At 39.8% G+C, this 72,089-nt stretch overlaps 1 protein-coding gene across 1 annotated transcript; it reads left to right on the top strand.

Moving 5' to 3' along the window:
* The first annotated feature begins 15,306 nt into the window (after window positions 1-15,306).
* LOC136885278 (pseudouridine-5'-phosphatase) lies at window positions 15,307-49,399 on the top strand. The gene is made up of 4 exons (XM_067157780.2): window positions 15,307-15,364; window positions 15,472-15,690; window positions 36,786-37,015; window positions 48,030-49,399. Exons 1-4 carry the CDS (start codon window positions 15,307-15,309, stop codon window positions 48,201-48,203), a joined length of 681 nt encoding a protein of 226 aa, XP_067013881.1. The 3' UTR covers window positions 48,204-49,399.
* Window positions 49,400-72,089: the final 22,690 nt, after the last annotated feature.

The raw sequence follows: 72,089 nt of genomic DNA, 5'->3' as shown, positions 1-72,089 counted from the left end.
TGAGGCGGAGGAACCATCAATCGCACCGGGAGTAGAAGATGTTCAGGAAGGGCTGCAGGGATCTGTTGATGCTCTGGACAGACGGGAGCTGAGCTAGGATGGCGGTGTCATCGGCAAATTAGAGGATTTGGATGGGCGGTGGTGGTTGAGGGATGTCACCGATGAAAAGGATACGGTAAATAGCAGTGGGGATAGGGCCAAGCCTTGAGGTACTCCTACTGTCATGGGGAAGGGCGGGCGAGCGGTGAGACATTTGGTGAGTTAGGCGGCGAAGAACCGGATATAGGAGACAGGGGACGTGAAGAAGTGGAGCTTGAAAATTAGAGCGGGATGCCATACAGAATCTAAATCCAGGTTACAATCGAAGGTAATCAGAAGGGACGGATGGGCTAGGTTGAAGTTATTGGCTATTGTTTGGATTAGGCGGGGAAGTTAGTTTGAAGTGGAGAGGCCGGGACGGAAACCACTTTGGGATGAGGGTAGAAGGTGGAGTGATTGCAAGTAGGGGTGTATTCGACGGATGAGGATTTTGTTCAGGATTTTGGCCAAGATTGTGATGAGGCAGATGGGGCGATATGAATCTAGATCGGAGAGGTCTTTTCATGGTTTGGGGAACAGGAGCATTTTGGATCTTATCCAGGATGAGGGATAAAAGCCTGAGGTTAAGATGAAGGCATACAAGGATGCTAGGAGCATAAGGAGTTCAATTGGTGCTTGACGGATATAGCGGTAACGGATTTGGTCAGGACCTGGGGCGGTGTCACGTGTGCGGGTCAAGGCATTGGTTATGTTGGCGGCGGTTATGGGGGTGTTTAACTAGTGGGGCTGAGTGTGTGTGTAGGAGAAGGTTGGAGTCAGGGGGAAGAGAGGATGTTCCGGTAGAGGGTGGTATCTGACGGTGGTGATTAGTGGTAGGGAGAAAGGCTGAAGCGTATGCGAAAATGAGAAGAGAATATCTCCAACTTTTCCTGGTTGTTGGTTGTGGATGATGGGGTAGGAAGGTTTGCTGTGTTGTCCGACTAGGGAAGATAGTTGGCGCCAAAATTGAGAGGGTGTGGCATGCAGGGGCGAATGCTGGTCATGAAAGTCAGGCTTGCTCTTCCATTCGTGAAAGTTGGTGGGGTGGGACATGCATAGTTCTGAATAAATAAAATTTTTAAACCCAATAATCGCTAAATCACATGAACATTTTAATCATCGGTTACAAGAACATGCATTCAAACTGGTTACGTCACACCTTCAAGAATGGCCAAAAGAATAACAATCAGACATATTTTATAATTATTAACAAATCATGACAAGCCAGTGATTATATAATTTAAACAAGTAAACGTCAAACTATGTACACAGAAAAATTGCAACTGTTTAATAGATCTTCCTACTTGAAAACAAACTCTACTCTGCGGCTTCTCTTTACAAAACAATCAATACATTCATCACAGAAAGAGGAGTGTAATCTAATTTTTGAAAGCAATCCTTTTTCAATCGACAACATAGCTAATGATGATAGCCTCTCCTGACCTTGAGTCGATCTGCATTAGTTATTAATGCGCCTTAGTGTTGAAAAAGGACGTTCTGCAGAGGATGTAGTAGCAGGAATTGTTGCTACAAGTTTGATGAGCTTGAAAATTTCTGGCATACCCATGTACAATTTCTTAGTATGCATAAACTGCATTAAGTCTGAAACACTTTTCTCTTTAAAATCAGAAGATGAATACATCACACTTAATTCGGTCTTTAAGCGAACAATGTCGAAAAATGACCCATAGGTCTTTTCTAGGGCAGTAACATCAATGTCTGGAAACCTATTTCTGTGCTTCTCAAATCACAATCTAACAGCGAGAAGAACACAAATGTCTTTATGCATTTAAAACTCTCTCCTATTTGAATAAGTATCGGAGAATGAAAAAATCTTGAAGAACACTGCCAGCAGAAATCTAGTGTTGAACTTAAGTAAGAAGAACAAAAACCCTTGTGCTTTCAATGTAGTGGCTTCATCCCAGTCCTCTGAAGTATCCTGTACATGTTGAAAGAATTTCACCAGCGTATCATAATATTCCTTCACAGTATTAATAAGATGTGAAGCAAAATTCCATCTAGTTGGTGCTACTGTTGGCAACTTATTCTGAACAAAATCTCGAAGAGCAGTTGTTCTCTTTGTAGACTTTGAAAAAAAAAAGCAGCAAGTCCTGACATTGTTTGGAAGAAAATTGTACATTCTTTGATTTTTGAAGCAGACTGCTGTAGTGTTAAATTCAGTAGGTGGCTATAGCAATGCACAAATGTCGCATATGGATACTGGTCTTGAAGTAGTTTATTAAGCCCATTCACATGACCGGCTAAGGCAGCAGCACCGTCATATGTTTGAGCCAGGATCTTTTTCTCACAACTGAACTCTTTTAAAATAGCACGAACATGATTTAAGAGCGCTCCAGCAGTGCGATCTTTACTAACGTCAGCAAAACCAAGAAACCTGTCTTGAATTTCGCCACTTTCATCTACAAAACGGAGTAAAGTAGAGAGTTGTGACTTATTAATAATATCGGACGTTTCGTCCAACATTATTGCCACAAACGTTGCTTGTTTAAGCTCCTCCTTTATTCTTCTCACAAACACTGAACTCATTTCTGCTATTAAATCATTTTGGATTGCAGACGACGTCCCTCTAAAAATGGTGGAGTCTTTCAGATGAGGTGCCAGAAGAGGATCATATTCACTTATAATTTGTAGAAGTTCGATGTAATACCCTCTGTTTACGGAAGTTGCAGACTCGTCATGTCCGCGAAATGGTTGTTCCTGTTTTGCTAAAAAACGCACTGAACCGATCAGTCGTTTAAGTATGTTACGATTTTTCTTTACCTTTTCATTATGAAGTTGGTCACTGATGCGTTTCTGTTCATCCAGCTGGTGGTCGATCGTTGTACGCCCAAAGCTATTTAACTACAAGAAACACTTCATATGGTTTGCGGATTTCTCATGTCTTGTAATGGACAGTGTCAAGGTGTTGAAATTGTCAAAGCCACTTTTACACCATACACCGTTATCAGCAGAAAATAGTAAACACGGCCAGCAAAACAGTCTATTCAGTTTCTTGGACCCTGTCAACCAGTGCGTAGTTTTATATTGAGATATAGAGAACGAACATATTCTCCATTTTTCTCCCTGTGCTGTGTCTTTAAATCTGGCCGCGCCGGACAGGGCCTGCCATTCTCAATGTCTGTTTTCTCTTGGACATTCCTCCGAGAAAATGGATTTGATAACAAGCTGTCAATAATGCACGGTTTGGAACCCATTGCAGCACGTCAAATAATTCAGAATAGATGATCAGGAACTTACAGTACACTACTCACTGACAAAACACACTAGATCTGTAGCTCTCAGACCAGAGCTTCCAACTACACATTACCAACGTGACAGCTTTCAACCGGGCTTGGAGAGAAGAAGCCTGCGCGCGCATACATTTCTCGCTGTGTCGACAGCTCCGCTGAAGCTCCTAAGACACGAGCAAGCCTCGCTAGACTCTCCAAGATATATGCAACATGCGATTTGTATAATGCAGATCTATTACAGATACGGTACATATTGTAATTTTTTTTAACTCGCCTGCTTTAGAAAAACATTGCGCTTGCGCAGCAAGCGTAGCATGCTCGGAGAAATCGCCCCTGGTGGCATGTAGGAAGTTGAGGGTCGTGCAGGTCTGGGACCAAGTTTTGCGACGGTGAGCTTTTGGGTAATGGGAAACGGTTTGCAGAGTCTGACGGTGGAGGCGAAGGAAATAGGAGTCACGTGTGCGGGAGTATTCAGAGAGGAAAGACTGGGAGAGTTTCTGGAGATGGAGGAATCTGGGAGGGAGGCGGGTTTTGGATGGCGTGTGAAGTGCGGTGGGGTTGTGTGTTTCTGAGGCATGGGTTATGGTGGTTTGGATGAAGTCGGCTAGGATGTCTACGGATTTGGCATCAGTGGAAATGCGGTGTGATTATGAGAGGGACTTGGCGATGTGTTCACGATAACCGGACCAATTGGCTTTTGCAAAGTTTGGTATTAGGCGAGGGGTAGGTGGATTTGATCTGGAGGGGTGTGAGAGTATTTGGAGTAGGATAGGGAGATGGGGTTTATCCGATTTGGGGAACAGGAGTGTTGTGGTATGTTTTCGGAGCCGCATCAGCTTGCGGTGTAGGTGCCCTCGTTCGACTTAGAGAGATATCAAAACATCACTCACCAAGATCTTACCAATTGTACCACTGTGCTTCACCGAAGGCAGCCGTGTGTGACGTCCGACGTCGTCTTCAACCTTCGAGATGTGTCTTGAAGATACTCGTATAATAGATTCTTTTTCTTCCTTTTCTTTTTCAAATGCCTTCATTCCCCACCTGGAAGGGATGGGCCGAGCCACCTAGAGGGTAACGCCCTCTCTCTGGCCAGGATAGATGACGGGTTGGGGAAGAAGTGAGGGAAAAAGGAGATAGTTAAAGGGAGATATAGATAAGGGAGATACGAAGAATTGGCCTCGTGGCTAAGGGTTGTAGGTTAATAAGTGCTTTATTTATGAGGGGTAATACAAATACATGATACAAATACAGTTTAGGAGAGAGTTCCTGGATGGAGATGCAAGGTGAGGAGATGGAGAGTGGCTGTGAAGTTATACAGAGAGGTGATAAGAAGGCGAAGGAGCTCGAAAGTAGGCCGGAACTTCGAGTTGGCTGTGTCCCAACCCCACCCAGGCTCCCGGCCAGAGGGAGGGCGTAACCCTTCAGGTGGCCCGCCCCACCCCTGGGGGGCGGGGAAATGAAACCAGTTTGGGGAGGGGAAGGACGAACTTGTGGATATGGGGAAACAGGAGGAGGGGCTGGCCGGGGGCGACGCTGTGTGTTATCTGGAGGATGGTGAACAAGTGGGAGTGGGGAATGAGAGGGCTCCAATCGGTAATGATGGCCGTAGACTCGGGCCCCGGAGCTGATGGACCTCATCGGCAGTAGGCAGCTGGAGTCGCACCATGAATGTAGGACCGTGGGCGTTGCGTATACGGATAGCACGTCGGACGGGAACCACAGCTGCTCGTAGTTCCTGTAGAACGTCCCTTTCTGAGATGTCAGGTGCTATTCCGCGCAGAACACAGCTAAACATGGCATGTAGTGACGACGATGGCTTCTGGTTCAATGATGGGGGGACGGCGGCGTTGTCTGGCGGAGATGGCGATGGCGGAGCGGCAACGGTCGATCCCAGTGGTGTGGCAGGGAACTGCTGGAGTGGGAGGGGCGAGGAAGTCGAGAGCGATGATGACATGACAGGCGGGGGTGACAGATTGTGACAGAAGTGACTGAAATTGGCGAAGGGGTACATGCGGTCGTCGCGATGGTCGTAATGGTAGTAGTTGTGGGGAAGGAAGGGGATGATGGCAGAGACGATGTCCGGGGCTGAGACTCGTGGAGGACGGGAACATGTAGTGGATCTGCAGAAAGCTGGTCGAGGACGGATGACGGAGCACCATTGCGTAGGTCTTGTTGTGAATAGTCGCACATGAGGCGTAGAAGTGGCGTTGGGTGTGCTCTCCTGGAAGATGTACCAGAACTGGCGGTGATAGTGTAGAAGTGCGGCCATCCAGCAGTCGGTAGACATTAACAACCGGGACGTCAGCTGCGAGAAGATCGTGAAAAATGTCCTCTTCTGGGATGGCGGGATCCACTCCGGGAGTGAGACAAAAACCATAGTTAATGGGAAGGCCGACTGTCCACTAGGCGTCAGCCTGTATGTTTTATTGAGGTCGGCGAGGTAGCGAGTAAAGATGAGGGCCACCCTGCCGAGCAAAAGATTTGGAGTTGCTGCTACGGAGATTATGTGTCCGCTTTAGTGAAGTGAGGGAATACCTCCATATAATAGCTGTTGGTTGTTGTTGGAAAAACTTTTCATTCCCCCAGGGGTGGGGTGGGCCACCTAAAGGGTTACGCCCTCCCTCTGGCCGGGAGCCCGGGTGGAGTTGGGACACGGCCAACTCGAAGTTCCGGCCTGCTACACATGACAGTTCCATAGTGATGACGTCAGCCGTTTAGTGCATTGGTATGGAGATACGAGTCTTGTTTTCGTGTGGTTTTATGGCAAGTTCTTGTTATTTCAACGTTATTAGAAGTGTTCGTTCGTGTTTCCAAGTGATAACTGTATGAAAACGCATCGGTAACATATGTATTTTCATCAATACTACGTGTTAAATACTATAGCATTTTAATTACAGCAGTCTGGTGTTAGGAACTATTGCTAGGTCATGTGATAGGTTAGATGAACTCACTGAGCCATTATGAATTGTCTAAAGTACTCTAAAGTTTATTATTTAATTATGATTACTATTATAATGTGTTAGTATATGCCCTTTTTTGCAAAATGGGACGAACGTGTAGTGTGCTTGGATGTACATCCAATTACCGTTCAATGAGGGGGTGGCTATCTCAACATTTGTGTTTCCTAGCGATAAGGAGAAGAGAGCTAACTAGATTCATGCTATACACTGAGCTAATTTTGATCCCAGTAAATATGCCTGTGCCTGTATTAAACATTTTTCCGAAAATGACATAATTCGAGTTGACACTGCAAAAAGACCATACGGCTCAGTTTTTACTGTGCCTAGGGTACAGCCAAAATTAACTGACGATGCTATGACAACTATATTTCCTGGGCAGCCGTCATATACAGTATGTCTCAATCAACACCTGCCAAACGAAAATCGCCAGAAGAGAGGAGAGGGGATATTTTGCAAAATTACGAACTAACCTTCAAGGCTATGTGCTCAAATAAGCGTAATATAATGGCATTTTAGAGACAGCAACTGTTTGCCTAGTGAACATTATACTATTTTTCAAATTGTTGTGGAGATGTACACGTTAACTGAGACTTCTGTTTCAAAGATGCGTTTTTAAACATTAGAAATCGTAGGGATGTTTCTTTCAATGTTTTCTTAATGAAAGTTGAAGAACTTGGTAATTTCTGTAACAAGTGTGGGTGTGTGCAGTAGAGTTAATGAGTGTTGTGGCCAATATATATCACATCATTGCAAATAGTTTTTCTAGCGGTTTGTCATAAATAATTAATACCACTATGTGCTCAAATAAGTGTAATTACATTTTAAAGACAGCAACAGTTTGCCTAGCGACCGTCATACTACTACATCAGCGTACAGTCCAGGCGAGTACCCTTCAGTCGAACATTGTATCGAGTTCATATATTTGTGTATTCCTATGTATTCCTTTGATAGTGTTTCTTCGATGTTATGTGTTTATAAGCTTATTATTGCATTTCTTTTGTCACATTGTGAGAAAAAGTATCGTATCAGCAATATAGGAATCACATGCGACAACGGAGACGGAGCACTATATGCGTGACGTCACAACTATTGGTAGCAGGCCTCTATATATCAAGATGTCAGTGGTTGGGAAGATTTGTGGAAAGTAGGAGGTGGGAAAAGGCGATGTGAAGAAGAGGAGATGGAAAAGGAAAGGCCTCTTGGCTAAGGGAGGTTTAGTGTTATGGAGATTTTCTTTGCGAATGACATGGTGCTTTATTGAGAGTGATTATACATGAGTACATAGAACTGTGATGGCACATAGGTGTAACGAATAAGGGTAATACAAAAGGGCGAAGTAGGAGTTGGAGGGCGAGGATGTGGTAAAAGGAAGATAAATTAACTAGGGAATTGAGGAGAAGACTGAGGAGGTCAGGCGTAAAGGAGTGTGAGGTAAGGCAAGGAGGCTGGGGTGGGATTGGAGGAGAGCATAGACGTGGGCGAGGTGATTGAGGAGAAGGGTCCGGCCGATGGCGACTGCGGTGTGTGGGAGGACGGGGCAGAGTGACTGGGGTGACGTTCAAAGAGGCGTAGTCCACTGACGAGAAGGCGCTGGATGTCGTCTGGAGTCTGGAGTTGCAGGCGCACGAGGAAGGTCGCACCACCAGCATTATAAATACGTGATGCGCGGCGTACTGGTAGGCCTGCCTGACGTAGTGGGCAATAGCTGCAGGCGCGAGGCGAGGATCCCCACCGCAAATTACACAACTGAAGGTGGAAGGGCTGTCTGATGACGGTGGTGGCAAGGACGTCGAAGAAGAACATACCACGTGCGCAGGCGAATCAGAAGAATGTCCTCGGCGATTTGCTGAAGGGATGTACGCTGGGGGGTCAGGGGTGGGAGCAATGGGGAGAGATGATGTCAAGAGGGGTGAGGAATGAGATGTAGTCGTGCTAGTGATAGGAAGGAGGGAAGAGGCGTGAGCGGAAGTAGTGATGGTGGTGGTAGGCAGGGTAGTAGAGACAGACAAGATAGTGGAGATGGGAGAAGAGTCTGGGCAGGTATACAAAGGCGGTGGAGGTGAGCGATACGGAGGAGGCGTGCGGACAGCAGCCTGCACAGGGTCTTCATCATCCAGGAGCTGAGCGCTGATGTATGAGGGGGCAGATGTTGCTCGATGATGGCGGCGAGAAATAAACACTCCATTCTTTAGGACAGAGGTGCAGGCACGTGCAGAGTTGAATTTCAGTACTAGGTCTGGGGCCGGATCAGTACCGGAGTCAACGAGCTAGAATAACATAGAGAGGCGGAAGCGCTGCCTGGGTGAAGCTAATAGAACGAACGTCCGCCATGTTTCATGTGGTCAAACAAGCAAGGGGGCATGGCCTTTAAATGACGAAAAGTGTCGAAAATACGCATTTCAGAATCACTGGGGGAGAATTAAGACCGTTGCCGAAAGCTCAAAGCATTAAAAATCAGACTGCGAATACCGCCACTTCATCATATTGCAGAATGAGGCCAACATCACGATCAGTTCATTGTAGGGTAGTTCGAAATCATCACACAGTGACATACGAATAGGCCTCGAAATCGGAACAAGAGCGTTCCCCTGCTTGGCTGTTGTGGTTAAGCGTAAATTACAATAAAAACGGTGCACATAAATATTTATGACAGAAAGCCTTAAAATTAAAGGGAACCATAATAGGTTACAACCTCATTCCGTTCATATTTTTAAAATTATTGCATCCTTATGAATACTGTCTTTCTTTCTTAATCTGTTTACCCTCCAGGGTTGTTTTTTCCCACGGACTCAGCGAGGGATCCCACCTCTACCACCTCAAGTGCAGTGTTCTGGAGCGAGGGACTTTGGGTCGGGGAATACGACTGGGAAGGAGGGTCAGTACTCTCGGCCGTTATTCTTGGCTTTCGAGACCGGGGCTTCTATCTCACCGTCAGATAGCTCCTCAATTCTAATCACGTAGGCTGAGTGGACCTCGAAACCAGCCCTCAGGTCCAGGTAAAAATACCTGACCTCGTCGGGAATCGAACCCGGGGCCTATGGGTAAGAGGCAGGCACGCTACCCCTACACCACGGGACCGGCCATCTACAAAAAGGCTGCATAAATTTCACAAATAGCATTAAAATATTGTATTTACCATGCTTGGTGTACGTTTGACCGAAATAGGTGACTTTTCGTGGTTACGTTTCCTTGGTTGTTCCCCCTGTGGGTGGGGGTGGTAGAATAACACCCACGGTATCCCCTGCCTGTCGTAAGAGGCGACTAAAAGGGGCCCCAGGGGTTCTGAACTTTGGAGCGTGGGTTGGCGACTACGGGGCCCTTAGCTGAGCCCTGGCATTGCTTCCACTTACTTGTGCTAGGCTCCTCACTTTCATCTATCCTATCCGACCTCTCTTGGTCAACTCTTGTTCTTTTCTGACCCCGACGCTATTAGGTTTGCGAGGGCTACGGAGTCTTTCATTTTCACGCCCTTCGTGGCCCTTGTCTTTCTTTGACCGATATCTTCATTTTTCGAAGTGTCGGATCCCTTCCATTTTTCCCACTGATTAGTGTTATATAGAGGATGGTTGCCTAGTTGTACTTCCTCTTAAAACAATAATCACCACCACCACCACCACCACCATCCTTGGTGGTGGGCGCTCTATTTTCTTTGTTTGTAAATGTGAATGAAAATTAAATAGGGTTGGGTCGGCATTTGCCAGTAATCACCGTTGGTAATTTTTTTCGAAATGTAAAGAGCATAAGCGACTGAATTGAGTGGGATACGGTACCATGTATCTCTTTTCGTCCTCACATCGCATTGTTCCGTTATTTCCTTGTTCTTTAAAGAAAACCTGAAACATAATCCGACAAATAATTACTATGGCTATCCGTACTTTCGCTGTGTAAACAATAAAATGGATTTAATTACAAACAGAAATTACAAAATGGAATCTCGGCTATAATTCAGCAATACTTAAAATACGATATATTCTTGGTTTAATTACTGCGATTAATACAACCATACGCTAAGCTTACGGTTGGCATTCTTGAAAGCGAGGATTTATCTTTTCACTTCTTAAAACCTAGGAAATTAAATTGGCATGCACGATCTCCCTGTCACCTCAACAAACGCTCTCACGCCAATTCGCTTTGTTTTGACAACCGTTAACATGGCTGCCCCTTATCAACTTGCTTCAGCAGGGAGCGCTGATGTCAGGCATACAGCCCCTCCATGTTATTCTAGCTCGTTGACCGGAGTAAAGGCGATGTACGGTACACGAGAGACCCCTATCAATCAATCAATCAATCAATCAATCAATCAATCAATCAATCAATCAATCAATCAATCAATCAATCAATCAATCAATCAATCAATCAATCAATCAATCAATCAATCAATCAATCAATCAATCAATCAATCAATCAATCAATCAATCAATCAATCAATCAATCAATCAATCAATCAATCAATCAATCAATCAATCAATCAATCAATCAATCAATCAATCAATCAATCAATCAATCAATCAATCAATCAATCAATCAATCAATCAATCAATCAATCAATCAATCAATCAATCAATCAATCAATCAATCAATCAATCAATCAATACTGATCTGCATTTAGGGCAGTCGCCCAGGTGGCAGATTCCCGTTATTCTTGGCTTTCGAGACCGGGGCCTCTATCTCACCGTCAGATAGCTCCTCAATTCTAATCACGTAGGCTGAGTGGACCTCGAAACCAGCCCTCAGGTTTCAGATTCCAGATTCCAGCGGGCGAAGTTCATAGTAAATGTCCTCGACCGAAAGGGCTGGGTCAACATTAGTGACGTGACATGAGAACATGGCTGCGGAAGGTCGTCCACCAATTTGGGGCCAGTCGATATGCTGTTTGAACTCGGCGAGGTGCTGAATAGGGATGTGTCGTCACACCGGCCGATCAAAAATGTGGGAATAGGAGAGCCAAATGTTTGTCCTCGGGGACAGAGATGGCGAAAAAAGCCTATAATAGCGTGACGGTATAATATTTAAACCTATGTATCTAGCACATTTATACGAATAGGCCTAGCTCATTTTGTAGTCACAAATATAAGATACCTATATTGGTTCAGTCTAACCGACAATTTTTAACTGAAGAACAAGGACAGTTTTTCTCGCCATTAATTACGTTCACGGTACTCGATTAGTACCATAATGTACGGTGACATTTCATAATTCTGACACCGTCCTTTTTATGACTCACTTTCTTCCTTCCTTTTCAGGAAGTACTGATACACTACCGGCAGATGCCTCGGTCGTCCTGATAGCCGACCAAGGTCTGTCTAGGGAGGTCTGGTCACGCTACCACAATCCTTTGCGGTGGCGGCCATATAGGGTCTCAAATATCGTTGTTACGTGGGCGTGCCCGATGTAATGATGTGAGTTATTACTTGTATTTTGAAGGAAAACGGGATACTGCGCCGCACCAAATTGTCAAAGTAAAATAACTGACGGAATTAGAGTGTTTCGCTTCCTGAGAGATAAACAAAGGAGAGCTCAGTGGGTACAAAACTGTAGGCGTGACAAATGGCAGCCTACAGATAATTACTTCTTGTGCGAGGTTAGTGAAGTTATACATTCGTATTATTCCTGAATAACAGTATGTTTACATGAACGATGCTTTATATTTATAGGTCTTATTATATATATATATTTTTTTGCGAGTGGCTTTAAGTCGCACCGACACAGATAGGTCTTATGGCGACGATGGGAGAGGAAAGGCCTAGGAGTTGGAAGAAAGCGGCCGTGGCCTTAATTAAAGTACAGCCCCAGCATTTGCCTGGTGTGAAAATGGGAAACCACGGAAAACCATCTTCAGGGCTGCCGACAGTGGGGTTCGAACCCACTATCTCCCGGATGCAAGCTCACAGCCGCGCGCCTCTAACCGCACGGCCAACTCGTTCGGTGTATTTTCTTCTAGCATCATTTTGAATAATCACAATTTGAACTAAAGAGGGGAGATGGACGGAAACTACTCAAGTGGAATTCCATCCCAACAATTTTCAAAGTCCCTAATCCACCTAAGTCTTTGATATATAATAGGAAACCTCCCAAAGAAAGGGAATTGTCTTTCAAAACAAATAAGACAAGTAACAGGAAATGTGTAATACTAGTATTGATGTTTATGAAAATTTCCTTTTCATGTTTCCGGTTTCATGGCTAAATGGTTAGTGTGCTGGCCTTTGGTCACAGGGGTCCCAGGTTCGATTCTCTAGAGGTTCAGGAATTTTAACCATAATTGGTCAATTTCGCTGGCACGGGAGCTGGGTGTATTTGTCGTCTTTATCCTCATCACGACGCGCAGGTCGCCTACGGGAGTCAGATCAAAAGACCTGCACCTGGCGAGCCGAACTTGTCCTCAGACGGTCCTGGCACTAAAACCCAAACGCCATTTTAATCCATTCCTTTTCATGTAAACTACAGACAGTATCATTCTAACCCTACATGCAGCGTAGAAATGTTTCACAGATATTTGAAATGCTTGTTCCTGTTCAGTTACCAATTATAATCACAACAAACAATAGGCCTATCACTTCAAACCAACAATTTATGTCCAGCTGGCGATCATTACAACAATTGTATTGATAATAGCAGTCTTATACTGTAGTGTAGTTATTATTTACAGCTAAATTTCATTCATCTTAAATGCTCTATAGAGTACATTATATGGCTCGACAAATACTTAAAGATCACAACACTCGCTTCACTCGCACTAACCAACTTCTGTAATTTAATGTACCGTAGCCTAACATAATATCCTAATGTAATCCCTAAAATAGTCTAACCTAGGTTAACTCAACTTAATAGTGACTGAATTTCTATTTCTTATGAAATTGTGTCTACCAATGGCTTTAATTTTCTTAACCTTTATTATTATTATTATTATTATTATTATTATTATTATTATTATTATTATTATTATTATTATTATTATTATTATTATTATTATTATTATTATTATTATTATTATTATTATATGCATGAATATTAGGACTCAGCTAAGAGCCCCATGGTCGCCAACTCACGCTCACTGGTTAGGAGAGCCTGACGCCCCTTTCAGTCGTCTCTTATGACAGGCAGGGGATACCGTGGTTGTTGTTCTATTGCCCCCCACCCACGGGGGGAAATCTATTTTGGGTTGTGACTACGAGGCCCTTAGCTGAGTCTTTACATTGCTTTCACTATTCTAGCTCATCCGACCTCCCCTGGTCAACAGTTGTTCTTTTCCGACCTCGACGGCATTAGCGCATTTGAGGCCTAGGAAGTTTTTCATTTCCACGCACTTTGTGACCTTCATCTTTCTTTTGCCGATACCTTCATTTTTCGAAGTTTTGGTCCCCTTCCATTTGTTTTCTTCTGATTAGTTTTTATAGAGGTTGGTTGTCCAGTTGTACTTCCTCTTAAAACAATAATCACCACCACCACCACTTTGTACTATATAGATGCATGGGTTATCAATAAACTAGTTAAGAGTAGCTAAGAACACCATTCTTGCTGTTTACGTGCAGAATATTTTTGCCTTAGAACCGACAGAAATACCACACGGATGGATAACAACAGTTACCATACATAATTTAATGCACTCAACTCAAGAGGCATTCATACAGTAGCGTAGCCAGGATCGGCCAATGGGGGAAGGGGGGGTTACAGTTACAAAATTAAGATATAACATAATGAAAGTGCTTGTGCTTGTGCGTGTCTGGTACGCGCATGCATGACTGTCATAAGGATAATGATACAAGAGTGAATTACTGTATGTGATATTCAGATTGCAATACACTACAAAATTCTTACTTTAAAATACAGAACAAGAACAATATGATCGAGGTCAGCAGTTTTATCTCAAACGGTATGTTCAGTTTACAATCTAAAATCTAATTTTCGAGGCTTCCTAGAAAATAAATTTAACACATCTGTTGGTTTTACAACTATGTCTCTGTGAATGTTCAAGGGAGCCAACCCGTTGAGTCGACTTTCACTTGTGGTATTTCTGAGGTAGGTTTTAAGGCGTCTTAATGTTGAAAATGATCTCTCACTGGCTGCAGTGGTGACAGGTAGGGTGGCAAACACTCTCAACAAGCAGTAGATTGCAGGGAGTTTATCTTGATCACATAAAAGAAGTTTATTGTTTACTGTCAGTTTCTATTTATTTTCTTTTTGTGAAAGTTCAATGGGGGGGGGGTCTAACCCCCCAGTAACCCCCCCTGGCTACGCCCCTGCATTCATAGTTTGCCAACATACTGGGGTAACCTTTTAGAAACGTAGTATCGGAAATTACTCTCTTAATAAAGAAAACGCTGAAGGTAATGTATTACAACCGTCGTTTAGTACTTTAAATACTGTACTTCAAGTTCAGTATTTCATGTACCGGTAATCATAATATAATGTCTATGTTTCTGTCAATAAGATTACGTATTTGACAGATGATATTAATAAGAAACACAGTAAGACCAAGTTGTAAGGAAGTAAAAGAGAAGAACATGAGCTTTTCTGTTGATTCTTGTTTCTCAAAAAAGAAAAAAAAAAATAGAATTTCAGGCTCTGTTAATTATCTTCCTATTCAAGTAGCTGTGAATGTATTCATATCATTTAAGTGTTATACAGTTATATGTACATGGCCAGGAGATGCCCAATTATATTCTTTATCAAAATTGGTTGGTATTTTGTTTTTATTTCAATGTACAGTACCGAAATCCCTAAATTCGAATACACTTGCCTTTGGTTACGCTCGCTTAAAGACCCAATATGGCGGCTCTATAAGTAGCATTCGTGACTTGACCTCCCTAGACAGAACTTGTAGCCGACTGACTGTTCTCGAATAATGTCTCTTTGAATTCTATTACATACTCTTTGCTTGAATTCAAAACTTATCTTTTCCTTGCTCACAACATAACCTCTTTGAACCACGTGGTGGACGTGGTGACGTGATATGTGATCATGATATGACACCTTCAAATTTTATTAGTTGTTTAGTCGGGTTATGTACTTTTAAAAACATGGCAGTTTATAAGCCTGTTTCACACGTTGTATTTGATATGGATGGCCTTTTGATTGGTGAATTATATGATGTGATTAATAATAGAATTCTCGCTTGTTACAATAATTGCTCTTTTAATCAAACAGCCTTCAATTACACAAATGAACCCCTAGTATATTTTCAGACTCCGAGCAACTGTATTACAAAGCAACAAAGGAAGTATGTGGCTTGTTTAATAAAGAATATACCTGGGACATGAAAGTTCATACTATGGGATGGCTGGGAGATGCTGCATCTCAGTACATTGTCGAGACTCTGGAATTACCAATAACTCCTGAGAAATTTTACAAAGAATTGAAAAAGAGATATGCTACACTTTTCCCAAGTGTTCAGTTAATGCCAGGTAGGCATATTTATTTCTGTTTAATCATTATGTAAAAAGAAACTTACGTTCTCCTAACACTAGGTGTTAACCAGAGCAGAAACTTGGCTCGTAGTTTTTATTCATGTCATGTATTCCATTGTAAATACCTTCTTTGGTCTTTTATGTTGATTATCATAAAGCAATAACAAATCATCATTATTGGGATCTTTCACCTCATTCTTTCTCACTGTATAGTAATGGATTGGATTGCTATGAATACAAAACAGTTAGCACTTTTCTTTGATTCAGCTTTTGCTGGTGCTTTTGGTAAGCTCATTTCAAGTCGACATGTGTTCATGTATTGAAGAGCACATTTCCCCCCCCCCCCCCCGAAGGGTTCTACAATCATGGCTGCATTGGAATTGAATTCTGAAAGCTGAATTTAGTGTAGCCTAACCTGCTGTAAGAGTTAGCTGCTGATGTCTGTGTATGGTGTGTGTGGAACTGAATCTTATGTTTTGTCTATTAATTGCTCTCCTTGATAAAAGTTAGAAATTATTTGGACACCAGCTTAAAGAGTAGGTCTATGTAGCATACAGGCTGCTCGCAGTAACACAAGTCCGGCGCACACTTCTTAAACATTCCTCCTACTCCAAGCTGTAGAATCAAATCAGCCCACTGGTCAAGGAACTTGAACTCCTCTCTGAAAGTCTAATCACTCAAGTTTTTAACTATACCTCATTTTAGCAATTCTACAAACAAACCTTACCAGATTACTTGTAGGCCAGAATTTTTCCAAACAAATTTTATAAAGGACTTCTGCATCTGGTTAGGCTATACATATGGTACTCTTAACACTAATTGCATTCAAGTTGACAACAGTTATATTTTTAATGGACAATGGACAGAGTACATCAAGAACTACACAGTGCTTTTTAATGTGTGAATTTTAATGTATCCTTGTTTTGTATTGTCCTACTGTTATGGTTGAAGATGTCCTAATGGGATGAAACATTCCATTTTACTAAAATAATGTTATTTTGAAAAGAATAAAAACAAAGTGTATTGTAAACATGGAATTTTACCTGAAGATACCATAACGCTGTTAAGGTGACAATACAGACTTATTGATGGTTATGAATTTCATGTTTTTGGTCCGTATTGAACTGAGAATAATATATAAGTAATAATAATAACAACGTAAACGTTTCCACCTTTTCAATACTACAATATATTAACAAAATTACAAATTACACGGTACTAGTTTCAACCCATCTAGGGGTCATCATCAGCCGTATTGGAGCAAAGATCATTTGTGGCGAAATCCTAAGAAAATGTTATTTTAAAGAATAACAAGTGAAATGAGATGTTATGGTAATAGTTAATAATACAAGGAATATACATACTAAGAGGTTTTTAACAAAGAATAAAGTATAAATGGGGTGTTGTAAAAATTATAATCATGGAAATCAGTAAGTTCTTGTATTGAAATGAAATATGGCTTAGGAAGAGGGCTTAAGGTGGGGCTGAAGGGTGCGGGAGAAAGTGTAACTGTCTTGGAAAAGTACCTTTGATTAAATTTAGGATTGAGTTTAGGTTGGCTGCATTATTGTTTCTGAGGAAAGTGATAAATAGATCGAAGAGTATGTTGGGTTTCTCTGAGATTTCATTGAGATTGTGACTGGAAAATTACTACATACACCTAGACCAATACTTTAATGCCACGGGCATTAAAGTATTGGTGAATGCCACGGGCATTAAAGTATTGGTCTAGGTGTATGTAGTAATTTTCCAGTCACAATCTCAATGAAATCTCAGAGAAACCCAACATACTCTTCGATCTATTTATCACTTTCCTCAGAAACAATAATGCAGCCAACCTAAACTCAATCCTAAATTTAATCAAAGGTACTTTTCCAAGACAGTTACACTTTCTCCCGCACCCTTCAGCCCCACCTTAAGCCCTCTTCCTAAGCCATATTTCATTTCAATACAAGAACTTACTGATTTCCATGATTATAATTTTTACAACACCCCATTTATACTTTATTCTTTGTTAAAAACCTCTTAGTATGTATATTCCTTGTATTATTAACTATTACCATAACATCTCATTTCACTTGTTATTCTTTAAAATAACATTTTCTTAGGATTTCGCCACAAATGATCTTTGCTCCAATACGGCTGATGATGACCCCTAGATGGGTTGAAACTAGTACCGTGTAATTTGTAATTTTGTTAATATATTGTAGTATTGAAAAGGTGGAAACGTTTACGTTGTTATTATTATTACTTATATAATACAGACTTAGGTATGACATTTATGTCTTGTAGTAAGAGGGCAGTTAATTACTAACTCTCCTCTCAACCACCATAGCACAGCGCGACAATATCCGAGTCCAGTTAGTGGGGGAGGAGTGGATAGTATGGTCGTGAATTCCACGTTTGTGGTGTTCATATGGACTGAAGGCATATGATGATGATGATGATGATGATGATGGTGGTGGTGATTTTTCCATCGGATGGGGGCGTATAGCTTTGAGCAAACCCCTTGGTGTTATATGACAGGAGTTGGCTACATGCTAACACCGTAGATTCACCTTCTCACCAGCTCATCATCATCATCATCATCATCATCATCATCATCGCACATTCAGACATGCAGATTGCCCATGGGCGTCAAATAGAAAGCCTTGTAGCAGGCGAGCTGAACATGTCCTCAGACACTCTCGACACTAAAAGCCACTTTATAAATTGTACAGATTATGTTGATTATCCTCCTTGTCATTACTACAATATTTACATCCAATTAAGATGAAACTTTACATAGACATGTTTCGACCCAGCATAGGGTCATCCTCAGTAAGACATACAGTATGTAGGCCTATTAAATAAAAAACATAAGACACACAATGTGAAGTACTTGTTAAAATCTTTTTAGTTAAAAAACATGATGGCAGTTGAAAATGGTGGTGATCGTTAAAACAGTTTTGAGCTGGAGGCCTTTTTGTTTCAATATTTTTATTGTCCCCTGATGTAGTTCAGCTGATATCTGTACACTGTTGGCTTAATTATAATGTTCAGTCATAGGCTGATGTACATAATTTGTTATTTATAGTCTGTAACTAAAAGCCATGCAATAAATAATAGTGAATTAATGACATCTAAAGTTTAAAAGGGGTGTGTGAATTTGTGCTTTGTCGGTATGTTGACTTAACACTCCGGTGGTCCAATAACGGACCATTTATATTGGTATTATAAATTTACTCATTTGGAACAAATATTTCAGATTCCCTATGGGAATCAACATCTAGGCTATATCATCTGATGGCCAAGCAGGCATCAATTTTTGATAATGAGACAAAGTCTCTCGTAGTGCATTGGCACTGCTGGTGGCTACAATTAGCCTACACATTGGCCTCCATGGTATGCACTAGCCAGCGTCTTGGTAGGTGTGCTAGGTACCAACTGATGAGCCCAGCCTAGCACACGGGGGCGAAACGCTGGCAACCAGGAATGAATTAGCTGGAAAATTTATAATGTCCAATAACGGACCATTTATATTGGTATCACAATTGTGATCCATACTTTCTTTGCGATATAAGGCTATTCTTTGCTATTTATTCAACTAATATGATTATGCATTGTGAAAAGAACTTTATTTTCTGTACAGTATAGTATAATTATTCATGCATTTATAAGAAATACGTGAAAGATTACCAGACATTGTAATTTGTCTCAATTACTCCCTCCATAATGTTTTTGAGGTACCTCAGTGTCTGGTTCATTCAGCCATCGATTTATATTCTCATAATAATGAATATAAACTCATAAAATGGAGTAGATATATGCACATGAACTGAGATTAAACATTGTAATAAGAAAACAAACAAAGTCAAAAGAAGTCACACTAGTGGTCGCATGGATCACAGTCATGATTCACGAGAATAAATTGCTTTATAACGCAACAACCATCAGTCAAGGTTAGAAGACTACTGCATTATCAGAGAGGGGATGGGGCGCGAGGAAGGTACACAGATGCTCAAGGTCAACAGTCATACCAAAAAACAGGAGCGAAAAAAACTAAACGGCTGGATCATGTTGTGATCCACGCGACCACTGGAGTGTTAAATTAGTACAGTGAATAGCAGGGTCCTGCTCCATGGCTAAATGGTTAGCGTGCTGGCCTTTGGTCACAGGGGAATTTTAACCATCATTGGTTAATTTCGCTGGCACGGGGGCTGGGTGTGTGTGTTGTTTTCATCATCATTTCATCCTCATCACGACGCGCAGGTCACGTACGGGCTCAAATCAAAAGACCTGCACCTGTCCTCGGACACTCCCGGCACTAAAAGCCGTACGCCATTTCATTTCAGTGAATTTGTCGGGTGTGTATCATTGTTGAGGTTGTTTTGGTTAGATTTTGTCACAGTTGTATTTCTATTGTTTCCTTAGTATTTATCGATTTGCTATTATGTTTGATGTGTAATATTTTAAGATCTGTGTTGATATCTGTGAAATGGTAGGAGTTGTCATATACATTTTTTCAGAAGGCTGGATTAATGGCAGTTGTCTCTAAATGCGTTTTTGTGCTCTTTGTACCTCATGTGGAAATTACGATTTGTTCAGGCAACATGTGGCATTAGTTTGATTTTTGTTTTTTTTCATATACTCCTGATCTTGATTTTTTATTTAAATTGCATGTACTAATGTGTTTTTTGTTCTGAATGCTATTGAGAACTATTCATTTATTGTTTTAGGGTGTATGAGTTTGTGTTTTATTGTTTTTTTAATGTGTTATTTGTTTTCTTGTTATTACTCCATTGTTAAAACCTGTTAATTTGTGCTTGTTTGAGTGATATGATTGTCTTTTATGTGTGAAGTTTAAGTGGGTTTCGTATATATTTTGTATGACTAGTAATCTCCATTTCTACTGATTGTAATGTCTAAAAAGTTGATCCTCTCAGTTGTTTGTGGTTCCTTGGTGAATTTCATTGACCTGTGTTAAGAGTTCAGTGTGTCTAATAAGTACTGTGCATTTGTGACATCACTGTCATAGAGACATATTACATCAACAAGTCTGCTCCTGTGTTAGGACCTTTTAGACTGTTGGTTAGTTAAGAATTTTTGACTTATTTTTTAATTTCTTAAATTTATTCCATAGAGAATGCACTTGAGAGCCAGGGGTTCTATACAATTCTGTTTCAGCAGACAATAACAACTATTGTTGCAGAGTATGTATGTGTACCGGTATGTATGTTCAGTCCTCAGCCCTAAGGCTGGTTGGATCCTTAACAGCTCTGCCATCAGTTGTCATAGATGGCCTAGGAATCACTGAAGAGGCATACTAGAGAAATGATGAGTAAATAGTTTCCTGTTACTTTTCTCACTGAGCCAGAAGTTGCTATTACATAACAGTCTGCCAAGCCCACTGAAATGCGTGCATCAACTGACCGTATGAACAACATTTTCACACCATTCGTAGAAGGGACTGTCAATCAATCAATCAATCAATCACTACTGATCTGCATTTAGGGCCTTTCTTAAATGATTGCAAAGAAATTAGAAATTTATTGAACATCTCCCTTGTTAAGTTATTCCAATCCTTAACTCCCCTTCCTATAAACAAATATTTGCCCCCATTTGTCCACTTGAATTCAAACTTTCACTTAATATTGTGATCTTTCCTACTTTTAAAGACACCACTCAAACTTATTTGTCTGCTAATGTCATTCCACGCCGTCTCTCCACTGACAGCTTGGAAATCTAAGGTTGCCATAAGGTTCAGGATGAAATTCAGGACATCAATATAGACATGTTCCAACCATAGGTACCGACTCCATGGGAGCACTTGGTATGGGGACGCAATCGTGTTTTTGCTCCCGTAAAAATGTTTGATATCTTCATCCTTGCCTCCATGCTCAAGACCAAAAGTCGGCGCCTGTGGTTCCAACGAGTGTACTTGGGCAATTCCATGTGAACTGGCTGCGTAAGAAATGGCATTACTAGCATCGCTCATAGCTCAGTCAATTTCATATAGTCAAAGCCAAGGATAAGACAGAGACAGATTAGCCTATACCGGAAGACATAGTTCACCAAGAACACTAGGTCCCGCCAGCAAAGGCGTGTAAAAATTATATTTTTATCTACAGCGATGTACAATGAAATGTTTATCTTTTATACTAAATTCATAGGCATATTAGTAGCTATTACTACAGAATAATGACCACACATACTTTTTCAGATGAGATTGAAATGAACAGTAGTTGGATAGGGCCTTGAAACTTGGTGGTCAACTATTGTAAAAAGAAGATTGATTGATTGTTATAGTGCACCAGATATACAATATCTGGTTGACATCATGCTTGTAATATGGACTTCTGAGCTAGATCTTCTACAACACTGAAGAACTTGCTTATTTTGATGTACAGTAGTAACTGAGTGCATTAGGTTGTTGGTTATGTGGTAGACAAGGGTGGCAGCACAGTATTGAGCCTGATATTTAAGGGGCAGAATGTGAGAAGTTAAGTACATATCATATCAAAATCATATAGTGCTCTGACAGTTTTGTTTTGAAGTATTTTTAACTGCCTGATATTTTGCAGAATGACCAAACAACCTGTAAATACTGCAAATAGGTAGCGACTGTTGCAAAATATACTGCATTAATGCATGTGGAATGTAGGGATATATCCTCCTAAATACACAAAGAAAAGGTGAGATTCTTTTTTTATGTTTTATTTTTATTTATTTATTTGTCAAGTCAATTATTATACTAAGGACTTAGCAGCATAAATTCTTTGTAATAGTATATGCTGAATGGAGAGTGCAGAATGTGAGGTATCCCTATTCCCAGGTTTTGTTATGATTATGTAGTTCGTTTTAGTAAAATGTACGGTCTGTTCGTTTAAATATACTGCCTTTGCAGAGTTTCAATGTCCTCTTGCATGGGTTGAGTAAGACTTTTGCCGGGCTAAGTGGCTCAGAGGGTTGAAGCGCTGGCCTTCTGACTCCAACTTGGCAGGTTCGATCCTGGCTCAGTCCGGTGCTATTTGAAGGTGCTCAAATAAGTCAGCCTCATGTCGATAGATTTGCTGGCATGTAAAAGAACTCCTGTGAGACTAAATTCTGGCACCTCAGCGTTTCCGAAAACCGTAAAAGTAGTTAGTGGGACGTAAAGCAAATAACATTATTATTAGTAAGATTTTTACAATTTCCAACACAGATATGTCTTATGGTGACAATGGGATAGGAAAAGCTCTAGGAGTGGGAAGGAAGCAGCCATGACCTTAATTAAGATATAGTCCCAGCATTTGCCTGGTGTGAAAATGGGAAACCACGGAAAACCGTCTTCAGGGCTGCCAACAGGTGAGTAAGACTATAGTGCTATTAAAACAATGTGCGTGTTCTGACAGCTCTCAGCGTGGTAGTAGGAGGTGGCAGTTACTATGGCAACCAGTACACGCCTCCCGTTTCAGCCAATCCCAGCTCGGCATGCACTCTCCCATTTCCTACCCCCGCTGTCTTAAAGCTTCGAGAGGCGGTCGGTCTGAGTTTCACATTGCCAATATAGTATACCGTAGCACATGTGGCTGGGCTAACAATGTCTACTTTGAGTGATATCATTGTCTGTATAGTGTGTTTTTCAAATCAACTAAATATTATAGTATTATTGTGTTAGTGTTAATAAGTGTATCGTTATCGAGGCTGGCATTCTAGTGTAGTGTAAATTATAGTATTGTGTAGTATAGTGTATTTTTAACATCGTCTCATTTACTGAACTCAAAATGTTGCAACCCGTTCAGAGCGCTGCTAAACGACAACGAGGGCGACCCGGAATTCATTCACCTAGAAAAAAGGCAAGCATAATGGTGAGGCATGGCTTCGCTATTTGTGGTCAAGCTCGCGATATGGTATGTGCCTTACGCTATTTGTGGTCAAGCTCGCGATATGGTATGTGCCTTACGCTATTTGTGGTCAAGCTCGCGATATGGTATGTGCCTTACGGGAATATTTTGAGGCTGAAGGGAAAAATGGAAGCCCACTGATAGACGTTAACAAAGTTGTAGAAAGAACAGCAGCAGCTTTAAAATTTCTGAAGCTACAGTAATTAGAATAGGGAAAGCAAAAGAAAAGAAAGAAAAGGGGCCTTGGGAAGAAGGTGAAGGGGAAAGAGAAGGAGTGGATGTATCTGGACCATCACATGAGAGGTTATCAACACCGGGCAAAACCCAACTGATTAAAGCTTATGAAGAAGGGGAATGAGGAGTTTGTCTTACGATATTTGAGCTAATAAAATTACTGCTGAGCCACCTTGGAATAATAGCAACGATATTGAACGTTTTTCTAACTCTTTCATGATCGCCGTTAATGGATATTATTTTCCGCAGAGCCTAGCACAGAACGAGAGATGTTGACTGTGATGTAGTAACTCCTGCTGGATCATGTGGCAACACAGCGCTCCCACTCCTTTGTTCGGCGCCACGTGCTGCGAACTGTCAGAACACGCACATTGTTTTAATAGCACTATAGAAGCAGAATTACTTATACAGAAAATGTTTGTGTCTTCAACGAATAAACTTATGACACCATTCAGTGGAAAAAACTGATATTATTTATATAAATCAAACAGGAAGATATTCTCAGTACTGATGGTAATTTCATCCAGTGCTGAGTCAGCAATAAGGTTTGCTGATGAAAGATCTTTATCTAACTTATCACCCACACTTGTGAACTATTTAGAAATAGTTATTGCTCAAGTGATGAAACTTTACAATGGCGAAAAATGAAAGTATCCTCCTATTCAATACATCATGTATTCCGTCATTAGACGGAGTAAACAAGTTCAGACATGTTTCGGCTCGTTTGAGCCATCTTCAGTGAAAAAATTAGGGGGGTTGGAAAAATTTACATAATATGAGTTGAAAAAATGCTATAAAACATAATGAAAGCGCAAATGAAAAAACAAACAAAAGAGAGCCTAATATCTTGTAACAAGTGATGAAAGCATGCCAGTTTCTGATTTGAGAGTTATATTTTGATTGAATTTCTGATGAAACTAGTTATTTACACTGAATCATGGGAAGACACTGAACGTGATGTTAATAACGAGTTGCTCCTCCATGAGCCCTCAAAACAGCAGCAGTACAGTGAGGAATCGACTCTACAAGGTGTTGGAATCATTCTGGAGGGATCTGGACTCTCACATCTTGCACTGCTACTCACAATATTGGTCTTGTGTAGTTCATGGAGCGTACACCAGCATTGACAGCATCCCATAAATGCTCAATTGGATTAAGAATGGGGGATCTCGATATCCAATCTATGGTCATAACTTCACTGAAGAGCTCCTTCTATCACCTGTGTGCCACCACAAAGTGGTGACATGGCGCATTTTCCTGTTGAAACATGACATCTTTGTCAGGATTCTCTACGGCTAGAAAGGGATGCAGATGGTCTGAAAGAATGTCCGCATAACATGCACCTGTCAGTACTCCCTGTAGCCGGACAATGGGGCCTAATTGCGACAATGAGGATGCCGCCCAGATCAGAATTGAGCCACCTCCCTCCTGGACACAACCTTGTTGACTCGCAGGATCCATAGCTTCATGGGGCATATGACACACTCTCACATGCCCGTCAGCTCAATACAACTGGAACCAGGATTATTTGGACCATACCACCCGCCGCCACTGTTCCTTGGTCCATTGCCGATGTTTGCGGGTGCATGCACGTTGTTGAGCTCTGTGTCGAGGTGTCAGCAAAGGGACACAGTTTGCCTTCGGCTGGTGAAGCCTATGTGATGGAGTTGCCTCCTTACAGTCCTGGTAGAAATGGGTTCCTGACTCCCAACATTCAACCGGGCGGTGATCTGACTCACAGTAGCTTGTCAAGCAGCACCCAGTATGGTTCTGCGGAGGCGATGTGATGTCCGTTTGTTAAAAACCTGTGATCTTCATGTGCGGTGGTTTACGCAAGTGGTAACATACTCTCTGTGATGTTGAAGATCCATCCGTGACACTATTGACCTCAGAAATCCGAATTCACGTGTTCTCTGCAATGCTATGAACCGTACACCGTGTGCCGATGATCATCCCACATTAAAAATCTGTTATCTTGTGACGTGTTGCCATCTTTACGACACTGGTGTCTGTGACAGACTGCTCAGCTACGCCGCAGCTAGCCGCAACTCTCAGGGGTCATACACGGCATATTTTGTAATGGGACACCCCCGTGACTTTTGGCCACTCATTGTATTAGGAAACTTATGTGTCTCCATGTGGTTTTTAATCTGTTACTAGATTCTAGAAATAAATGTGAATAGAAATCTTTCTTCAGTTTTCTCCATAATGCTGTGATTTTGTTGCAAAATTGCTTGTACTTTTTTAATTACATACTGATAAAGAGAACATTACTGATCTGTGACATAACTTGAATATTCTGGTGTGATCCAGGGTTACTGACACTCATCATGAATTTCCTTTGTTTAATGTATGATTCTAGGTCATTGTAAAATAAGTCAGCATTAGTTGCAGTAGTAGAGAAAGGGTGGTTTTAAAAATTCTGACCAGGGCTGAGTGGCTCAGACGGTTGAGGCGCTGACCTTCTGACCCCAACTTGGCAGGTTTGATCCTGGCTCAGTCCATTGGTATTTGAAGGTTGTCAAATACATCAGCCTTGTGTCGGTAGATTTACTGACACACAAAAGAACTCCTGTGGGACAAAATTCTGGCACCTTGGCATCTCTGAAAACAGAAATTTAAAATAATAAGTGAGTTAAATCCACCTTTTCAATACAAATTAAATAGTGTTTATTAAATAAACTTTTAATGGGACTAGTTTCGACCTATTATAGGTCATCTTCAGCCATATCGTGTGTAGAACAACGTATTTGAAACACAGTGGTTTTAAAGATGGTCTTAAAACATAGAAGTTTGACACTATGAACATTTTTTTTTTAGAATTTCCTTAAAACACTTTGGTTCACTTAGCTGTGGGAATATATGAGAAGAAGAAATCTTTTAGTATTCTTCGTAGTATTCAAGAACTTGGATACAAGTCAAAATTCACAATCTTGATGAGGTATGGAATTGGGCATATATGCATAATGTTGTTGTAGTAGAAAAGAAGTCTTTTGATATTCTTCGTATCACTGCGAAGTGTAGATACACTTTACACTTTAAATCATTTATAATCTTGAACAGATGTAGAATTGAGCATATATGCAAAGTAATGTCCTAATTAAAACATGAGTTGAAGAAATATATTATTGCAGTAGAAAGGAAATTCAATATAGCTCTAGTCTCAGAAAACTGTAAAAATAGCTAGTGGGATGTAGAGCCAACAGCATTATTATTAAAAATGCTGAATCAGTATGTTATAATTTGTGGATAGTACCCGTATTTTCCTTCTCTTAAATGTCTGTCTGGTTCTATTACCAACGGGTAACTGGCCGTACAGGAAATTGTGATCACTGATAACACCTCCCCCCCAAGGCAGCGCTGGGGATGGTACCTGGGTCTTCGGAGGGTGGCAGTCATTATTGCTACCACTACACCAACGAGATCGGCAATTTATTATTTATGACTCCGAGTATTCCATACAATGTGACTGAAGTTTAAAATACACATTAGCGTTTCCTTTCATTGTTCCTAAAACCATCTTCCTAATGCTCATGCTTTCCAATTCCGTAAAGACCTAATCTCTCTTAAAACAGCAGACTTAGATATTACACTATTTGCTTACCTGTAGAAGATTTCAATTCACCAGTAACAGTCTCATCAGTCGTTGATGCACTTGTAGACTTCTTGTCAAATATGTTGATATTTTTGGCAACTTTACAATTTATTTCAAATGTTCTTTTGATTTACATTTTTTGGCACCATTAGGATATTTTCTATCCATTTTACAAGAACATTACAGTTGTAACGTATGAATGGTTGAATAATCAGAGGTGAATTGGAAGTTCTCTTCCTGATGCAAAGATATAATATAGCATGTGCATTCCACCATGCTTCCCCTGTCCCCTCTTGCTCACTTCTTAGACCTCTTCCCTTCTTCCCCCTTTGCCCGTACTCGCAAGCTGCCAGATTGAAATTTTCGTCAACAATAACCTTTACAATAATTACAGTGCTTAAGTAGCAAGGATTTGTGTCTCCGGACGGTAATTGATTCTAGCAGAGATGAAATACTAACGCGGTCAGCTGGTAAGAAGGAAGGATGAGTGCGTGTTCGATATTTTGTGAGCGTAAATATTCAATCCATGCACGGAGGTGGAGCAGCAGGCCTTTTTATACAATTTTAGGTTTTGGCATGCGGCCCTGTCAAGAAGTGAGGAAGTAGCCTATTTGCTGTAATTCTAGTGGGATACATTTTGCTACAGAGGTTATAACCACAGCTCATATCTGTTTCAAAATAATTTTTTATTACTGTATTACTTTCTAGTAGATCTAGATTGAAGTCACTTAGGACAATAGTTCTTTATGCCCAGTAGTGATAAGTATAATTTCAAGGGAGGGAAAAAAAATTAACTCTAATTTATTGCAATTGTATGATTGTTCAGCACTGAGATTTTCACTTTTTGTAAGGTGTTCAACCATTTTACAGAACTACCTTCCACCTTCAGAATCACTGGAAAGATACTCCCCTCACATTTCAAGTTGTGGTACACCATATCTGTTTTTACACCTCTGTAACTACCGTACACTCCTTCCTTTAATCTTTATTGGACTTCCCTTCTGCCTCTGTTAACTAAACTGTGCTTCACTGGTCATATTCAGACTTTTCCACGTTATGTCTGTTGTATTGCCAATCACCAACAGTTTGCTTTAAAATAATATATACAGTACCTAACAAAAGTTCATATAACTATCCAATAGACTGTATATTGGCATAAAAGCTGAAAGGTGAAAGTATCATAGGGTTGTTTTTCTGGGGATTACTTTTTAAATTTTGCATTCCATTAATAAAAATTAACACCATATTTAGAAATGATTAACAAATCTTTAGAATGATCCACTGTCACCGAACTTGCAGTTCCCATGTAGTTATTTATTTATTTATTTATTTATTTATTTATTTATTTATTTATTTATTTATTTATTTATTTATTTATTTATTTATTTATCTGTCTGTCTATTTATTTATTTATTTATTTATTTATTTATTTATTTATTTATTTATTTATTTATTTATTTATTTATTTATTTATTTATTTATTTATTTATTTATTTATTTATTTATTTATTTATCTTATGGTACAAGTTAAGCTGCGCACAAATTGAGTAACATGTGAAAGCAACAACTAATTTACAGCATAGAATAAATATAAAACCTCAAGGTAAAACATGAAGTAGAAGCCGAGAGAGATATGTACAATACAGAAAAATAGAAAGAAAAAGTATTATTGGCACACTTTATCTTGATGCATTTACACCCTAGTGCTGAATTGATCTACCTCGGCAATCTTCGAGATTCGTACTGGCAACCTTTGAAACACGAACTATGAATCGCTTAAGCATCGTTGTGTGACATCTGGCGTACACTTTACGTACTAGTACTGTTGTTGTTTACACAGCAAAGCCAAACTATAGAATTCATGCTAGGAACAAGATTCGCATCGAGAAATGTTATATAATCTTATATAATGTGTATGTGACATAGTTGTTGGTTTAAGATAATAACGGTTTAGAAACTTCATATCGATCATATTCTCTATTCAATTCAGATTTCATTTTCATGCAGCTGGCAGCACTATCGGAACCGGGACAGCTCCCTCCTTACTTCTTACCCCTGTACACAAATGCACCAAAATAAAGTGTGCCGATAATACAAAAAATACAAAACCATTTTTACAGCAGGCAAATGCTGGGGCTGTACCTTAATTAAGGCCATGGCCGCTTCCTTCCCACTCCTAGATCTTTCCTGTCCCTTTCAAGGTTATAAATTTCATTATTGGTTCCGTATTGAATTAAGATTACGTATAATTTACAAAGTTTATTCCACCTACTCAATACTGTACAATAATTGCAATGTCTATAAACACAATATGTTATCAAGGGACTAGTTTCGACCCTATGTGGCTCATCATCAGCCTAACTAAGATTGCCGAAGTCCTAAGACAAAATTAGATTGTGGAAATAATTTAAAATAAAATAAAAATAATGAACTGTGTATGTGATGCGATAATGTACATATGAAATGGTGGAGTGATGAAATGTTATAGATAAAATAATGATGTACTGATCAATGACAAATAAAATGTTCAGGTTTTGCATCAATTACAATTAGACTGTAAGAATAGTATCCCACAATTTTTACAATGATGATTAAAATATGCCCTTGTTAGTGAATACTCTAAAATTGCACTTTAAAAGTGTAAAATGCCAGTTGAATGCAAAGTCCAGATACTTCTATTGAGTTATAAATTTCGAGTGCATCTTCAGGTGGAGAATTGAATGTTGAACATTGGTGCAGAGAGTGTCTGTTTTGCTTGAGGTCCATTATTTCTGATACAGAAATCAAATGTAGATAAAACCATAAAATATAATGGATTCTTGCTGTGGTGTGAGGAAAATTCCCAATCCAAGTTGGAACCAATTGAACCTGATGTTGAAAAAGTAGAATTAATGCGAGATATTTTAAAGGAAGGGAATGGTGAAAAATGAAGAAAGAAAACAATGAGTGCATCCGGGAGATCGTGGGTTCGAATCCCACTGTCGGCAGCTCTGAAGATGGTTTTCCGTGGTTTCCCATTTTCACACCAGGCAAATGCTGGGGCTGTACCTTAATTAAGGCCACGGCCGCTTCCTTCCAACTCCTAGGCCTTTCCTATCCCATCGTCGCCATGAGACCTATCTGTGTCGGTGCGACATAATTCAAATAGCGAGAGTAAAGTACAAAAATGATGTAAAATATAAGTAAATACATAAATTAACCAATGAGAAATGAAAATTAAACCAGGATGTCCAGTTGTCGCAGCCATTGAATAGCCGTTGTTGAAGCTGTCAGGAGGTCGTCGATAGTTCCGCGGAAGGCATCTGGAGGTGATGTGTTGCATTGGGTGGAGTTCTTCACCACAGTCACAGGGCCCAAGAATGCATCGCAGAGCCGCTTCTTCCATGCCAGGTGCGCACTCTGTTTAGTGGGACCCATACACTCCGCGGGAGATGAAACCCGGGCGGGGGTGTGCCTAGGGTCAAAGATCGATCTCCATTCGTCGGGGGCCTTAGCAGTCCATTCTTCATTCCAAATTCGCAGTCTACAGTGGTTATCTTTAATTTTTTGAGCCCTGGATTTTAGTCGGAGTGAAGTTATTCTTTGGATGTCTCGATGATTTGGAAGTGATTTATTGGCCTGTATTTTACTTGCTTCTCGGATGAGATTGTTCATGCGCCGTAGATCGGGAGGAAGGATGTTTCTAAGGACTGGAAGCCAGTGCAGTGGGGTTGTTTTGATGACACCGCTGATAATGTAGTACAGGCTTCGGTCAACAGATTGCAGAGGTCAATATATGTTCCAGATTGAGATTATTACTGAATGGAAATGTTAATAAAAATATTTAGCCTTCGTTATAATACAACATAAAGTGATTAATTTACATAAAGAACAGACCTACTAATAAATTCATTCTTTTGAAACTACGTTATGTAATACTTAATATGCAGAAAACAAATTTACCGGTACTTGATTTTGCATTTCTTCTGGGAATTGAAGCATTTGCAAACGATAATTCAACTTGTGCTATTATTTCTTGTTCCGAGAACGTATTATCTTCAACATTATCGGAGTTCCCAAGTAGTACTTCCTCGTCACTGAAACGTGTCATGACTGAGAGCAGAACAGTATTTTTCCTCTCTTCCTTCTGAAACCATGTATATCAGTGGCTTTAATTCTGATTTTTCAGGATAATAACTACCACAATTATTTTAACAAAAGTACTAATACTTTAAAACAAGCACTGTAAGGAACTCAAGACGAACTTCTCCTCCCACCAGAGTATGATTATTGTAGACCTGGGCTACTGATTGACAGTCACAGAGTTGGCTGTCTGCAACAATACTGGGCTACTTTCAGTTCACTACGCATGAATCGGCGGGAGTTATAAAAATGTGAGGGAAATCCTCTTAATTCACAAAAGCCTGCCAAACGAGACAATGCAGTTACGTGGTATTTCAAAAATATATGAGTCACTGTACTTACGTTGTATTGATTTACGTCCAATTTTTGGAAAACAATGCATAACTAAGAAATTTCCACTGCTGAAACAGATGAGGGACTCATTAAGGATGCCAAGAGTGCCAAAAGGTCATTTTCACCAAAAATGTCAGTTACGCGGTATTCATTCTTAAGAGACAATTTGGTATATTGATATTGCCATGTTTTTATATATCGGTATGTATAACAGTCTATTCCTAACATTTCTAATGAACAAATTGCAATGGATAGTGTTCCGTAAATTAACTCTGGTTAACCATAAGAATGTGCGGCCCACGTAGGATCTGTACTATGTAAGGATGGAACCAACCCAGAGGGCAAAACAGTGAAACCGGCAGGAAAACAGTATAACAAAGTTTATTAAGCAAGGAAAACAAACATCGAAGAGAATAGGAAAAAAGTTAAATGTTTCAAAAACTAACATCCCTGAGGTTTACATTGACACGTGTCGTACAATTCACAGGGGACCAGCCCTGTTCACCATATAACATACAGTGGACTCGAAAGCAATAAATAACTCTGTTCACATATATCAACAACAATACGCCACTTCAAGTGACTCAAGAAGGGGGAGCGCAAGGTACCCCTAGTGACCATTCAATGGTTTCAAATGTTTCTTAAAAGAGCAAAAGCTCTGCCCCACATCATTTCTTACACCTACCAAGGAGGTACAAACTTTCAAAAACATGCTCTAATCTGCAGGAATCAGAACGCATGGTTCACCGAGAACTTGCTAATATACACTTGCTAGGTTTTAAACAACTTGGCTTTTAAAATGCCTTAAACCAATCTTTAGCGCCCATCAAGGGGCTTAGAAGAAAAGAAATGTCCTCCCATCATCCACAATTTCAATAAAGAGTCAGACGCTTACCTCCCATACCCCAAGCGGTCCTGGGTTCGACGGAGCCGTGCGGTGCTCAAGATAGAAAGAGAGCCAGGCACGAAGTGAACAGCTGCTCACAGCGAGTCCGCCCGACCTCGGCAAGCGAGGCAATCGCGGAAGGCGACCCGCGCAGACGGCGTGAAGAGAGCACGGCGCATCCGCAGGGGTAAGGGAGGGAAACAAGGGGAGAAGCATAGGGCAGATCGCTCCTAGGGCGGAAAGCTCCTTTACCCTAGGGCCATAGTTTAGGAAGATAATTTCATTTTGCCCGAGGGCATTACACAAGGGGACAAAATAGCATAGTTATGCATAAAATAATCAGTAAACATTAAAATAGACATAATAAATAAAATAAATTGAGAGGGGAAATCAAATTCATGGCACAGACAGCACAACACAGACAGCTATAAATCGCAGTAAAAGAATACTTTGATGATGTACATTCAGGTAGGGAGAATTCTTATAAACAAAGATTGAAAATCAGTGTCATGCATATTTACCGCAGATTCGCTGTCTATCAGAAAGCTGACTGAAGGTGCTTGCCTCTAGGCCTTATAGTTTCATATTTCATGGGTTCCCTTGATGCTCCAATGCTGCAGACAATGACTAGTTTCAATGAACTTCAAAACCAGTGTAGAGAACCAGCACTCACGTTAGCCCCGAGTGGGAGCAATCAGCCAATCAGCGGAACGTGTACGGTTCTCAAACACCTAGACCAATCAAGACCATTGGAGTCTCTCTCGGACCAATCCAGCTGAGTGCAGGTGATACGGAACACGTTCTTTCGGAACAGGGTGTTGCTAGACCAGTCTCTCTGGAGAGCAGAGGATACGGAACACGTTCTTTCGGAACAGGGTGTTGCTAGACCAGTCTCTCTGGAGAGCAGGGGATACGGAACACGTTCTTTCGGAACAGGGTGTTGCTAGACCAGTCTCTCTGGAGAGCAGGGGATACGGAACACGTTCTTTCGGAACAGGGTGTTGCTAGACCAGTCTCTCTGGAGAGCTGGGGATACGGAACACGTTCTTTCGGAACAGGGTGTTGCTAGACCAGTCTCTCTGGAGAGCAGGGGATACGGAACACGTTCTTTCGGAACAGGGTGTTGCTAGACCAATCTCTCTGGAGAGCAGGGGATACGGAACACGTTCTTTCGGAACAGGGTGTTGCTAGACTAGTCTCTCTGGAGAGCTGGTGATACGGAACACTGTTCTTTCGGAACAGAATATTCTGGCGTGCTGTCTGCTTTGAGATGAATGTTAAACAAGCCAGCGAGGTTAAGACTGAAACAAAGAACATCCAGACCTCAGTGAGCACTAACAATCCTAACATCTGTCCTAACAGATGGTCTGTAATAGGCTTGTTGTTCTGTTGCAGAGGTAGTGTAACCAAGTATTGCATGGATTTTCCTGAAGGAGTTGGGTATTCATCACCTTACGTTAGAGAATATCATAGTAAATACAGTGAAACCCCTCACTTTGGACAGCCCTATATCCTTGACACTCCTTTTGATTAGACATATCTTGAATGCATCGTTAATTCCTATACATTTACATGTTACAAATCCTCTGTAGATTGCACACCCCTCAACTCTGGACATTGGACAGCTATTAAATGACAGTTTGGACATGATCAAAACTATTTGAGTGGCTCAGATGGTTGAGGCGCTGGCTTTCTGACACCAACTTAGCAGGTTCGATCCTGGCTCAGTCCGGTGCTATTTGAAAGTGCTTAAATACGTCAGCACCGGGCGAGTTGGCTGTGCGGTTAGGAGCCCGCAGCTGTGAGCTCGCATCCGGGAGATAGTGGGTTCGAACCCCACTGTCGGCAGCCCTGAAGTTGGTTTTCTGTGGTTTCCCATTTTCACACCAGGCAAATGCTGGGGCTATACCTTAATTAAGGCCAGGGCCACTTCCTTCCCATTCCTAGGCCTTTCCTGTCCTATTGTTGCCATAAGACCTATCTGTGTCGGTCCGATGTAAAGCAAATAGCAAAAAAAAGAGGTCAGCCTCGTGTCGGTAGATGTACTGGCAAGTAAAAGAACCCCTGCGGGACAAAATTCCGGCATCTGAGCATCCCCGAAAACTGTAAAAGAGTAGTTAGTGGGACGTAAAGCCAATATCATCAAAATTAATTTGCTTTGTATTTTGTAATGGTTTAGTGCAAGAAATTTTAACATTGTCATTGCAAATGATGGTTGTCCAAGACCATTTAAAAACAATGATGTTAAGCCAGAGAATCTTCCTGTAATTTGACTGATAAGTGTATCGATGCAATCGAATTTACACAGAGTGTGACGTTCCTCAACGCAGTTTGCTGGATCCATGGTGCTTGGATTGGCATATCTGAAGAAACAATTGTGAACTGTGTGAACTGAGGAACTGAGATGTCTCCGCCAAGTCCTTTGCAGTGAATTGTGAGACATTGGTGTTTTTAGTGATTTCGATAATGTGTTGGAAGTCTGGGATGATATTCCTGGAACAATTGATGGATTGTTACAAAAAGTGATTTCTTCAGAAGGATGATTTTCTTCAGAAGATGATGAAGAAGAAAAATTATTTCTGTCCCCAAGGAACCACCCACTCATCAGAAAACTGTGCAGTGTATTAATTGGTTGGAAAGTTATGTGTTTGTTTATAATCAACAAGAAATGATTGAAACTCTATTTGGGTTACGTAGGACAGTTAAATCAGAATGAGCACGTGCAAAAGTTGGGGGGAAAAAAAAACAGTTTTGTGACTGATTTTTTCGCTAATCAGCAAAGGGTGTGTACTGAACAGTACAATATGTAAAGTAAAACATGAGACATTACTGTGCTTTTTGTAAAACTTTTAGTAGGCATGAAATTCAGTATACTGTACTGTATATAAATTCAAAGAACCACTGTTTTTATTTTGTGTACACGATGGTGTACCCGAAAATATCTCGAATAACATTGCCATGAGCGAAGCTTGTGTAGTACACATTTCTGTCGCTAGGCATGTATTGCGCAACTTATTGCCAGTTAACTGTTGCCTGTGTTGTCGACTTGGCTTGTTGTGTTCATCTGCCATGATTGTTTTTGCTAGCGCACTGTTTTGTTCTTGTTTGTTTTTCTATGATGGCAAATTTAAGTGAATAGCGTGCAAATCTTTTATCGGGAAGTTTTAAGAAGATTGCGCAACAGTGTTCGTCAAAAAAGATCCGATTTGTGGCAGACAGGAGGCTGGTTTGTCCACCACGACAACGCACCTGCACACGCAGCCATCTCTCTTAGACAGTTTTTGGCTAAAAATGGCATGGTTCCATGTGACTTTTTCTTATTTCCACGCATGAAAAGGGGCATGAATGGACACCGATTGGACAGCATTGAAGAGGTCAAGAAAAAAACCGGAGGGAGGAGTTGTCAGCCATTTCTAAAGATGACTACAAAAAATGTTTTGAACAGTGGAAGCATCGGTGGGACAAATGTGTTAGTTGTAATGGAGAGTATTTTGAAGGGGATAAGGTTGTTTTGTAAAAAATTTGAAAACACATAGCTTTTAAAAAAAATCCATTTTTTTTGGGTACCCCCTCGTACAGTACACACTAGCTCAGAGTTTTTCCTTTCCTGCACTGTCAGTGTACTTTTGAAATACAGTATTACTCAGCTGGTAAGATTGAATACCCCACTACACATTGGACACATTTTTAAGAAAGCGGAGCTGTTCAACTTAAGAGGGGTTTCACGGATTCATAAAAGTAAAAGACTAAGATAGCATCTTAAATCACAACCACTATCACGCATAGCACTGTTAGCAATTATGCTATGAAATTTTAGGCGGTACTGTAAGGGATATTTCAGCTGCAGATCATGTCTGAAACTACATTACGTTACTGTTGAATCAGGATGAAAATTGAGATCTATCGTTTGCATATTCTGTACTAAGGGGCCTTTTAATGAGACTCTTCCTTCCACGTTACTTGACTTTCTGTGTCTGTTAGTGTACTTGCCGTGTCTGTGTTTGATGTAACTTAATGATCAACTAGGAATATTCTAAATCATTTAACAAATTTTCAGGAGCGGAGCGTATACTGCGTCATCTGCACCAGCACAAGATTCCAATTGCACTTGGCACCAGTAGCAGTCAGGAGAATGTTGAACTTAAATTGAAGAACCACAAGGAGTTGTTCTCTCTGTTCCACCATATGGTGGTGGGCAGTGATCCTGATGTTAAGAATGGCAAACCAGCTCCGGATGTATTTCTGGTGTGTGCTGCAAGATTTCCTGAAAGGCCTGCTCCAGAGAAGGTGATTTGTTTTTCACTAATATCCAGGTGTATATATATAACAGTCACTAGGAGAGAGATTAGAAGCATGCTAACATACGAGAGCTGTACAAGTAGTAGCAGTATTGATAGAATGCAATATTCAATGAAATAACAAGTACAATCGTGATCACAAGAATTCCGGGTGGAAAAGGAAACGGGTAAAGTTCGGGCGAAGATTTTGACCAACCCTGAGGATGAAGGAAAAGTAACCAAGCCAACGTCACATGTGTTCGTCTTCCAGGAGGTGTGGCTTGCGACGTTGCATACTCAGAGATCACTCCCAACTCCATTTTTTGGGAACTTGTTAGATGTTTCTGTGGTTAAACATTCTGGCTATACTAGCTTTTCCTAATCTAGGAAGACAATTAATTAACCGTAATTTAATTGCGATGAAGTGTGCACGATATAATCCCACCCCAATATATGACATTTGTTTGATCAGCGGTGGCAATAACTTCATAGGAATGGTTTTCCAAACACTCTTGCGTCTCTGATAATCATAATTAGTTAATGCCAGGTTATTTTTACTTTGTTTTTTGAGGGTAACTGTTGTTGTTATTGTTATTATTATTATTATTATTATTATTATTATTATTATTATTAGTAGTAGTAGTAGTAGTAGTAGTAGTAGTAGTAGTAGTTGTAGTAGTATTTAATAGGGCCTATATTGATGAAAATAAGGGTCATTCCTTCTTACAGTGGTTGACCTTTAGTCTAAAAGTTTTAGTTTGATAATTCAAAAACAAGACTAAATTACTGTGTTGAAAATTTTCTGACAGTCTGCCCTTGTAGAAACACCATCACAACGAATGGCTAGGAGGGGAGCAAAAAAGCTTGAGAAACCAAGTTTGAGGGGAGACAATGTGCCAGGTGAAATGTATGTGATAAGTGATGGAAAAACGCTGATGAATTTAAAATTTAAGTATGGCAGCATTCTCAATTTCTTCTCAATTTAGCAGTCCCGTTCTCGAAGATTGTTTCCAATGTTCGCTAGGCGTATTTGCCTTATTTTAAATGATCAGGAGGGCAGCGACAAAATTAGGAAGCTGTGTTAGAGAAGTAACAGGTGCATCGTAAACTGTAAGTGACCATAGTGGAAACCGTCAATGAAGTTCCAATCTGTAATGGAGAAAGCGAGGTTATATGAGAAACTTGGGCTGAAAAGTAAAAAATTTGAAATGGGTGTCAAGAAATCTTTAAATTTTCAGTACTTAACTCTTTCCGGTCTAACTGCAAGCGCCAAAATTACGTTCACGCTGCTCTGCGAGCATAGCCCGTAGTAAGGTTTGACAATTCGCCAAAAATCAAGAACGAGCTATGCACACGTTCTGCCGACTAAATCGTGCTTCTTCATGTGTTACTTACGAGGGTATTTCAACAGATGGCAGTATTGTCTAAGTCAGAGAATTAACAGTATAATTGACGAGTGTACATTAGTAGGTGTTCTCACTCAATGTGCTCTAAAACATGGTGTTTTGCGGCAAGCAAGTGCTTGATAGAAGTTACATTTTTGATATTTTATGTAATCGTAATTCCTCATATATAAAAAAAACATAAAACTTTACTAATAGATATTCTTACGTATTTGCGCAGTTATGAAACGCGTGGGAACATACGGTAAACTGTAAAATGAATTCCAATCATAATGAAATGCAAGATGTTGTTTCGAATTCCTATTTGAATGTCAATATTTCCATTTGTGAATAAAATTACAATTACATGCCTTTAATATCATCGTCGCTAACATCACCTTCCGAGCCAGTACCGTCACATAAAAATATATAAATAATATTTCATAAGAGTTCCCATTTTTGTTGTTGTTATAACTGTTATTATTATTATTATTATTATTATTATTATTATTATTATTGAACAGTTAATATTTTATATCATTTTCATTATTGTTGTTATTTTGTAATTGCAATGCACATTTTACATGATCTGTCTAGGGGAAATATAAGAGTATTTCAGAAAACTGTACTTACTTAATAATGCGTCAGACTTACTTTCATTACTTCACAAAATGTGGTATAATATATAAACAATTTTAAAATCTCCAGTGATAACTTGTTGTGATTATTGGGATTCTATTATTTGGACTCGGCGATGAAATTGTATATATGTAATGTATGTATTCATTTGTTTTACCTTTTGTTTCTCCTCGATATGTGAATTTTGGAATTGTTTAATTTGTTTGATGTTAATATGATTTTAAAATTATTCAATCGTCATGGTAATTCTGGTGCATACTGTACCACAGCGCCACATCGGCGTGGGAGATTTCCGGTTTCGTAAAGTTGCATCAATTTCGTAATTTCTCGAGGATTCCCAAATGTTCTTGGTCAGCACTAATTCTTGTGCTCCTATTGGAGAAAATAAAAGTAAATGTGATTGGTAGGTGAAGGAAAAGATCGGACGCTCATTGGCCATTTGTAAGATTTCCTAATTTCCGGAATGAAGCGTTGTCGCTAAAGCCTGGCTCTGCGAAGGCGTCTTTGCTGTTGGACCATTGAAGGGAACGGTCACCTCCTAAGGTATGGGTCTTCTTGGCCCCGCCATCCGGCAAGCACTTTATTATTTTTAACTTTTCTGGTATTCGGTTTCAAATGTAGTGTTTCGTTTAATTTTCTTTGCCGGAGCGTACCCATGTTTCCTTTAGCTACCGAATTTAATTAATATGACTTAGCCATTTCGGTAAGTCGCCTCATCTTTGCAAAGAGACAGTTCCCGTTTTGTTGTTCTGGTAAATTAAATTTTATACGCCGTTCGATGTAACCACTAAATGTAAATTATCCTCGGGACTGTCTCGTTCTTTCTGCTTCATTGTGGAGTATTCCCCTTTAGGTCAGGTGCCCTTTCTCAGAAGTGTTTTTGAGGGGGCTACCCACTGAAGGCGCTCTGCTCCATGATTATATTTTAAACGTTATTTCCTTACATGTACATCTTCACTTTAATGTAAATTTACCTTTCTCTTACTTCTTTCAAACTGATTTGGTTTTTAAAAGTATCGCCACAAACAGTGGAACATCATGTGCAGTGTTCCGGTGAAAAATTACATAACTTATATCGAACCTCGAGGTATACTGTAATAACAGCTGTAATAAGGTCGTCAAAATTTAATGGTGTATTTGTTATTGTTTTATATTTTAATTTGCATCGAAATTGTTAAGTAAAGTTTAGGATTACATTGACTTCGCTTCTTCAGTATTACCAATACCTTCCACTCCCTGGATATGGTTCCCAGCCGCTTCCGTGTTATACTTTCGTAGCCGTCATGTTGGTTATCCTGTTCGTTTTAGTTTCTGTGGTTAAAGTGTTTATAATTTAATTTCGTACATGTTGATATGTCGTGTAGAGCGTAATAAACTGACTTGAAACAAACAACACTTTTAAAAACTAGATGCTCAATCAAGCACAAAGAAAAAGGAATCGTGCAAATATCGCCTACAGGTACAGAGATATAATCTTTTTCAAATCCTTAGAAATGCCCAGTCCAGAACATTTGTTAGGGTTATTCAGGCCCAGAGCAGAATGGGTTAAAAGGTCGTTGTTCTCTCGAACCGGCCTGGCCTTCTCAAAGTTAACGCTCCCGTTCGTACGTTTGAGTCTATTGTTGGCTCAGCTGTGTTTACGAGGAGGGGACGAGCGTAAGGGGAAGGGGGGTGCAGAGCTGGTGGGGAAAGTGTGGGGAGGGGGGAGTGGTGGTGAGTTGGAGAGATGGAGGCAGGGTATTGTTTTTATTACAGAAGTTCTGACAAATATATGGAATGAATGTTTCAAGTAGAATGTTCTTTTTTTTTTTGTTGATTTCATTTAAATTGTAAGAGGGGTTCATAAACTGATCTAAATTGATGTGGATGCTCTTGAGAATGTTCAGTAAGGTGCCTTTTTGCTCATAATGCAAGATCTTAAGATCTTTATCTATTGATGTGTATTCGTGGCTGGATGCTTTATGATGTTCACTCAGAGCTGAAAAACAATTATACCGAGCTCGATAGCTGCAGTCGCTTAAGTGCGGCCAGTATCCAGTATTTCGGGAGATAGTAGGTTCGAACCCCACTATCGGCAGCCCTGAAGATGGTTTTCCGTGGTTTCCCATTTTCACACCAGGCGAATGCTGGGGCTGTACCTTAATTAAGGCCACGGCCGCTTCCTTCCCACTCCTAGCCCTTTCCTGTCCCATCGTCGCCATAAGACGTATATGTGTCGGTGTGACGTAAAGCAACTAGCAAGAAAAACAATTATATTTGAGAGCGTTGCGATGTCCAGCATATCTTATGACAAAATTGCGGCCTGTTTGACGTACATAGCTGAAATTACAGGATTGGCCAAACGTCCTAAACGTTTGTATGGCAGCCGTTGTGGTACCATCATGTTGGACGTAGATCATTCTAAATATATCCCCCCACCAATCCCATACAGTTCATGAATATAACTTTTAGCTAAGTTTCTTCTACATTTTGTCTTGAACTTAAATACTGAGTTTCACCAATGTATATGCCACCGTTTTCTCGTGATGCAGGTGAGCAGAACCATTCGATGTTGCCATAAGAGAAATACTGTTTTTTAATATGGAATGATCGATAGCTGTGTTTATATGTTTTAGTTCACTGTAAGAAATGAACCGTAAAATTAAAAATAATATTTCGGGATGTATCACGTAATCCTTACCAAAATAAAACAAATGCCCATATCCGTAGTGTAACAATTAGCGCTAGTAGCTACCGTCCTTGGAGGGCTGAGTTTGGTTTCTGGTACTGCAGGAGCCTGATGTATGGTTATAATGATACATGCATCTCATCTTATTGGAAGTGTGTCTGTAAAGTGCTGCACCACCTCAGTACGAGGACTCAAGTTTAATTTACTTACTGTCAAAATAAAATGTTTTTTCACCTCAAGAGTCTTGAGATAAAAACTACCCATCATTGTTTGTACTTTGCATGTATGGTTTAGGAGTTATTGTTGTTCCAGTAAACGCTGAGAAACGGTTTTGTTGATATTGCATGGGAGTAAAGAAATGCACTAACAGAAAGGCAGCTGAAATGGCCTTGCAAATGATTCACTGAGCTACACACATGAGGAGGAAAAAAGAGGCTAAAGCCATTTAGAAGTAAATTTTGTAAGACCACAAATTCAAAGTTGTTCTCATACAGATTGCCAGCTCTTTTTATGACATTGTCTTAAAACTCATGTTAAAAATGCTTTAAAATATCCAATGGGGTGGATGCCTTTGCACCCTTATGAAAATCATAGTTTATTTTTATCAAAGGTATGTTCTCACCATTTTACTCCTGAACCTACGAGACAAATCTGAGGTCATCAAGCACCCAATTTTAATGATAAGATGATTTCAACTCATTTACTCATTTTACCAAAGTTTGCATTTTTCAAAACATGCCAGAATACGTACTTATTTTAATATAGAAATGTACAATTCATCAAGTGTTTGTGAATGGAGCATAAAGTCATACCAGTGACACTTTACAAATGAACTTTTAAACATAATTTTAGACCTTTATGACTCCAATTTAAGTTTTATTTCAAATTGTATTATTTAATCTTAGAAATAAGTAGTATTTTAACATTATTGTATGTTGTTTCATCAAATTAAGGTTCCTCAGCACCTGAAGATGTCCTCTAAAAAGGCCGAAACTGGTACTGCTAAATGTATGAACACTTTGACTACCAGGAAGTAGCCAGGGCATTCAAACCCCCAGCCCAGCCATTTATAAAGGTCTTTGCCTGCCAGTCCTGCCTTCTGCACTGTGGATCAAACATATTTACTACTCCTATATTACGCTTTGAAATAATGGGACAATTAGAACATACCTGGGGAAGGAATTCTAGTATGATTTTAAGGTGTGATATCTGGTGTCACATGCTCCAGGGTGCAGAGGGATGCCACACTTCCTGCAGTACCACCTTGTGTCACATGCCATTTTACTTCTTGATACAAACTCTACATTTTGTCGGATAAGGGCCAGTTTTCAGTGTTGGAAACTTGAGCAGAATATATTCATTCACTTTTCCATCCAGATGTGATGGGGGATCTTTAGCTGGCGCTCTTCGTGGGGGGGGGCTGGTGAATGGAATGCGGTGGGGTGAATGCTAGTGATGACGTGTCGGAGAGCGCTGGAGAGGCTGTTCTGACTTGGGTCGAGGCGGAGACTGGGACAGTGGCAGAAGGATTATGACCTTCAAGATAGTATCTGGTAATTGTCTGTATGAACTGTAAATAGGTAATTTTTGTCTCGGTATTGGACTTCTGGAAGAGACGGAAAGAATTGAAGAGGGTGCACTGTAGTAAATGGGAAAAAAACCTATTTCGGCCGTTTACATGTTTTTCTCATGAAAGGATATAGAGCAAGTTATTGGTCAGCTGTGTCTGTTCCATGTATGTGCTGATTGTAATCTGCAACGTTGGTCCTTAAGGTCCTTTGGTACTCTCCTGTTTTGCCTGATTTTCCACAAATGGTAGTATTCTGTTCATGTAAGGTTTTTACTAGATCAACACTGTAGTAATAATTATCCATGTAAACGCAATACCCTAGGCCTAAATATGGATTGAGAAGTTCAAGGACAGTACTATTTAAGGCCATTCCACATGCGTCATAAACAAGCAGTTGCAAATATATCCAGTTTTTGATTCACACACCATCCTAACCATAATGCCATACTTAATTATTTTAGATGGATTGTAAACTCGAAAACATAACCGGCCTCTCCAAGCAAGCATGCCCTCATCTAAAGCGATCTTTCGGTCGGGACTGTAAACCACTGAAAACTGATCAGAAAGTTTTTCTAATATTGGCCTGATTTTATAGAGCCTGTCTGCACTGTTTACATAGTTACTGCTATCGTTAAAATGTAAAAACATCACGATACTTTCGAATCTATCGTCGCCATAAGACCTATCTGTGTCGGTGCGACGTAAAGCCCCTAGCAAAAAAAAAAAAAAAAAAAAAAAAAAAAAAAACTTTCGAATCTGTTCCTGGACATTGTCTCGGAAAATACAGGCGTTGAAAACATGGGATCTTCGGTCCAATACATTTTTAGATCCGGCTTCTGTATAATTCCTGTAACTAACATCAAACCGATAAACTGTTTCATTTCGATCGTTGATACAGGTTTCCAAGTTTGATAGATTGAATATTTAGTGAATGAATGTGGTGCGCTACTGATAACCTGCTGTGCACATAAGTTAGTCTGCTCACAAACATACGCAAAAAAAAACTGTCACTGATAAATATATATACAAAAGACATTATATCTTCACTCTTTGGAAACTCCACAGTTAGGCCTACATTTCCTAAAAACTCGGGTAACAGAGGAGAATGACTCGAAGAGGTGTCAGATAGAGGAACGCTGTCTGGTATTTCAATATTATCGCACACTGTTGTTTCGTCCTCATCACTTTCACTATCTAAATCTGGGATGAGTTCATCACCAGAATCATCATTATGAATCATTTCAACAGCCTCTTCAACAGATATAAACTTACTGCTTGTCATACAGTGTCTTGCTAGTGGCACTAACACAACAACACTGGAGGCAAGAGCGCGGGCTTGGAATGTGCCGGGAACAAAAAAATTTTGCTGGCTGATTCTAGGCGTGAATTACTGTTTTGACATAAGTTAACGAAGGTCAGAACATTCATCCATCTATCATCTATGAAAGAATGAAGGAACTGCGATTCGTAGCACGGTTTTTTAACTTGAAATGTTCGCGCAAGTTCTTATCCGCCTTAAGGCGACTGCGGGAGTCAATGTGTTAAATACAACAAAAATAAATCAACTATTGATTAGGTGGTATATCCAGGTTCTACCGCCTTACCGACTCACAGCAGTAGAAGTTAAACATGGACAAGAAAATATAAGGGCAAAGAACCAAAATAACAAGTTAACGCCCTAAACACTTACCTTAAGTAAGACGATTAATTACCCAGAGACCATGAACTGAAATATTTTTTTTTTTTTTTTACAAGTTGCTTTACGTAGCACCGACCAGATAAGTCTTAATGGCGACGATGGGACAGGAAGGGGCTAGGAGTGGGAAGGAAGCAGCCGTGGCCCTAATTAAGGTACAGTCCCAGCATTTGCCTGCTGTGAAAATGGGAAACCACGGAAAACCATCTTCAGGGCTGCCGACAGTGGGGTTTGAACCCACTATCTCCCGAATACTGGATACTGGTCGCACTTAAGCGACTGCAGCTATGAAGCTAGGTTAAATAAATCTTGGTACGGCGGTAAAAGCTAGTCTACAATAAAGGAAACAAGTTTCTCATAGTGAACATAATTTTTCGTATTTATTTTATTAAATGGAATAAAACCATCACCAGCAGGGAAAACGTCCAAGAAAAGAAAAACGACTCAAACTAGGTTACAGTAACATACCTGCCAACTTTCCCGATGTGGGCGGGAGACTCCCGATTTTCGACATTTTTTCCCGCATCCCGATTATTGTATTATTTCTCCCGATTTTAGCTTATTTTTTGGTGAACATCAAACATTTGTTTTCAAATCTCGCCATTTCAGCTTTGTACGCAAGTGGCCGGAAGTCCTTAGCTCATTGGCCGCTTTCAAATGAAATATCGACTTTTATTAACGGGAAGTACGCGCGAATGTGCGATGTTTATCGAAACCTGTATATCGGGACGCATATATCGATTGTCACTCTCCTGTTCTTGCGCGCTGTTCGTGCTCGTTCACATCGGTCTAGTTGATTCTAGAGACTAGTCGCCAGATTTGGAGTCTTTTTTAGTAATTTAGTGACAGAATGTCGAATATAGCGAATATTGACTTTTCTAGAGATTTGGAGACAATTCTGGCGAATGTTAATTTATTACTTGATAAAAATAATATTGCGCTTCGCATAATCGCGCGGGCGCGTGATGCAATATATTAATCTATGGATTTGCTAAGTAATGGCATCTAAGTGCATGACTGATTCACATGTGTTATTGCTGCCTGTAAGACTGATTACCTCGGATCGAGTAGGGGTATTTCAGTCGCCTTGACAAAGAATACTGCAGTGTATTCGAAATGTTGGCAAACTGTACGTAATGTACAGAAAACAACAACACGATTCAACCCGGAAAATAAACTAAATAATTCTACACACCGTGGAAGCTTCACCTCTAATGTGTGGAGCATGAGTTCATACTATTTTTGGAACACTTATCAGAGACTTATCATCTCTCTCACATACTTCCTGTGAGGGAATAGAGAGTGTAATTGTTAGCCTTGTAGCCTCTTATAGAAACAGTCGTGTTTTGAGACAGTAAGTGTTATAATATACCATAGAACTCCTGTATTGCACAAGATATGTAGAGTAAGCAGTTTTTATCAATCTCCTGATTCCTCCCAATTTTTGCTGATTTTCATATCTAAATCTCCTGATTTTTTGTTTTGTAAACTTGGCAGGTGTGCAATAAATTAAATCTAGAGATTAAACCTTAACGTACCGTCTGCATGGAGAAATAAAATTAAATGATATATTTGCATAACTTCTAAACAACCAAAACTCTTGTGAAATTATTAACATGTTTCGTGCATCTCGTCTTCTAGTAATATTTTCTTTTCACAATATTTCTTTAACTTATACAAACATTTTCATTACTCTGAAAACACCTAGGCAGAATAAGTGATCACCACGGAGATTTCACACGGCCCCGAGTACTTGCCTCGCGGATCAGAAAATAGCAGGCATAAACTGACAGAAGGCCAGAACAAGAGGTAGAGGAATAAATAAAATGACATTAAAGCAAGGATAACTAGATGAAAAATTGCCAAGAAGCAGAACAATATCCGCATACATCATTAAAAAAAATCACAACTCCACCAAACAGTAACTATCACCAAGGCGACTAGTTACCGTGGTGACGTACACACGCCAAGAGACCTTGGCAACCACAAGAACATGAACCAAAACAACAATGGTCTAACAAGAAAAGTATCAAGGAAAACAAGAATAAACTACAAATACACGGAAAATTAAATAAGCAGAAACAGAAGTTAACAAGAAATTAAAATGAATTAAGAGACTGACACCCGAGTGAAATCTTGTGTAGTTTTAAAAATTATACACAGAGTAGTTTCATAGAATTACTCAATAGTATTAATATATAAATTCTTTCAATTAATCACACACTTTCTTCTCACCAAACGGCTTGGACGTATAAGTAAGTACAATTTGGAAACCCAGCTTAGAGAAATCTAAGGTAACTAAAAAAGCTGGACGACTTAACAAATTCAATACCCACGACGATTTCCAAGATGAATTTCAAGTCGTTTTTCTTCACGCAGCAGGAAGCAGATGCAAGATAGAAATGAAGAAGAGACTTACTTGCAGTGTTGGAGTTTGCAGAAGTATGCTAGTTTCCCTTACTCACATAAATGAAATATTAAATTCATAATAAAAAGGAGACGTTCCCAGAGTCTGATAAGGCAGCACTAAGGATTAAATCCTTATGCAGAACACTGTTATCCAGTATCCGTGTGGTAGATCGGAATGCGATCCAGAAGTGAGGACGAAACACGTCTTGCCTCCATCGTGCTCCAGCGATCACTCATGGGTCCCACGCCTACAGACAGCATGGCCCTCAACCAAGGAAGGGGAGAGCGAGAGACTCGCTCTCAAGGTGACACCACAACTTAGGGCACGAGATCGTACCAGACACAAGTTTAAGAATAATAGCAGGAAACATTAAAGCAATATAAGCTCATAGGCTCCAATGACGAAGATGATATCAAATAAACAATGTGAGCAAAGCCACGTAAATCGTGGAATACAAAGCGGAAATAATTTCCGAATGATACCAATTTCTACAGCACGAATGCCATTTCGGAATATGGTTGGGGAGAGCTAAAAACAAAACACGTCACCGACGTGACAGCGTTTATAAGTGTGACCTTTATGAAGAAACAACCTCTGATGTAAAGTCTACCTGTTCTAGCTTGTCCAGGAACCAAAGTTTTTCTTTTCTTTGCTTCCAGGTGTTGGTATTTGAAGATGCTGTCAATGGAGTCCAAGCTGCACTAGCTGCTGGGATGCAAGTTGTGATGGTTCCCTCTTCTCACATACCAGAAGAGAATTGCAGAAGTGCTACCCTAGTAATAAAGTCGCTGACAGAAATCAAACCTGAATTGTTTGGTTTACCAGCATTTTAATAACATTTTTCATAGTGACCTTCTGTAATGCACTGTGTTGTACTGGAAGGTGTAGAGGGGCCAAAATTTACAAGTCAGATGTTGTCAATATTGTTTATAAAATTGTTAAACAAATGCTTTGCTTACCTGTTATTGACTTTAGTAATCCCCCAGGCAGCTCACACATTTCCTGAAGAATTATCTCACATTAGAACACGTCCTTATTTTTTATTTACTCTATTAGTAATAAATTAGAACTCTTAGAATTTATTTAATTTTCTCCCTCTTTCTCTCACCATGATTCACACCATTGGTTTATTCATCTAACAGATACTCTCTGCGCCTGGATGTAAATGTCACTAAAGAATTCCTGCTGTAGATGTTATTCAGAATAGAGTTCCATTATGTGGTTCACGAATAAACGGGTTCATGTATGTTAAGGTGTTCATAGAAGAGGAGCAAATATATGCCCCTCAGACTTGTTGTAGTGAGGTAGAGAAAGATACGTTGCGGACAACTCTCGAAGCAGCTTTGTGAGAAATATCCACAAAAGAAACTACAGTTCTTGGCAGCAACTTAAATGGCCACATTGCATCATGTGAATTAAAACTAGAGATCTTCCCAGGAGAAGTGGAGAAGTGGCTTTCTTGAATGAGCAATTGAATAAAGTTGCCTGCAACTACAGATACTTTACTCTGCAACTTGTCTACTGCTGACTTCAGAGTTATCATACTTTATCACTTCTGATTCTTTGTAAACATAAACTAAACCATTCCTGGAGAATGGATAACAGCTACAAAGAAGAAACTGACAGAGACGCGCAGGCTTCATTTGTGGCAATTGAGGTGGTCAACGCAAATAGGACATATAGCCTAGGTGAAAACTCGTTTTGAAAAAGAAAGGAAATGAAATATTTGTGTTTGTTTTTTCTTCAGTGTTTATTTCTTGTCCATACTGTAGTGTTTGTTATTATTTAAAATATTTAATTGAGGTATGAGTAATTCATGTAAAATATGACTTAAATGGCTCATGAATTAAATAAATAAGAATTTTTAAATCAATATTATGGGCCCCTTTTTACGTAGACAGCTTTTTCGGTGATAAAATCCAATAAATAAGACTTAAATACAGTGCTTTAAATTAAATGTAATCCAATATTAATACCAAAGATTCTGTTCTGTTTTGTTTTATTAATATTGTCAGAGAATAAAACCAGAAAGCCCTACTTCATTTGCTGTTCGGTCTTGATTTATCATGCCCCTCAATAAACGAACACCGGGCGAGTTGGCCGTGCGCGTAGAGGCGCGCGGCTGTGAGCTTGCATCCGGGAGATAGTAGGTTCGAATCCCACTATCGGCAGCCCTGAAAATGGTTTTCCGTGGTTTCCCATTTTCACACCAGGCAAATGCTGGGGCTGTACCTTAATTAAGGCCACGGCCGCTTCCTTCCAACTCCTAGGCCTTTCCTATCCCATCGTCGCCATAAGACCTATCGGTGTCGGTGCGACGTAAAGCCCCTAGCAAAAAAAAAATAAAAAATAAACGAACGTCGTCTTCAGACAAAAATTTGTACAGGCTTCTTATATCCTTCACTTTCTTTTGATTGATGTCTTGGGGAGCCGTCTTTCCAATGGTGAAGTTTTAAGTTTTCTTGCTTGTAAGGATATTTCCAAATGCGAAAAAGGTTGAAATTTGCAGTGAGGGTGTGAGAACACAAAACAGGACCACTTCTCATTGTGTTTATGATCACATACTACATTATTGTGAATGGGACATTTCTGGATACTGGCTTGTCTAAAAGGAAGAGAGAGAAAAACTTATCCCAGTCTGGCGGTAGGTTCACATCCATTGTAACTTCAGAAATAGAGAAGGATTTCTGTGGCACAATACCATTGCAGTAAGATAGGGCATGGTATTCTCAATCACTTCTTTCTGGTTAATGTACTGTTTGATAAGTCCAAAATTCGTATCACATTGTGAGAAGCTGTGACCACAAACTGCACATATCCCGCTGAATCTTTCGCCATTATTAACTAAAGAAAACGACGGACGAGCCTATATGTTCTGCATAAGTCTGTGTGCCCTTTTTACGTTGACTGCCTCAGTTATTAAAGATTTCCACATTTGGTTGAAAAGTTGTAGTCACTGGAGTCCAGGAAGCAGAAATGTGTAGATTTAAAACAAATTATGTTGATATATCAGACAAAACATTGTGTAGGAATTACAGAGGCACAGTTACCTATGGCTGATTCCAGAGAATTGTCAACCGAAGAAGGAAAACAGTAAAGTTTAAAATGAAACTCAACAATTGCTTTTTATGATAGTTAAAACATTAAATTTTATTAATTTTATGATATGTATTCATTTATTGATGTCTTTCAATTTTTAATTGAGTGGTTAATTGAACCTTTATGTGCAGTCTAAATTCATTCGATATTTCTCAATGTTTTAGGAATCACTGTTTATTATGATGAAAAGGTATCAAAATAATTATGGTAAATGTTAATTCTAATGCTCTTTCTCTTCATAGTAAAGTACTTATTTAGGTTATTAACAGTTTATATAAGGTATATAATAAGGCGACGAATTTATTGCTGCAGGCCGTGTAAACACGCGACGAAAAAGGCATAAAAGTTTCTATAGACGAAACGTGTGTGTATCAATTTAAATAAAATTTGGTATGCAAAGCCAATACTGTCCACCCTTTCAAACTGTTATATCATTTGTTTAAATTTTCAAATGGATTCATACAAAGCTGACAGTAAAATACGTCGCGAGTTTACGACGTTCTCGCGAGCGGGCGGCCGGGCGTTCTCCGTCGCATGGAGCCATGTGTACAGGAATGCTGGAGACAAAATTAAGTGGTACCAGTGGCAAAGTGATGATGAAAAACATGTATCCAAATTTCAAGAATCTGGCACAGTTCAAGAGTGTTTTTGATAAATAGTAAAATCGTGTCCCTTGTTTATGTAACACACATTTATTAAAAGAATGCAAAGCAAAATGTTCGAAGTGCAGAAAAACGAACAACTGAAAATTCAATGGTTTTGCAAGTGGATTTTGCGAAGAATTTCACTATTCTTCCGCAAGATGAAATTCAGAGTTGTTATTGGCATTACCGACAAATTACGATATTTACTCCTGTTGCGTGGTTTGTGGGAGGAAATAATACTTCATATGCGATTATGTCTGACCATTTATGGAGCATGACAAATATGCCATGCACTCATTTTTAAGCAGAGTATTAACAGACCAGAGGAGCCTCCGTGGCTCAGACGGCAGCGCGTCGGCCTCTCACCGGTGGATACCGTGGTTCAAATCCTGTCACTCCATGTGAGATTTGTGCTGGACAAAGCGGTGGCGGGACAGGTTTTTCTTCGGGTACTCCGGTTTTCCCTGTCATCTTTCATTCCAGCAACACTTTCCATTCTCATTTCATAGCATCTATCAGTCATTAATAAATCACTTTGGGAGTGGCGACCCTATCGTACTAATAGCCTATATCTGCTTCGTTCATTACATCCCTGACCCGGTCTTTGACTGGAAAACAGGTTATAGGTTTTCATTAACAGACCAGAAATCACAAGTGTGTTTATCTTCTCGGACGGGGTGGCGAGCCAGTTCAAGCAAAGGTTCATGTTCGCAAACCTAACGTTTTTTAAGGAAACTTCTGCAATGAATGTAACTTGGAATTTTTTTACGTCTGGTCACGGGAAAGGTGCTGTTGACGGTGTTGGCGGAAGACTAAAAGGTAATTTGGCTGTTGCTGTACAGGCAAAAAAGACCTTATAAAAGTGCACAATGTCGTGGAAGTAGCGAAAAGAAATTCAACAAACACAAATGTTATATTTGTTCCTTCTGAATATGTTGAAAAGAGTAAACCCCTTCTGAAAAGCCACTTCGCCGATGTCTGTGCAGTATATACCTGCCAACTTTCCCGATTTAGGCAGAAGACTCCCGATTTTCGACAGTTTTTCCCGCATCCCGATTATTCTATTTTTTCTCCCGATTTTAGCTTATTTTTCGGTGAACTTGAAACATTTGTCTTCAAATCCCACCATTTCAGCTTTTTTACGCCAGTGGCTGGAAGTCCTTCGCTCATTGGCTGCTTTCAAATGGAAATTTCGATGTTTATTAATGTGAGAAATGTGCGCGAATGTGCGATGTTTATTGAAACCTGTTTACTCATTCGGAACAAATATTTCAGATTCCCTTTGGGAATCAACATCTATACCATCTGTATATCGCAACGCGTATATCGATTGACAATCTCTCGTTCTTCAATGATAACGACTAGTGAGTTTTCTAGATATTTTAGGAGCCATTTGGGGACAATTTTGACTAATTTTTATTTATCTCAGTATAAATAAAATAAGAGTTTTGTCTCTACATTGCTCAGAATTTAAAAAGAATGATATTTCCGTACCGGTCGTGACCGTAGTAACAAGGGGGAAATGCACGTTTTAATTTTCCGTACGTACGTTTGCACGCTCATCACGAGAAAACGGCTGAAGAAAATTTAATGAAAATTGGTATATAATGTCGGGAAATAAGTTGCTACAGTTTAGGCCATAAATAATTTTATTCACGCTGAGTGAAATGGTAGTTTAGGGGAAGGCCTAAAATTTAATTCTCAAGTATTTATGTTATTATTGACCTTAGCGATAAATACTACATAACTAAAATAGCGATAAATACTACATAACTAAAATTATATATTATTAAATTTCTTATCATTTATGTCTTATACATTTTTACCGTACCGGCTATGATAACAGAGATATTCATGATTTTTTTTTGCTAAGTCCATATCAGCGCCGAGGTACGAGAAAATGGGTGAACAGAATTTTATGTAAGGTCGGGGAGTAAGGAAGTACAGTCTACGCTATAAATAATTTTGTTCACTCTGTTCGAAATGGTAGTTTAGGAGAAGGTGCCAAAAATGTAATTTTTAATTACCTATCTTACTGGTCATATTGGAAAGTACTACATAATAAAAGTTATAGGGAATGCAATTTCCGATTATTTATGTTTTGTTCAGCTTAAGGTCAAATGTCTGAAACATTATCTATTCATACATGGATTAATGTGTAACATATTTTCATTGTAATCCAAGTATGAATAGATAATGTTTCAGACATTTGACCTTAAGGTTACCTACAGGCTGATGATGCTCTTAACAAGGGGCAAAACATGTCCCTGAAAAGTGTATATAGTATTATGGAGATTTCATCCACGTAACACGTGGCTTGTATTGAATAGGTTGTGATAATAGAATAAATCATTTTTGTGATAATTTGCTTATTCAGTTTTACTGTTCCGACTATAATAATATTGGTGGTGATAGTGATTAAATTTTGAAGATGATAAGAATGAGAAAAAAGTCATGAAGGAACGATCACTTGAATAATAACACAAGAGGGAGTCATGAAAGAAAGGATGACTCACTTTACATTAGATGCTCTAATATCACAGATTCGGAAGAAAACTAAATGTGAAGGCCTCCAAAATAGAAAGCTCATAAAATTGATCAACAATAACATTACATTGACCATTGTTTGTTGAGATGTGCCTTGTGTAATTTACTGCCATTTATCTCCGATAGATGGGATTACCGCTGTGTTTTGAGTCTAACAGCCTGCCTGAATATTGGCGGGAAGAAGCTGCGGAATGGGGAGTTAGATCTCTCTCTTCTTTAGCATGCCATTCCTCTGGTTCAAAAATTTTCTGATTCTACTGGTACGTAACACACTGGATCATCATAGTATTCCAGCTATTCGATCCCTACTCTGAGGTAGTGATTTGAATGAGCAATGTGCACACTTAAACGGAATAATTACACAGGAGTGTTCACAGCTGTCTGCAGCCTGGTCATTTTAGCTCTGAAACTTTGAACTGTTAGATCAACACTATAGTACTTTTCGGTAAAAGTGAGAAAATGTGCTGTTTTCATTTTATCAAATATTTCATATGACAGCATTGCTTTTAATCGCAACATTCATACTGGCGTCATTGTATTGACCTATGTTGACTTCAGTTGGGAAAACTATAAGGACATTCTTTCTGAGAATTTCGTAGCAAAGCATGGGTACCACTGCTAGTTATTTGATCCAAATAGCATTGCGCTTCTCATAATCGTGCGGGCACTTGATGCAATATATTAATCTATGCATTTGCTAAGTAATGTTATCTAAGTGCATGACTGATTCACACATGTGGAGCATGAGTTCATACTATTTTCGGTAGGCTTATCAGAGACCGATCATCTCACTAACATACTTCCTGTGAGGGAATAGAAATGTGTAATTTTTAGCCTTGTAGCCTCGTGTAGCAACAGTCGGGCTTTGAGACAATAAGTGTTATAAATATATCGTAGTACTGTATTGTGCAAGACATGTAGAATAAGCAGTTTTGACCAATTGTATCTCCTGATTTCTCCAGATTTTCATGTCAAAATCTCCTGATTTTTGGTTTTGTAAAGTTGGCAGGTATGGCAGTACCAGGAACACATTTTTTCACTATGTGGAGTCATTTAAAAAAAATACATAATTCAAGCAAGAAAGTATTATTATTCAGAAACAACTACCACACACTGTCTACATCCAGACTACAAGATCGAAGCATGTGACAAAAATCCACCACTTGATACGACTTTTGAAGTGGGAGACTTCGTCCTTGGAAAATACAGCGGAAAGAAACATTCCAAGTATTATGTTTGTACCATAGCTGAAAGTGATGATGTTTATTTTGTAACCAATTTTTGCAAGTGCAACGACGAAGCTAAACTGTTTTGTGAACCACCAACAAAAGACGAGTGCTTTTTAAATGAAAGTGAAATGGACAGAAAATTACCGATGCCTCATTTTACTCGAGGGAAATGGTATTTTGATGAGTCTATACCAGAAGCAGAATGAACATAAATTGTTTTCTCATTTTATATTTTTTTCTGATCAAACTTTCTTTCAAACTGTAGGCTACGTACTGGTAAGCATTGAATGTCCAGATATTTAAATATTATTTCATTTTACATTAACTTTTATTAGTGTTAAATAAATGCGTGACAGTTCATAAAAACACTTTACTTAGGCCACATTTCCATACCAGTATCTGTAGTTTTATATTTCTTCATTTTATTATTATTATTATTGTTATTATTATTATTATTATTATTATTATTATTATTATTATTATTATTATTATTATTATTATTATTATTATTGGGAGGAAGGAAGCTTGTAGTTTTACGTAACCGATAATCGCACTATCATAAGCGACGGAACCTCATATTTTACGTGAAATCTGAACCACTGGACGTGACTTTCACGTCGAAAATCACAGACGCATTAATCGGGACTCAAACCCAGTCCGTCTTGATGGTTGCAAGCAGTTTAACCGCTGCGCCATCTCGCTCCTTATTTATTATTACTTGCTGCGATATTAAATATACATTAAATATACATTTTATCACTCAGTGATCGTATTTGATTCCGATGGAAGATTGTCACCAAACTATGACAATCGTAAGGTATTTACTGCGGAACAAGAAAAGAAATTAGTGGAGTATGTGTTGCATTCTTCTAGGATATGCTTCGGCGTTGACACCAAAACATGCCGGCGCTTAGCGTGTGAGCTAGCTGTGAAAAATGGTCTGACAATTCCAGGGAACTGGAATGAGGGAATGGCAGGTGTAGACTGGTTATATGGGTTCATGAAACGAAATCCTAGTTTAAGTATCTGAACCGCAGAAGGCTGCAGCCTGTCCAGGGCAACGTCATTTAATCGGTATAATGTTTTGACTTTCTTCAACAACTTGCAAGAACTGTACCGGAGGTATCCTGAGTTTGCTGATGGTATAGTAATTGCCACGTAAGGAAATACCCCAGAAAGTAAATATCGCCACCTGATGCTCTTCTTTTCTCTTTTTTGTAATGGCTGATCACTGCTGCCAACATGCCTGGTTACATATTAAAATCATCAGACATAACCATAACAAACTAACCTCAATGTAAACACCGATAATGAATGTTTCCCTACCCTAGTAAATGATAAATAAGATGAAATAAATCAAGATAATTATGAATATCTCTTCAATGAGGAATTAAGGAAATAAACACACTTTCTCACTTAAATTATCTGTCTTTATTTTGATATACAGTAGGCGTACTATAACCATATTCTTGAAAAGAGGGGCGTGTTAAACGATGCAATTTATTTAATAAGTCTTTGCAGTGTGATTTTCGAAAGTTCCAGACATCCAATGACTTCCCTTTCTTTTGCGCGAATTTTTCCTTCTCTCTTCAATACCGGTAACCAGTAAGGAGAGAGATTATTGGGCATATTTTCAGCCTGCAGGCTGGTTATATCTTCAAGCTTATCAGGAAACATATAGGAATACTAATGTGCCAAGCTCCGTGAACGGAATTTAGGTCGGCTTTCAAGTTCACTGCGGATTTGAAAATAATAATGTTATAAGTTATACTGCCAAAATTTCGTCCCGCAAGAGTTATTTCATGTACCGGTAGATCTAGACATGAGACTGACGTATTTGAGCACTTTCATCATTTCACAGAAACTATGTTATTAAATGCATTATCCGAACATGCCACAATCCAACTTACCTGGTATTAGCCAAATAGATTTACAATCCCACAGAAAAAGAAAATATGCTTAAAATATTCTCGCAAATGTATCACTAGTGACTTTAACGGCGATGCGGTGGCAACACGCACTTCACGCTAGAGCAGTGATTGAACGTTGCCAACGTGCCAGATTAACGGTAAATGTAAGACGTCGTATCGGCAAGTAGGGTCCCTAAACTGTATGGTTACCGACACTGAAAAAGACCCAACAGCAAGAAAAGTCACTATAAATCAATATATTAATATTACAGGGGTGAAAGGGTAAGGTTGCACCCTTAGGGTACGTCATTACACGGAGAGGACTATACCAGTGTCTTCAATTTAGATGAAACCAGTACCTCAACTGTACCAGCGAGACTTCCAAAGATTGTGGCACAGAAAGGAACTAAACAGGTTTCTCAAGCTACTAGTGGTGAACGTGGTGTCTTGGTCACCACCTGCTACATAATTAGTGCGAGTGGTACTTTCTTGCCCCCAACAATGGTATTTCCTCAAGTATATTTTAATCAACATATGACAAGTAGTGCACCAACAGGCACCCTTGGATTAGCTACAAAGACTGGCTGGATGAACAGTGAATTCTTTGTGGATATCATCAAGCATTTCATTCATAAATCCAGTAGTAGCAAAGATAATCCTTCGCTTCTGATTTTAGACAATCAAGAAAGCCATCTGTCTATTGACTTGATAGATTTAGCAAAGGCCAATGGAGTTGCTATGCTGACTATAACCCCACATACCTCAAACAAACTGCAGCCCATAGATATGGCCGTGTTCTCTTTATTCAAGGGAAGTTATTACTCAGCACTAAATTCCAAACTCCTACGATGTAGCTGCATGCGTTAAAATTGCTCACGGCAGATCTATGACACCCTCTAACATATGTTCTGCCTTTTAAAAAAACTGGAATTTTTCCTTTTGATAAAGATAAAGACATATTCACCGATGAAGATTACATGGTCTGTGAGGTGACAAACAGAGTTAAGGAAAATAATGGAACACCCTCAGACGCTAATTCGGGTAGCGTTAGCCTGAAACAAGATCAGCAGCAAGCAGGACCATGTGTAGTGCAAGATAGGCTTACTCAAACATCTTTTCCTAAAGGATTTTCTCCAGAAGTAATTTGAGGATATCCAAAAGCTGAGAACAGAAAGAAGAGCAGTAGGCCTAAACGCAAGAAAGGACGAAGTTTAATTGCAGCTGATACACCAGAGAAAAGTTTGTTGAAAGCCACAAAACATCCCATAAGAAAGGTCAAACGAAGCTTTATGAGCAAGAAGAGGACAGTGAAGTTCAGTACGAAGAGAACGATGCCATCCTGGATGAGTTTGATGAATCCGAATACAACTTTGAGGATTTGGACAAATCTCCAGACACAGATGATTTTGTTCTGACCAAGTTTGAACTGAAAAACAAAAAGTATGTTTACTATGTGGGGAAAATATTGAAACCGAAGGATGATGCAGGCGACTACTAGGTGTCATTTTTGAGAAAGAGTGAAAAAATGAGTGGAAAGTTCTTTTTTCCTCAGGTAAGGGATGAGGCATCTGTTCCAGCAAACAATATAGTATATGTGCTGCCGAAACCTACTGAACAGGAGTTGACAAAGAGACAAAAATCATACTTCAAATTTGGAATTAACTTCCAGTCCATTGAAGTCCGTTAATTTCAAATGTGTATGCGTGGTTGAATGCCTGTATGATTAGTTATGTAATTTATAAGATGATTGTAAGCGAAGATTACATTAAATTTGGAAATAACTCTGTAATTAAGTTCTTTTAATGAAACTCTGTAGACCGGTTCATGGTACCCCAAGGGTAGGGCAGAATGAACCATTTACCTAATTTTATTTAGACATGCAGCTTAGAAACTACTATTCATAGTATATTCATATGAGGGCATTTGATACTTGAATCAACCGCAGGTCTGTATTAAAATTACTGGATGAGTAGCAGTGAAAAATATTTTTTCCGGTTCAATGTGCCCCACTCTCCCCTATGCCATATAAACTAGGGGAATCAGATCATTATTTACAACATGTACTTGAAAATAAAAACATATTAATTATAATGTATTGGGAATGCAGTAATAGAACTGTATTATAATGGGCATGGGCAAGGAGGGTGAGGTAATATGGGGTGGGGGGAGGAGCTGTGGTGAGCATAACCGGACGTGCGTCACTATGCCGGAAGTTGCTGCCTTGAGCTATCTGTTGATAAAATAAATTTCGTGTGGCTATTTCTAGCCGAGTGCAGCCTTGTAAGGCAGACCCTCCGATGAGGGTGGGCGGCATCTGCCATGCGTAGGTAACTGCGTGTTATTGTGGTGGAGGATAGTGTTATGTGTGGTGTGTGAGTTGCAGGGATGTTGGGGACAGCACAAACACCCAGCCCCCGGGCCATTGGAATTAACCAATGAAGGTTAAAATCCCCGACCCGGCCGGAAATCGAACCCGGGACCCTCTGAACCGAAGGCCAGTACATTGACCATTCAGCCAATCTGTTGATAATAATAGTAAGATAACGCACACAATGCACACTATGACACTATCTCTGATTGTGGACTGAAACTACTAGTGCCTTCTGGTTAGGCACCTAATATTTAGTTTTGAGTTTTATCTCTGTTCTATCCTCTTTGCTGTAGCCTTTGCCACCAGCCATCACTGATATGACCAACATGTCCATGCTTAAGTGAGGCCAGTATCCAGTATTTGGGAGATAGTGGGTTTGAACCCCACTGTCGGCAGCTGTGAAGATGGTTTTCTGTGGTTTCCTATTTTCACACTAGGCAAATGCTGGGGCTGTACCTTAATTAAGGCCATGGCCTCTTCCTTACCACTCGTAGCCTCCCTCTGCCCCATCGTCGCCATAAAATCTATCTGTGTCAGTACAATGTAAAGCAACTTATGTAAAAAAAAAATATTTAAAAAAAAAAAAAGTTGTCACAAATAATTATCAGTTCATCTTGGGGGCACATTGAGACATGGTCTTGCAACTGATTTTTCTCATCATCACTGCAAACTGACTGTGGTGCATAAGCAGAGTGAACATGTATCTGGCAGGTTGGATTATCAGCTACAATGGAAATTAGATGGTCTGAGTAGCGATGGATCTTAAAAACAGGGTCTCACAAGCTCTCGCATATGATGACAGCAATTCCATTTGTATGGGTTGTTCCGGGGTAGATAAGATAGATAGATAGATAGATATGTACTCGTAGATGATAATTTATTTATCCTGGCACAGTTAGGGACAGTTTTCTGTGTCTTACTATAGAGCATCCAGAGTTAAGAAAAGACTACAGGCCTTATGGGCCTGCTGCCTTCCACTGTTGCCATACTCGCTCACTCACCGCGGCTCGGACACTGCTTGTGAAATACAGTGATGACATAAAATTATACATCGCTTGGTACAGCTGTTGCAAGACTAATAATAATATAAATGCCAGATTATCTCCAGTCATTAATGAAATTACAGTCATGAAATTTCGTTTTGCCGTAACGTTTCTAAGGATAAGAGCCCACTGACTGTAACATTCGAAATAGAGTAAGAGTTTGAACATGCAGGGATGCGGACAACATGCATTTCCAGAAACCGAAATGATTGTCTTGTTTCTTATATCTGAGAAAGTTTCATGATCGTTGTTGCTTTACAGGAGCCCCCAGAAACATTTTATTATTAAGGCAAATACTGTGGGGTTACAACACAGGAAGCTGACGGCGAGATATCTCTATCTCGGTGATGTATCCTTCAGGTCATTTCAGATAAATTTACTCATAAGTGACAACAGATGCGAGGGCTTCATGTTTCTCACAAAATACGATAACTTAAATATTCTTCCGCAACATAAAATACAGAATGCTGAATGACCTATTCGTATGATTTCTTTAAATCAGGTAGTTCGGGGTTGCTGTTTACGGAAGTGATGATTGTGTTCAGAGTTGGCGGTTCATCTCAAAAACAGAATTCATGAACAGTGCGCTGTATTCCACTTCTGACAAAATCATCGTATTTAATGAGTCTGGAATTACTGCGAATTGACTTTTTCCTTTCCCGCTTCTTGCTGGGACTCTGGAGTGGCCCTTCGCTGGCTTCCTTCCTTATTTTGAAGACGGAAGACCTCGAAATTCCTAAAAACTTCACGGCTTTATCTACTACCCAGTTTACACTTCGTCCTGGACACTTTGTTTTCAAATATGAAAATGAATTAAGCACCATTTGCCGTTCCTTTCTCCTGACAAATTCACTACTTCTCTTTTTCACATGTTCAGCTATAATTTAAATGTATTACTCGTTGATCAATTATATAAAATACTAAACAGACAAAAACAATACACGATACACACAACCAAAAGCAATGCAATACACGGAAAATGAAACACAATATACTGTATTTATAACAAAACACTATGCGCCCCAGGAAGACGATCACTTCAGTCTGCCGAATATCTCCCTTACATAAGCAATCACTGTAATTAGTAACACACACAAAAAGGGAAATATGCCGCGCTGACTTCACCAATGATGATTCGCAGTGGTTAAGCTGAGTTATTACACGTGTTGACTACTGTACACACTTCCACACTACACGCTGAAATGTGGCGCGCAATGCGACAAGCATGGCCGGCTGTTCCGTGTACTGAACCGCATACACGATATTTAAAAGGATAAACCCAAAGATATCAAAATGATTTTACGTCTTCTCCAGTATTGTATGGCACAACCAATGCTTGTTTCATAAGAAAAATTATACATTTTGATAGGAATTAATTAGAATTTTTATATACATGTAGAACTAAAGTGGGTAACACCAATAGAAGCAAAAGCCCATAAGGCCTGTAGTCTTTTCTTAACGCTGGACGCTCTATAGTACAGGTAACAAAAGTAGATTGATGCTTCATTACCTTAACAAATTAACCGCTCATAAACTTAGACTACGTAGAACTGCTGAAGTATAGCTAACAGTAAGTACATATACATTAAAAGTTATGAAAGTTAAGGAAAAAGAATGCAATATTACAGAAATATAGTACAGTTTTAAAGAGATACAAAAACACTAAACTTGTAAAAAAAAAAAAATGTATATATATTATTCTTGAAATGAAGGTTACCCTTGTACTGTGAGTTGGTTCTTGGCTGGAGCTCGGAGCAGCACAACTGATATTAATCATGTGTTGATCAACTCACCGCCACTGAAGGGGAACCTGGTATTGGAGCTGGGACCCGGTGTCATCCTGGTAGAGTGTTAGCTTGTGATTAACAATAACTGAATATAAATTCTTCACATCTGGATTGTGGTTAATAATAATTGTTAAACATAAAATCATCCAAATGAGAGGTTACATCAGGATGGCATGACATGTGGTGTTTAGTTGTCTTGAACGGGGAACATCATAAATGCTGGATTAGTAGATCATATAAGTACAAGAAATAGGCTGGTGTTGTTTTCAATATGGAACAAATCAGACAAGGTAGTGTACGAAAGATAAGAAAGAAAGGAGGATTATCTACGTGTGAAAGAAAATGAGAGTTTAAAAAGTGACATTATATGAGACTCAATCTCGTGAGTGCACAGTCCAATATATGTTGTCAATCATGTGACAAAAACTACAATAACATGAATAGGAATGGATTAGGTTGTCGGCAGGAGGGCTGGTGGTGGTAGCGGTAAGGCATGTTTATAGCTAAGGCAATATTGTCAGCTGCAGAAGGATGGGTGGTTGTTGGAGGGCTAATGTGAAAATATTGAGAAAGTAGGGGTTTCAGATTGGAATAATTGTATCAAATGAGATGTGATGTTCTTGCTTAACTTGAATTGTAGAGACATCCCGTCACAACCATTACTGGGTAGGACTGAACATGACACCCTGGAACTTTCAAAATTATTTTTGCAAAAATTTCTATGCTAGTGACTTTTAGCATTAAAGATAATTTTCCATTTTCATTTTTGTGCCCCCCCCCCCCCCCCCTACTTCTAATTTCCAATCGCCACTACTGTAGCCGAGATGTAATATTTGCTAGAAACATTCATATAATTGCTAAACTTTAGGTTAATGTCTCATAATTCTCATATCATTATCTTGTATTTTAATAAAATGTTTGTTAAAATAAAGAAATAGTAAATAAATGTGTATAGGAACAAAGAAAATATAGTGGGTTTGAATCCCCCTGCTGGTGATTGGGAATTAGAAGTGGTAGGGGAGGCACAGAAACATTGGTAAGTTATTCCAGTCCCTGTCTCTAACTCCTCTTCCTGTAAATGAATATTTGCCCCAATTTGTCCTCTTGAATTCCAACTTTATATTGTGATCTTTCCTACTTTTAAAGACACCATTCAAACTTATTTTCAATTTCCAATTTTTTATCTATCATTTAAGAAAAGGCTAGGGAAACAACAGATAGGGAATCTGCCACCTGGGAGACTGCCATAAATGCTGATCAGTAGTGATTGATTGATTGATTGATTGATTGATTGATGAACAGACTTATCTGTTGAAACAACTTTTATTAACAACTAGCTGATATACCCGTGCTTTGCTAAGGAATTCTACATTCTATACAGAATTCTAGTTTAAGTAGTTTACACATTGTGAGTAAGATTATATTAAATCACATAGCTCTTAATGTTACGCCAGAAACGCGTTGGGATATTTACCATACACCTTTTCTCACGTGAAGACTGGGTTAGGGAATTTTCATTGTAATGGCAGGCCCTCTTGCCTACTATAAGTCACAATCAAGTTGGGGACTTTACATTATGATGGAAGGCCCTTTTGTCTACTGCCAGTCAGTTGAGGTGGGCAGTTTTCATTATAATGGCAGGCACTCACTCTCCACCCGCATATATACATCCTCAGAAAGACTGTCTTTGTGGTTTTCCGAACTTAATCAACATAGGTCATTGCAATGAAGTCAGTAGGAATGTCGTGACTAAAAACAATGCTATTATATGAAATACTCAATCAAATGAAAAACTGCACTTCTCACTTTTAATGAACAGTACTACGCTATTGCCGTCCGGCCCTGCGGTGTAGGGGGCGACGCATCCGTCTATCACCCGGCATCCCCGGGTTCGATTCCCGGCCGGGTCAGGGGTTTTTAATTGTAACTGATTAATATCCCTGGCCTGGGGACTGGGTGTTTGTGTCGTCCTTAATGTTCCTTTCCTCACATTCAACACTTTACACTTCCGACATTTCCAGTTACACGCAGGTTCACGACATTAAATCTGGTGCAAAGTAGGAGCAAACGATCTTCTTAGGTCAACGCCCCGAATAAATACAGGGTCTTTATTTATGCTTGGCTAGGACTTTCTCGCTCGACCTTGGCCGCCAGTGACAGTTCAGTTGCCGGCTACCGCGCGTGCGTATGTACGGCAGAATACGGTGCTCAAAATCATTATCATACATTTTATTCACCATGTTTACAGTTTATGCTGAAAATGTTCCCCATGTGCTGCCAAACATAATCGGCATCTCCTAATGAAGTTTTCGGTTACCCTAACTAGTTCTTCAGCACTGGTGGATGAAATTACAGCTCTTATATTGTCCTTAAGTTCATTTACTGTGTGAGGATTGTTTTCCATAAACTACATTTTTTAATATTCCCCACAAATAAAAATCACAAGCCGTTAAATCTGGGCTACGAGGGGGCCACAGATTTTTACTTATGATCCTCGTACCAAACACTCTTCAGTAAGGAGATAACGACCTTTACGTCTATTTTTATTGTTTACTGAACCTGTACGTTTGAATCTCTTGGCCGGTTGTTTTATTGCCCGATTGATAGGAATGGGTTTCGCTGCAAATTTCGCTCGAAACTTTTGTCTTGTCCTAGCGCACGATTTTCTGCACTCAATGTAAGTATTGTGCAGATATACACGTTCGCGTAACGAATATTTCACATACATTACAGCACTATACACAATAACACACTATACAATACGACATTGAACAGCCTACTATCTCGGAGCTCAGCTCTCAGCAACTGCAGGAAGTGCCGAAAACCGCGCGCCAGCGGCCGATAGCGGCCTGTCATCGGCGGCCAAGGTCGAGCGAGAAAGTCCTAGCCAAGCATAAATAAAGACCCTGTAGCTACGCTATCGGTACCAATTAACAGTTCAAACTTCTAGAGCTGAAGTGACCAAGTTGCAAGTGTGCACACTAATTATTCCAGTCAGCACCTCAGAGTAGGCATCGAATAGCTGGAATACTAGGATGAACCAGTGTGTTACGTACCAGTAGTATCAGAAAATTTATGAACTAGAGGGATAGCTTGCTAAAGAAGAAAGTTATCTAACTCCCCAGCCACTTCCCGCCAATATTCAGGCAGGCTGTTATACTCTGTATGCAGCAGTAATCCCATCTATCGGAGATGAGAGCAACAGAAGAGACAAAGCACACCGGTATCACAAAAAACAGTGGTCAGTGTAATGTTATTGTTGATCAGTTTAACCCTCGACTAGCGTTGTGAAAACTTAAGTACGTAAATGGCGTTGTGGGGTCGAAAATGATACCATAGAATTGATGACCTCAAACACCCTTTATTTATGTGTCAAAAAATAAATACTTGTCAATTATATTTCCTTATACCTTTCGCATCACGTTCAATGAGAAATTAATATCTTTACTGATTATAGATTGTGAGATAATGCACAATTGCTTTACCGTCACTGATTTTAAAAGAAAGTCGCACTTCCATGAATTAAACTTAAACGAAAACAAACTTTAAATGTTCAATGCTCCAAAGCAAATTCAAAGGTACATTTAAATATTATAGTGTACAAAATTCATAGAACTTTTGAATTTTACAGTCATTTACGTCATTTTCACAACCACTTAAAGGTTGGAAGTTTGACAATAATGTTCTGACTTTGACGTCTCACTTGCCTGTTGAGTTCGGTAGCTGACCACTTCTAACTGTTCTTACCAGAGAAAGATGACGGCAGGTTATGGACGTCTAGGTTGTCCGTGAAACTTCCCTCTTCGTCTTCCTTGCCTTCTTCTTGTTCCGAATACGTGTCGTGCTCGGAATTGTAATCTGGATCATTTTCATCTGAGAGATCGCTGTCGTCACTTCCTTCGGCATCATCCTCTAAAGCACTGCGGTCCTAGGATCACACACTGACATGCCAGGGCGAGATGTGAAAGCCATAGCAAGGCTTAAACGAAGAAAAAGTACCAAACACGAACTTCGAATGAAATATGAACGCTTAACAAAATTTTAAGTCACGACAAACTTCGTAACACAAACGCCGTTGTGGGGTCTTAAACGGCTCCACACAATATTTAAATCAAGTTCCCGAGAAAACCAATATTTACTAAACGCTACAACTCCAGATAACACTTGACCCTTCACTAAGTAACAGCTACAGTGAACGGCGATAGCTGGAACGGAATACGGAGGGAGCGCCGGGGTTGTACAAATTCACTGGTACCTTTAAAGACCCCACAACGCCAGTCGAGCTTTCAATATTGCAGGCCTTCACATTTTGTTTTCTTCCGACTGTGTGATATGAGGGCATTTAATGTGGAGGGAGTCTTCCTTTCTTTCATTATTCCCTCTTTGAGTGATTGTTCCTTTACGATCTCCCTTGGTCTTGTCGTGTTCTTTTCTGACCCCAACAGTATTGAATATGGAAGTCTAGAGAGTCTTTCATTTTCACGCCCTTCGTGGCCCTTGTATTTCTCAGGTCGATACTTTCATTTTTGGAAGTGTCGGACCTCTTCCATTTTTTCTCTCTGATTAGTAGTATACAGCGCGATTCGCCCGCCCCTTCCAATGTAGTTTTATGCAACCTACAATATTCATTCTGTCCTGAAAACATCTGCCCTGCCGGTATGCTCAGAAAACTCAACCGGATATCTTGGTATTTACCGCCTCACCCTGATTGGACGCTGTAATGTTATACTCGTGTCCGCTTCTGTGGTGGCGTAGTGGTTAGCGTAAATTCGAGCTTCCACAAGGATAAAGTTTTACTCGAGAATTAAATAATCTAAAACTTCAAACCAAACACATCTAAATAATTCTAAAACTACATAATAGACGGTAAAAATCAATATCCCAAAAAGGAATTCTATAAAAATTATAAAAATTCACTTCACACATAACTAACTGGTAATACTAACTTTAAAAGTAAACATTCAAACACCAATCGGGCAACATCGGGTACTGCAGGTAGTATTTATATGATATGAGTAAAGAAGTGGAATCAGATATAAGGCTTTTTGCGGACGATGTTATTCGTATAGAGTATTAAATAAGTTACAAGATGGCGAGCAACAGCAATATGACCTCGATAATATTGTGAGATGGACAGTAGGCAATAGCACGATGGTAAACGAGGTTAAACGTCAGGTTGTGAGGAAAAGTCCTCCCAGTTTTGATTGCTGTGTTGATGGGGTGAAAGTTCCTTTTCGGAATGATCGTAAGTATCTACAATAGGTGTTAATGTAAGGAAAGATCTTAATGGGGATAATCACATAAATGGGATTGTAAATAAAGGGTACAGGTCGTCTCTGCATATGGTTAAGGGGGTGTTTAGGGGTTGTAGTAAGGATGTAAAGGAGAGGGCATATACGTCTCTGGTAAGACCCCAACTAGAGTATGGTTCCAATGTATGGGACCCTCACCAGGATTACTTGATTCGAGAACTGGAAAAATCCAAAGAAACGTACTGTAGCTCGATTTTTTCTGGATGATTTCCGACAAAGAGTAGTGTTACAGACATGTTGCAAAGTTTGGGCTGGGAAGACTTGGGAGAAAGCTGCTGGACTAAGTGGTATGTTCCGAGCTTCGGCGGAGAGATGGTGTGGAATGACATTAGTAGACGAATAAGTTTGAGTGATGTCTTTAAAAGTAGCGAAGATCACAATATGAAGATAAAGTTGGAATTCAAGAGGACAAAACGGGGCAAATATTCGTTTATAGGAAGGGGAGTTAGGGATTGAAATATCTTACCAAGGGAGATGTTGAATAAATTTCCAATTTCTTTTCAGTCATTCAAGAAAAGGCTAAGAAAACAACAGATAGGGAATCTGCCACCTGGGCGACTGCCCTAATTGCAGATCAGTAGTGATTGAGTTGAGTTGAAAGATGCGTATTGGGTCCCTTAGACCTAGGCGCATGTTTCACACCCAACAATTTCCTTGATTGTCCTGAATTACTCCAGGTACTACCAATTCGTGTTCTTTCCCTTACTCAAGTGCAGAACTGAATCACACAGGAACTCTTGGTTTATGAAGGCCCTAAGATCCCTGAATTCCAACTTTATCTTCATATTGTGATCTTCGCTACTTTTAAAGACATCACTCAAACTTATTTGTCTACTTATGTCATGTATTCCAATCGTCAGCTAGTGAAGTTCATAGACATCGTATGGACGCTTCAGAAACAGAGAGCTTCTTGAATCCTGTTCTGCGTATTCGGTAACTGAAAAGTTATATTTCCTTCTTTTATCTATCGCGTCATTTGAAATGTATAACCACTTCTCTGTTTTCGCGTTATTTTCTCCCGTATGGAAATGAAAACCTACAACCTGTTTTCCAGTCATTGACCGGGTCAGGGATGTAATGAATGAAGCATATATAGGCTGTAAGTACGATGGGGTCGCCACTCCCAAAGTGATATATTAATGACCGATAGATGCTATGAAATGATACTGGAGAGTGTTGCTGGAATGAAAGATGACAGGGAAAACCGGAGTACCCGGAGAAAAACCTGTCCCGCCTCCGCTTTGTCCACATGGAGTGACCGGGATTTGAACCACGGTATCCAGCGGTGAGAGGCCGACGCGCTGCCGTCTGAGCCACGGAGGCTCTTTTTCTCCCGTATGTGTTTTGTAAATATGTATATATTGTACATTACTTAGTTATTATTATTAGTAGCAAGTGCTGTTAATATTATTATTCTTTCTTAATCAGTTTACCCTCCAGCGTTGGCTTTTCCCTCGGACTCAGCGAGGGATCCCACCTCTACCGCCTCAAGGGCAGTTTCCTGGAACGTGAGACATTGGGTCGGGGATACAACTGGAAGGATGACCAGTACCTCTCCCAGGCGGCCTCATCTGCTATGCTGAACGGGGGCCTTGCGGGGGGACGGGAAGATTGGAGGGGATAGACAAGGAAGAGGGAAGGAAGCGGCCGTGGCTTTAAGTTAGGTACCATCCCGGCATTTGCCTGGAGGAGAAGTGGGAAACCACGGAAAACCACTTCCAGGATGGCTGAGGTGGAAATCGAACCCACTTCTACTCAGTTGACCTCCCGAGGCTGAGTGGACCCCGTTCCAGCCCTCGTACCACTTTTCAAATTTCGTGACAGAGGCGGGAATCGAACCCGGGCCTCCAGGGGTGGCAGCTAATCACACTAACCACTGCACCACAGAGGCGGACGTTAATATTATTATTGTTTGAATTTATTATATCATCTGTAATTGGGGAAGTTATAACTCTCTTGATGAAGAATAATCAAATCAAATCAAATAAACAAAAACAATATTAAACACATCGCACGTACGTACACTTTAGAGCCCATGGGTATTTCTTACTGGACTGAATATTTTTTTAATAGTTCCTTTTGTTGTCACGAATATTTAAAATAGTTGTTGCAGTTCACATAATCTAAAATTAATTTTTACCACAGCAATCCCTTTTACTGAATCAACTGTCAGTTATTTCTCTCTTTTATCCACTGTGCCTGGTCCGGCTCCATGGGTAAATGTTTCGCGTGCTAGCCTGTGGTCACAGGGGTCCCGGGTTTGATTCCTGGCAGGGTCGGGTATTTTAACCGTCATTGGTAATTTCGCTGACACGGGGACTGGGTGTATGTGTCGTCTTCATCATTATTTCATCCTCATCACGACGTGCAGGTCGCCTACGGGAGTCAGCTCAAAAGAGCTGCACCTGGCGAGCAGAACATGTTCTCGGACACTCCCGGCACTAAAAGCCATACACCATTTAATTTTTGACTGTGCCTGTACAACCTCTCAACACAAGCACTGCAAAGAAGTACTGCACAATGTTAAGTAATTCACTAAATTGTTCTTCACTATCTTACGACTCAATGCACTTGCACCATTTATTCTGGATGGTTCATCGCATGTGGCTCTGAATGTTTAAAATTTCAATTTCAATATTTTTAACCAACAAAAATTTGATAGATTCTTCTACATAATTCTATGATTTATCTGCAAAATTGAGCCACTTAAAACAAGAACATTCACTAAACGGTTGCATCCACATGTTTACAAGGCACTCATTCACTGACGCACCAGGTTGAAGAAAAACACCGTGTCCTGCTGTATGAAGAAGTCCGTAACCGCCTGCTGCACATCCTCATCCGACAGGAAGTGTCGAACTTTCAAGGCCTTCTTGAGGGGACTGAGGCTGATGTCCAGATCCATTGCTAACGCAGGAATGGTTATGCACCGGTCTGCCGCAATCACCTCATCCACCGCCCGCTTGTTATTGTCCGTAATGGATGAGACTGGCCTCCCAGATTGACCGGCGTCTTGTGTCGAAACGTGACCCGCACAGAACGTTGTGCACTATTCCAAAACGATGTTTTTCTACAGACGTGCTGCCCCATGCACAGTCTTCATTCTCCGTTCTTTGTCCTTCGGCAGTCAAGAACAGAATAAGAGCACGTTGGTCCTGTTTGGACGCATTTGGTAATAACGTCGGCACAGTTCACGTGGCCGCATTTAACGCACGCACCTCGCCACGACACGACTGCCACATGTCCATGCTTATATAACCGCATCGAAGTCCGCTGCATCAAAGCCCTCAAACATAACGTTTTGATCACGCCTTATATTTCACTATCGCAGCTATCTTTAAGTTAGCTAAAAAGGTCGATTGTTAACAATGTAAATCGATATTTTAGCTTTTTTACTGGCATAACAAATCGTTTGTAATCGAATAACAAATGGTGTAATTCAATAATCGATTTAAAAATACATATAACTTGTTGAAGATACGAGATGAAAACAAAAATCAAAAGATCGTATTTCCAAAAATTAAAAAATGCAGACATCAGCAGAAATCGTAAAATGTACGTGGAAAATACAGACATGACCACCTAAATGCGGACGTGTGGTAACCCTAATCTGTGCTTGCTCTTGTTTGTAATGTCCAAAAGTTGGAACTCATTTCGGGTTCCTATGTAAGCTGGTGTTGAGCCTGCCACGAACATTCGTACAGTAGACCATGAGAGTGCAACACTGCAGTGTTAGTTTTTCTTTTTAATAAGTCAGACAAGGGAATCCCGAACAAAGCTGTTTCGTTTGTTAGAGGGATTGCGTGTGGTTATAGGCCAGGAAAAGGAGGAGAAACTAGGCCAGCAAGTGTTGTTGAGTAACACATTAAAAAAATAAAAAGTTGGTTGTAAACACAGCTGTTGCAGTGAGAGGTTGGGGCCTTATCACAAGGCAAGATTAATGTATTCACTTGTAGCCTAGGGATTATTTGATTACTGTCTCTAGTTCGTTATCCTGTACGTCAAGTGATGAATGTATATGGAAACAAGCTTGAGCTGCCGCTGATGCTGCAAGCTGTCAAAATAGTGCAGTGTTTGCTTTAATTGCAGTAGCTCTATACATTCTCAGCGGATATGACTAGTTAGCGCAAAACTGCTGTGTTATGATGAACACTAGAGTAGAATAGGGGTTGAAGTGGGCTGAAATGACTTGAGCAAGCATGTGAAAGCTAGGATACGGGTTGTTATAGCAAACCGTCCAACTGAACTTTACTAACAGGAGTAAATTAGCGGCGATTGGGAATTAATTTTTTATAGACAACAAAAAGTACCGGTGTTCTGGGTGATACAGTTGAAGGGGGGGGATAGACAACAAAAGTGATACGTTTTTTGATGCCCTCTGAGAACATTTCGACAGATAAGTAAATGTTGACAGTTTACCAACTTAACTGTCGTAATGATATTTTAATGTTGAAAATAATTCTTAGCAGGTAAAGTAGGGGTCCCCAGACTACGAAAACCCTAAAATGAAGCAATTTCCTCAATTGTGCCGAAAGTTGAAGGGCTACAGGGCCCGGGAAAGTTTCAAATTGTGAGTCTTGGATAGTTCTATCAAACTAAAAAAACTTTCGAAAATTACTTCCGGCCTAAATGCACTTCCAGAAAACAGCCTAAAATCGCTTGTTTCTTTATTAGTTTTCTTTTGAATACAGATCCTAGCCAAATTAAGTTATTTACATCATTATTTCTGTAATGTGCTCCTTGGTTCAATAGCCTCAGGCCATTTTTGATATTTTGA

This window comes from Anabrus simplex, chromosome 14 (assembly GCF_040414725.1).
Source record: "Anabrus simplex isolate iqAnaSimp1 chromosome 14, ASM4041472v1, whole genome shotgun sequence".
Lineage (NCBI taxonomy): Eukaryota > Metazoa > Arthropoda > Insecta > Orthoptera > Tettigoniidae > Anabrus > Anabrus simplex.
This window is presented reverse-complemented; position numbering and strand designations above follow the sequence as displayed.

Coding starts and splice junctions, on each gene's coding strand:
- LOC136885278 (XM_067157780.2), top strand. CDS start 15,307: ATGGCAGTTTATAAGCCTGTTTCACACGTTGTATTTGATATGGATGGC. Junction 15,365..15,471: donor TATGGATGGCCTTTTGATTG/GTGAATTATATG, acceptor GTATATTTTCAG/ACTCCGAGCAACTGTATTAC. Junction 37,016..48,029: donor AAAGGCCTGCTCCAGAGAAG/GTGATTTGTTTT, acceptor CTTTGCTTCCAG/GTGTTGGTATTTGAAGATGC.